Source organism: Spermophilus citellus (genome assembly GCF_964194105.1).
Source record: "Spermophilus citellus genome assembly, chromosome: 5".
Taxonomy (NCBI): domain Eukaryota; kingdom Metazoa; phylum Chordata; class Mammalia; order Rodentia; family Sciuridae; genus Spermophilus; species Spermophilus citellus.
The window spans coordinates 16,321,592-16,393,680 of record NC_138186.1 but is presented as its reverse complement, the minus strand read 5'-3'; the positions used below and the strand labels follow the sequence as shown (position 1 = coordinate 16,393,680).

General features: G+C 35.3%; 1 protein-coding gene across 3 annotated transcripts; it reads right to left on the bottom strand.

Annotated features, from left to right (window-relative positions):
* Positions 1 to 16,182: 16,182 nt before the first annotated feature.
* Positions 16,183 to 42,707, bottom strand: SLC35B3 (solute carrier family 35 member B3). 3 transcript variants are annotated; one of them, XM_081294028.1, is made up of 10 exons: positions 42,512 to 42,707; positions 36,769 to 37,059; positions 34,697 to 34,818; positions 31,351 to 31,505; positions 29,786 to 29,893; positions 27,471 to 27,568; positions 25,223 to 25,315; positions 24,734 to 24,845; positions 22,666 to 22,735; positions 16,183 to 16,777 (listed from the first exon to the last, which is right to left on the bottom strand). In XM_081294028.1, exons 1-10 carry the CDS (start codon positions 42,584 to 42,586, stop codon positions 16,627 to 16,629), a joined length of 1,275 nt encoding a protein of 424 aa, XP_081150154.1. In that variant the 5' UTR covers positions 42,587 to 42,707; the 3' UTR covers positions 16,183 to 16,626. The 3 variants fall into 3 exon arrangements, with proteins under 3 accessions (XP_081150154.1, XP_081150156.1, XP_081150155.1); XM_081294030.1 differs by lacking the exon at positions 42,512 to 42,707 and adding an exon at positions 41,694 to 41,877; XM_081294029.1 differs by having other exon boundaries at positions 16,185 to 16,777; positions 42,439 to 42,576.
* Between the last annotated feature and the right edge of the window lie 29,382 nt (positions 42,708 to 72,089).

Sequence of the window (72,089 nt, the reverse complement as noted above, 5' to 3'; positions counted from 1 at the left end):
TTCGTTTTGTTGGTGACCAGTGACATTGAGAATATTTTAGTATACTGACAACTATTTGGCTATCTTTTGCTGCAAAATGCCTCAAGTCTCTTCTCAACTTTTGCATCACGTTGTCCTTTTCCTTATTGATTTGTAGAGGTTCTTTATATATTCTAGAAATGAGCTTATTTTGATTATATGCATGGGGCATTTCTTCTTTTAATTGTGGCTTGCTTTTTTAAAAAACTGTCTTAGTGATATCTTTTGCTGAATATAGATTTTTTTAATTTTTTAGGATTTTTTGCACTAATTTACAGAAGCATAGAAAAGAGTAGAGTGTTCCCATGTACCCTCCATTCAGCTTCCTCTGATATTAACATATTATATAACCACTTATCAAACATATCTAACATCAGGACCAGAAATTCACACTGATATGAAATTATTAGGTAAACTAGCAGTGTATTCAAATTTTTCACTATTGTCCCTTTTCTACTTCAGCATCCAATCCAGAATACCACAGTACATTTAACTGTCATATTTCAGTATCCCTCAAACTGTGGCAATTTATTGGTCCATGTTTTTCATGACCTTGATACTTAAAAAAAACAGGTATTTCGTAGAAAGAACCTTAATTGAGACTTCTCTGATGTTTTCTCATGATTAAATGAATAAATATTTTTAATCTAGTTTAGTTTGTTGATCCTTTCCTAGTTAATGCTCTTTATGTTCTCTTAAAAAAAAATCTTTTCCTCTAGTTGGGCATGGTGGCACAAGCCTGCAATCCCAGTGGCTCAGGAGGCTGAGGAAGGAGGATCACAGGTTCAAAGCCATCCTATCCTCAGTAACTTAGCAAGACCCTGTCTCAAAGTAAAAATAAATACATAAATAAGTAGGGCTGGAGATGTGGTGCAGTGGTTAAGCACCCCTGGGTTTGATCACCACTACCAAAACCAAAATAAAACAAGAACAAAGCCTCTGTTTTTCCTTTCCTATCTCCGGAAAGCCACTGTTTGACTTCATATTTAAGCTTAGGGTGAGGTCCGTAGTTTCCATCTATAATGATCTAGCATCATTTATTGGGGGAAAATAAGTTTGTCACTGGTTGTAGTTCCTTCTTTGAGGTAAATACAACAATGGTGTTTCTGAGTTTTCTAGGCTATTCCAATCGTCTGTCTCTTCTTGCACAATAGCTACATTAATCACCATGACATTATAACCAGTCTTGGTAGTGCGTGGAGCACATCTACAGGCCCTTTGCTATTTAAATAGATCATTAGCTAGTTTAGCCCTTTTGCATTTCCTTACACATTTTAATCTGCTTGTTGATTCTCTCTTGCTTGCTCTGTCTCTCTCTCATACACATGAACTGAATTGAATCCATAAATCATTTGGAAAATGACAATTTACAATGTTGCACTTGCGGATACCTGAATATTAATCCCTTCATTAATGTAGGTATTCTTTTTCAATAATTTATACTTTTTGGTAGAGATCTTAGATATCTTTTCTCATGTTTATTCCAAATAATTTCATGGTACTTGATGTTGATTCTGGTATATAGAAATACAACTGGTATGTGTGTGTGCCCCTTGTACCCAGAGACTTCACTAAATCCTCTTTTAAAAGTTATGATTTATCTGTAGATTCTCTTGGATTTTGTGTGTACAGAATAGTGTCATTTGTGAATAAAGTTTTTTTTTTTTCCCTTGCTGGGTGTGGTGTTACACACCTGTAATCCCAGTGGCTCAGGAGGCTGAGGCAGGAAGATCACAAGTTCAAAGCTAGCCTTACCAACTCAGCAAGGCCCTAAGCAACTTAGTGAGACCCTGTGTTTAAATAAAATATAAAAAATGGCTGGGGATGTGGCTCAGTGGTTAAGCCTCCCTGAGTTCAATCTCCAGCATCATAAAAAAAAAACTTTTTAGTTTCACTTTCCTTTTTTCGTACTGGTGAGGACCTCCAGGACAATGCTGAATAAATGTGCTAACGATAGGAAGCACATACATTCCTGAAATGAAAGAGAATAAATATTTTCAGCAATTTAACCATTAAGTATCATTCTTGAAATGGACTTTTTATAAGCACTTTACCCATTACTAAATTGCTAAGAATGTTGTATCAAGTCAATCAACAAGCACATGAAAAAATGCTCAGCATCGCTAGCAGTCAGAGAAATGCAAATCAAAACCACCCTAAGATACCATCTCACTCCAGTAAGATTGGCAGCCATTAGGAAGTCAAACAACAAGTGCTGGCGAGGATGTGGGGAAAAGGGTACACTTGCTCATTGTTGGTGGGACTGCAAATTGGTGCAGCCAATTTGGAAAGCAGTATGGAGATTTCTTGGAAAGCTGGGAATGGAACCACCATTTGACCCAGCTATTCCCCTTCTCGGTCTATTCCCTAAAGACCTAAAAAGAGCATGCTACAGGGACACTGTTACATCGATGTTCATAGCAGCACAATTCACAATAGCAAGACTGTGGAACCAACCTAGATGCCCTTCAATAGATGAATGGATAAAAAAATGTGGCATCTATACACAATGGAGTATTACTCTGCATTAAAAAATGACAAAATCATAGAATTTGGAGGGAAATGGATGGCATTAGAGCAGATTATGCTAAGTGAAACCAGCCAATCCTTAAAAAACAAATGCCAAATGTCTTCTTTGATATAAGGAGAGTAACAGAACAGAGTAGGGACAAAGAGCATGAGAAGAAGATTAACATTAAACAGGGATAAGAGGTGGGAGGGAAAGCGAGAGGGAAGGGAAATTGCATGGAAATGGAAGGAGACCCTCATGGTTATACAAAATTACATACAAGAGGAAGTGAGGGGAAAGGGAAAAATAATACAAGGGGGAGAAATGAATTACAGTAGAGGGGGTAGAGAGAGAAGAGGGGAGGGGAGGGGAGGGGAGGGGGGATAGTAGAGGATAGGAAAGGCAGCAGAATACAACAGACACTAGTATGGCAATATATAAATCAATGGAAGTGTAACTGATGTGATTCTACAATCTGTATATGGGATAAAAATGGGAGTTCATAACCCACTTGAATCAAAATGTGAAATATGATATGTCAAGAACTATGTAATGTTTTGAACAAACAACAATTAAAAAAAGAATCAATATTGAATTTTATCAAGTAGTTTTAATGCATCTATTCAGATTTTTTAATCTATTAATGTAATATATCACATTGGTTTAGAATGTTAAGCCACTTTGAATTCTTGAAAGGATCTCAACGTGATGAAGATATATTATATTTTTAATGTATCACTAAACTTGCTTAATATTTTGTCAGGAAGCTCATGTTTATATATGTGAGAGCACTGTCCAGTAACTTTCTTTTCTCATCACGTTCTGGTTAGGGTGTTTTCAAGATCATGCTAGCCACACAGAAGAATTCATAAGGTCTGTCCCTGTTGTATTCTCTGGGGAAAAAAAGTTATAAGATTGGTGCTATTTCTTTACTTAAATAAATGTTTGGCAGAGTTTTCTTTGTTGAAGGTTTTTAATTACAAATAAATTTGTCCTATTTAGACAACAACAACAACAACAAACACAAATGGAACTATGAGGATTTTATATCTTCTATGTCAGTTTTAGTAGACTGCGTTTTTGTAGGAATTTGTTGCTTTTGTCTAAATTTTCAAATTTTTTTGTCATAAAGTATTTCAAAATAATCTTTTAAAATACCCATAGAGCATACAATAGCTTTCCTTTTTATATTAAAGATTTGTATTTTTCATTTTTTGATCAGTTAGAAATTTATTAATTTTAATAGTCTCTTCAGAACCAATTTTTCTGTTATTTTTCTATAATATATTTTCTTTAATACTTAAGTAATTTCTGCTTTTATTATATGATATGCTTATTTTTACTTCCTTTGGGCTTCATTTGAATATTTTCTTAACTTAAAATAGGTGCTTAAGACAATAACCATTTACACAAATGGGCTGTTCTTTTTTTTTGTTTGATCTTCAAAATCACCTATTAAAGAAGGTATGCTAACTCCATTTTTCTTGATAAATAAGAAGGTAAAGAATCTGCTCATGTTTAATTATGATGCTGAAATTCAAATTAGGTCTATTTGTATGGAAATGTATACTCTTAAGTCCCTTGAATTAAAAATGATTAACATAAAGGCAGTTTTTATCTTTTTAAAAAATTATATTTGTAATGGAAAAAATTTAGAATATGGTAAATTTCAATATACAGAATCTGGGATCAATGAAAGAATTTAATTTTTTAAACCCATTTTAATGGTGATCAGCAAATTTTTTAATTGTCTTGAAAACTGTTTTTGGCATTGTTTCTCCTTTTGGCTTCCTTAATCTCCCATTCTCTTCCTGTGATCACCTGTCTCTGTGGGTTCCTCTTGCCTTGTACACCATTAAATTACAGTGTTTACCAGTTCTTTTTTTTTAGAGACATTTATTTATTTATTCATTCTTTTTTTTTTTGGTCTGATTCTGTGGATAAAACCCAAGACATGGTAGGCACGGAGCTTCATCCCCAACCTTCTTTTTATTTTTTATTTTTTTTAATTGGTTGTTCACAACATTACAAAGCTCTTGACATATCATATTTCATACATTAGATTGAAGTGGGTTATGAACTCCCAATTTTACCCCAAATGCAGATTGCAGAATCACGTCGGTTACACATCCACAATTTTACATAATGCCCTATTAGTAACTGTTGTATTCTGCTACCTTTCCTATCCCCCACTATCCCCCCTCCCCTTACCTCCCATCTTCTCTCTCTACCCCATCTACTGTAATTCATTCCTCTCCTTGTTTATTTTCCCATTCCCCTCACAACCTCTTATATGTAATTTTGTATAGCAATGAGGGTCTCCCTTCATTTCCATGCAATTTTCCTTTTCTCTCCCTTTCCCTCCCATCTCCTGTCTCTGTTTAATGTTAATCTTTTCTTCCTGCTCTTCCTCCCTGCTCTGTTCATAGTTGCTCTCATTATATCAAAGAAGACATTTGGTATTTGTTTTTTAGGGATTGGCTAGCTTCACTAAGCATAATCTGCTCTAGTGCCATCCATTTCCCTGCAAATTCCATGATTTTGTCATTTTTCAGTGTTGCGTAATATTCCATGGTGTATAAATGCCACATTTTTTTTATCCATTCATCTATTGAAGGGCATCTGGGTTGGTTCCACAGTCTAGATATTGTGAATTGTGCTGCTATGAACATCGATGTGGCAGTATCCCTGTAGTATGCTCTTTTAAGGTCTTCAGGAAATAGTCCGAGAAGGGCAATAGCTGGGTCAAATGGTGGTTCCATTCCCAGCTTTCCCAGGAATCTCCAAACTGCTTTCCAAATTGGCCGCACCAATTTGCAGTCCCACCAGCAATGTACAAGTGTACCTTTTTCTCCACATCCTCGCCAGCACTTGTTGTTGTTTGACTTCATAGTGGCTGCCAATCTTACTGGAGTGAGATGGTATCTTAGGGTGGTTTTGATTTGCATTTCTCTGACTGCTAGAGATGGTGAGCATTTTTTCATGTACTTGTTGATTGATTGTATATCCTCCTCTGAGAAGTGTCTGTTCAGGTCCTTGGCCCATTTGTTGATTGGGTGATTTGTTATCTTATTGTCTAATTTTTTGAGTTCTTTGTATACTCTGGATATTAGGGCTCTATCTGAAGTGTGAGGGGTAAAAATTTGTTCCCAGGATGTAGGCTCCCTATTTACCTCTCTTGTTGTTTCTTTTGCTGAGAAAAAAACTTTTTAGTTTAAGTAAGTCCCATTTGTTGATTCTTGTTATTAACTCTTGGGCTATGGGTGTCCTATTAAGGAATTTGGAGCCCGACCCCACAATATGTAGATCAGAGCCAACTTTTTCTTCTTTTGAGTTAACTTTTGTGCATGGCGAGAGAAAGGGATTCAGTTTCATTTTGTTGCATCTGGATTTCCAGTTTTCCTAACACCATTTGTTGAAGATGCTATCCTTCCTCCATTGCATGCTTTTAGCCCCTTTATCAAATATAAGATAGTTGTAACTTTGTGGATTAGTCTCTGTGTCCTCTATTCTATACCATTGGTCCACCCGCCTGTTTTGGTACCAGTACCATGCTGTTTTTGTCACTATTGCTCTGTAATGAAAATGCTCTGTAATGTCACTATTGCTCTGTAATATAGTTTGAAATCTGGTATCGCTATACCGCCTGATTCACACTTCCTGCTTAGAATTGCTTTTGCTATTCTGGGTCTTTTATTTTTCCATATGAATTTCATGATTGCTTTATCTATTTCTACAAGAAATGCCATTGGGATTTTGATTGGCATTGCATTAAACCTATAGAGAACTTTGGGTAATATCGCCATTTTGATAATGTTAGTTCTGCCTGTCCATGAACAGGGTATATTTTTCCATCTTCTAAGATCTTCTTCTACTTCTCTCTTTAGGGTTCTGTCGTTTTCATTGTATAAATCTTTCACCTCTTTTGTTAGGTTGATTCCCAAGTATTTTATTTTTTTAGAGGATATTGTGAATGGAGTGTTTTTCCTCATTTCCATTTCAGAAGTTTTGTCGCTGATATACAGAATTGCCTTTGATTTATGCATGCTGATTTTAAATTCTGCCACTTTGCTGAATTCATTTATTAGTTCTAGTAGTTTCTTTGTAGACCCTTTTGGGTCTTTTAGGTATAGAATCATGTCATCTGCAAATAGTGATAATTTAAGTTCTTCTTTTCCTATTTTTATGCCTTTAATTTCTTTTGTCTAATTGCTCTGGCCAGTGTTTCGAGAACTATATTGAATAGAAGTGGTGATAGAGGGCATCCCTGTCTTGTTCTGGATTTTAGAGGGAATGCCTTCAACTTTTGTCCATTCAGAATGATGGTAGCCTGAGGCTTAGCATAGATAGCTTTTACAATGTCAAGGTAAGTTCTTGTTATCCCTATTTTTTCTAATGTTTTGAACATAAAGGGATGCTGTACTTTGTCGAATGCTTTTTCTGCATCTATCGAGATGATCATATGGTTCTTATCTTTAAGTGTATTGATGTGGTGAATAACATTTATTGATTTCCGTGTATTGAACCATCCTTGCATCCCAGGGATGAATCCTACTTGATCATGGTGCACAATTTTTTTGATTTGTTTTTGTATTCGATTCGCCAGAATTTTATTGAGGATTTTTGCATCTAGGTTCATCGGAGATATTGGTCTGTAGTTTTCTTTCTTTGAGGTGTCTTTGTCTGGTTTCGGAATCAGGGTGATGTTGGCCTCATAGAATGTATTTGGAAGAGCTCCCTCTTTTTCTATTTCCTGAAATAACTTGAAAAGTATTGGTATTAATTCTTCTTTAAAGGTTTTGTAAAACTCCGCTGTATACCCATCCAGTCCTGGGCTTTTCTTGGTTGGTAGTCTTTTGATTGCTTCTTCAATTTCATCCATTGATATTGGTGTGTTCAAATTGTGGGTATTCTCCTGACTCAGTCTGGGCAAATCATATGACTTAAGAAATTTATCGATGTCTTCACTATCTTCTATTTTATTGGAATATAGGTTTTCAAAATAATTTCTAATTGTCTTCTGTATTTCTGTAGCATCTGTTGTGATATTGCCTTTTTCATCCCGTATGTTAGTAATTTGAGTTTTCTCTCTTCTTTTCTTCATTAGCATGGCTAAAGGTCTGTGGATCTTATTTATTTTTTCAAAGAACCAACTTTTAGTTTTGTTAATTTTTTCAATAGTTTCTTTTGTTTCAATTTCATTGATTTCTGCTCTGATTTTAATTATTTCTTGCCTTCTGCTACATTTGCTGTTGTTTTGCTCTTCCTTTTCTAGGGCTTTGAGATGAAGTGTGAGCTCATTTATTTGTTGTTTTTTTTCTTTTTTTGAGGAATGACCTCCAGGTGATGAATTTCCCTCTTAAAACTGCTTTCATTGTGTCCCATAGATTCCGATATGTTGTGTGTGTATTTTCATTTATCTCTAAGAATTTTTTGATTTCCTCCTTTATGTCTTCTGTAACCCATTGATCATTAAGTAACATATTGTTCATTTTCCATGTGATGTAGGATTTTTCCTTCCTTCTTTTATCATTGATTTCCAGTTTCATTCCATTATGATCAGATAAAATGCATGGTATTATCTCCACCCCTTTATATTTACTGAGGGTTGCCCTATGGCATAATATATGGTCTATTTTTGAGAAGGATCCATGTGCTGCTGAGAAAAAAGTATATCCACTTGATGATGGTTGATATATTCTATATATGTCAGTTAAGTCTAGGCTATTGATTGTGGTATTGAGTTCTATACTTTCTTTATTCAACTTTTGTTTGGAGGATCTGTCCAATGGTGAGAGGTGTGTTGAAGTCACCCATAATTATTGTGTTGTGGTCTATTTGATTCTTGAACTTGAGGAGAATTTGTTTTATGAATGTCACAGCACCATTATTTGGTGCATAAATATTGATAATTGTTATGTCTTGTTGGTGAATGGTTCCTTTTAACAGTATATAATGTCCTTCCTTATCCCTTTTGATTAACTTAGTATTGAAGTCGATTTTATTCGATATGAGGATGGCCACCCCTGCTTGCTTACGAGGACCGTGTGCGTGGTATATTTTTTCCCATCCTTTCACCTTCAACCTGTGTATGTCTTTTCCAATCAGATGTGTCTCCTGGAGGCAGCATATTGTTGGATTTTTTTTTTAATCCATGATACCAGCCTATGTCGCTTTATTGGAGAGTTTAAGCCATTAACATTTAGAGTTACTATTGATATATGGTTTGTACTTCCAGCCATGTTTGATTATTTATCCTTTTTTTAAATTTAGTTTGTTTCTCCATAATTATCTTTCCCCCCACCCTCTGTCTTTACCGAGGCACTTCCCACTGATGGTTTTGGTTATTGTTTTTCATTTCTTCCTCGTGTAGTGTTTTGCTCAAGATGCTTTGCAATACTGGTTTTCTGGCTGCAAATTATTTTAACTTTTGTTTATCATGAAAGATTTTTATTTCGTTGTCATCCCTGAAGCTTAATTTTGCTGGATACAGAATTCTTGGTTGGCATCCATTGTCTTTCACTGTTTGAAATACATTGTTCCATGACCTTCTTGCTTTCAGCGTCTGTGATGAAAAATCCGTTGTTAACCTTATTGGTTTACCCCTGAATGTAATCTGCCTCCTTTCTCTTGTAGCTTTTAATATTTTCTCTTTGTTCTGTATATTGGATATCTTCATAACAATGTGTCTTGGCGTTGGTCTACTCTGATTTTAGATGCTCAGTGTCCTGTATGCATTTACAATTTATATATCTGTTTCCTTTTTTATTTCTGGAAAGTTTTCTGTAATTATTTCATTCAGCAGGTTACTCATTCCCTTGGTTTGAATCTCTATACCTTCCTCTATCCCGATGACTCGTAAGTTTGGTTTTTTTATGTTATCCCATATCTCTTGGATGTTTTTCTCGTGATTTTTTACCTGCCTTTCTGAGTTGGCTAGACTCTTTTCAAGATGATTTATTTTGTCTTCATTATCTGACATTCTGGCTTCTACTTGCTCCACTCTTTTAGTAATACTTTAATTTGAGTTTTTAATTTGGTTTATAGTTTCCTTCATTTCTAGAATTATTGTTTGATTTTTTTTATAATCTCTATCTCCTGATAAAGATGCTTAACTTCTTCTTTTATCTGTTTATATAATTCGTTTTCGATGTGTTCTTTCACTGTTTGAATTTGCTGTCTCATATCCTCTTTAAGGTTCCATTCCATCTGTCTAAGGTGTTCCTTGAGTTCTTTATATGACCATTTTTCTGATGACTCTAGGTCCTCCTGAATATTTAGGCTGTCCTGCATTGTTTGTACTCCTTTTCTTCCTTGCTTTTTCATGCTGCTCATGTTACTTCTTGTTCTGTTTGACTGCTGAGTTACTCTTTACTCCTATAAATTTATTTGATGCTTGGGAGGAAAGGTATTAGAAGGGAAGGGAAGAAGTCACTAAAGAGAATGAGAGTAAGCAGGTAGAATTCAAGGAAGAGGGAATAAGAAAATTGAAAAGAAATGAAAAGACAAAAGAAGAAAAAAAATAGGAAATAAAAAAAGGAAAAAAAATTAAAAAACATAACAATAAAAATAAAAATTAAAATTAGAAGAAAAAAATTTAAAAAAATTTAAAAAACAACAAGAAAGAAAAATTAAAATGAAAAAAAACCCCAAATTAAAAAAAAAAAACTAATAAATGCAGTCTTAGAGTTTGATTAACTTCTCTTCCAGTAGGTGGAGTTGTGCCCACCAGGCCAAGCTTCTCCTGTCAATACACGGGAACCAATCACTGTGCAGCGGCTCCTCCTCCCAGACTGGGCAAGTCTCCAATCCTGAGTGCCTAGGGCCTCCTCTTGTGTCTAGTCACTTCCCCACTTTTCCTCTAGCCAGGCCCCTCTCACCGGTGATGCTCACCACAATACTGGCTACAGGCCAGATCTGCTGTTCCCAGGAGCCCTGTTTTCATGAACGACTGGGCACACTCTCCCAGTTTGCCATTCCCTCAGACCCTAGGTTTGTAGAGCTTGGCGCTAAGAATCCTCAGCAAATTTTACTTGCCCTCTGGTAGCCACGCCCCCCGGTAGCTGGTGCAAGAGACCTCAGTTATCAGCACTGGTGGGAGCGGTAGCCGGGAGTTCTGCGCCGTGGGTCCTGCGCCATGTCTGATTCCCTCGGTCTGGCTATCGCGCACACGGGAGAGCTGGGAGGGGCCCTTAAGATTTCCCCGATGTGTGGAGAGGGAAGGCTAGGGGATTACACACCTGTAGCCGCAGGTTTCAATGAAGTTATCTCCTCCACCGCAGTCTGGTGACGTCAGTTCTCTGCCATGGTGGTATCTTGCTAATGGTGACAGTTCGTTTCCCTTTGCTGGGTGACCAATGCAACGGGTGGGTGCTTACTGTCTCTCCCAAGCCCCGTTTCAAACCTGTGGCCACTACCTATGAAGGCTCGGTTGGCATTTACCTCCGTAGGATCAGAAGGGCTGACCAGATGTTTCAGCCGGATGGATAAGTGCTGAGTCACAGCTGTTTGTCTGCGGGAAGCAGGCGAACGGGAGCTTGAATTCAGCCGATCCTGTTTTTACCAGTTCTTTACAAGCATTCTCTTCACGTATAAAAGTGCACTGGTCCTTTTACTCAGGCTCATTATTTCAACTGTTACCCTCAAACTCTCAGGTTCTCTTCTGAAATTGTCCATCTAGAGGTTCCAAAGTTAAGACTTTACTCAACTATGTCCAAAGCTATCCTTTTAATATTCCCATAAACTGTTTATTCAGAATTGCTTATGTCAGCAAAAACCATCCATCCAGTGTTCTGAGACAGGACCACAAGTCATCCTATGATTTCCTTCTAGATATTTATATTGGTTCCATCCTCTTCATCCCTAATACCTGAGTCCTTACTTAGGTCCTCATAATTTCTTGTCACAATTTGCTTAAATGCTATGTTCTAGAGAAAGCCTTTTTGAGTAATACTATTATATTTCATACACATTCACAGTATAGAAATTATTATACCATAACTTCCTGCCTGTTTCTTTCCCCTCACTAAACTGAGAGATAACTGAGTATAGGAGCAATGGCACTTGTATGTATCTCTTAAGAGCCCTACAAATCATCTAATACATATTTGGCCAATGGATGTCACTAGGTAAAAGAAAAAAGCTTACTATTTTTCTCAGTGTTGTCACAGTTGCTGATAATCCATACTTCTGTGGTGGGCCATGTGGTTCCATGCTATTATTCACCTCTCTGAAAAGACAGTTGAGATGGCACTATTAATTTGGGTACATTTGTGTCAATGTCTTTTAGAAAATCAGAGATGAACCACTTATGATAATGCTCTGCTGGCCAGGAAAAGTTCCTGTTCATGTGGCTATAGCAAAGCCTGGACATTATAACCACTTCATTTCAATAGTCACAAGCCTGGACATTATAACCACTTCATTTCAATAGTCACGCCTATTTGGAAGACAATAGACAAATCATACCATTGAAGTTGTATGCTTCAGTTCTAAATAGACTAATTTCAAATTACGTACCACTTACAACAGAGCTATCCTAAGTAAGAGAATCCAGTAATGGAGAGGTGGTTTTCATCACCTCTTTTTCAATGTGGTGGAAGAAGTATAGGAAAATTAAGCAATTTATGCCAGCTCTCATTACCAACAATCATTCAGAAGTGCTGATTTGTAATGCTAGATTCTCCCCTTACTTGTTGTGGTAACAATGATTGCAGCTAACAGTAGAGTTGTATAAAATTATTAAGCAAAACTCCTTATCTGGTTCCTATATTCCATCTCTTAAAAATTTCCATTGCTAATGACCTTCAATCCCTGCCCTCTTGTTGTTAGGTTTAGTCCCATCTTGATCTCTTACAGGGAGGACAAGAGGTCATTGGAGTTCAAAGTTCTAGGAGTCAGATTCCCTTTGTTTTCCTCATGACTTTGCATCCCACCTTCTCTGCCTTTTCTCATGACTAAGCTTCTGCCTGATATTTTGTTTCCAGCTTGTCTTGACTACATTTGTCTGGCTTCTTGCTCAGGACCCACTTCAACTGAAACTTGGATTTGGGTTGGTCCTTTCATTCTATCCCCCTCTCCAAGTTGACCCTAAGCACCTCTCTGTGGTTGAGCCCATCCCTTGCAGGTAGGACTACTTGAGGGGTCTACCTCTCACACAGCCACCTCCCTCATGCACAGGTGCATCTGGCTGATCAAGAATAATAGGCAGAGAATACTTTTTCACTACACTACTGTATGTCCATCCTCCCAAAGCCTGGTTGGAGAAGAGTCCCCTTTGTTGGGTTATTAGGTACACCAGCAGGATGGTCTACAAAAGTCCTTGGAAAGTCTTGTCCAGTTTAAGTGTGACAGGGAAGGCAAGTAATCAATATTATGTCCTTTCAGAGGGCAAACAGTTGCAGGATGTCAATTCTAACCTTCTGGTGTGGTGGGCTGGAAAGGGAATGGGTTCTGGAATAGTGGGTCATCAGAGAGGCATTAGGGTCCAGGTTCAAAGACACTGACTCAGGCCCATTCTGCCACTTGCTACATGTCAATCTTAGGTACATCATTGATCTTCCTGAAGCCTATTTTTATGTCTGTGAGACACAAATTATTTCTTTCCTGCCTACCTTGTTTTATTTATTTTTATTAATGACATATACCAGGTGACAGAACTAGGAACTCCTACAAGCCATATGAACTGGTGTCATCTCAAATAATCAAAGTTTTAAAGTAAAGTTTTGTAATCTTATATGATTATACATATGGATTAAAAATGATCTCACCTAATTAGACATAATATGAAACAAGTTTATTGCTAGAACTGAATATTTTATATTTCCATTATTTCATTTTTGTCAGATTTGAAATCCGTATTTAAATTGTAAACCATTACAAATCTTACTGTTTTAAGTTTGAATTCTACCAATTTAAATTGTTAAATGAAAAAAATTCTGAAATAAAATTGAATCAGAATGTTGCAGCCTACAAGCAACATTTATATGTAACTGACTGGTAAATCTGTGAATCAGTAGTATAATCCATTATGACAAAGAGTTGGAAGAAGTTTCCTTTCCAAAACCTACCTTGGTAAAATGGGAGGTGGGGTTGATTGATTTAGATGAACAGACAGACAGGTGGATTCTAGGAAAAAAAACAAAACAATACCAAAAATCGAGGTTTTGGGGAGACTGAGGCTGTCCTAACTTTGGACTGAAAGCAGAGGAGAGCAAAAATGCAGAAGGCAGTTGGAGGGAAACTACCAATAGTTATGCTGGGGTGTCTGATAACTGCAAAACACAACTGAAAAAGTATCTGCCATCAGAAGCAGAATGATTAGGACAGGGGGCCCATGATTTACAAGAACCATAGTAAAGACAAGGAAAAATACTGGCATCCTTAAATAAAACCAAGAAGTCAAAAAGAAAAATTCAAGTGGAAATACTAGGTATAAATATATAATTGAAATATCAAAAATACCACCACAATGAATGGAATGAGGCAGGGTGAGCAGATGCAGAACAGAGCAGTGCAACTAAAGATAGGAATGAGAGACTTCCCAGAAGTAGCAAGACAGCAGAAATGGAAACCATGACAGGGCAGCTCAGAAAAATGGAGATAAAAGTAGAATCAGCAACATGTAGAGGAATGGGGAAAGAAAGGGAATAGTCAATTAAATGTTCTTGAAACTTTGTAAAGCGACAAGTCCTCAGAATTACAAACAGGCACACAAAATACTACCTGTGTTTCACTTCTGTAAGAATTTGCACACTGCTAAGAAATAAGTTAACAAAATAATTTAACGTAAGGAAGAGTAACATGTAGAATTTCAGTGTGTCTGTGACTTAGTATTCTCACTAGTCCCCTGACCACAGACCTAGTTAGACCTTGTGTCAACGATGCCACTGCAAATTTTTGATTCTATTATTTTTCTAAATCCAGCAATAATTCCTTGTAGCTTTTAGACAGTAAAGGTTACTTGCTTTTATAAATATTTTCTGGCTACAGATTCAAAAATATTTTTTATACCTTTATTTTATTTCTTCATTTTTATGTGGTGCTGAGGATCAAACCCAGTACCTTGCATGTGCTAGGCAAGTGCTTTACCACTGAGCCACAACCCCAGCCCCTCAAAAAATATTCTTAGCAATTAAGATATACATTAACAACCTTTTTCAGAACATATGAAAAAAAAATCAGTTCCCAGATGTTCAAATCAATTCCTAAATGCTTACCTCCTTTCCTTAGAGGCTGGGCTGATAGCATGTGGCTCAAAGATCCAATTCTATGGTCTTTCTAGCATGGCCAGCTTCAACCCTGAAACTCCCTAAGGGATGATCATGAATACTAACACCTTCATCACTTGAGGAATTCCAAGGATTTAGAGGTTGTCTCCCAGGAACAAGGGATAATTTGCCCAGTCAAATCCCTCATTGTACAACATGGTCTTAATGAGAATTATGGCTAGGCCAGTTTATTTCTAGGTCAAATCTGAACCCACAGGAGTTGACTGGTTACATTTAAGATATGAAAACTTAAAAATGATTCCCACAATATTTAACAAATGGGACACATAAAAACCAAAGCAGAATTCCTTGTGCTAGATACTTCCATCACCACAGACTATATTGAAAATGAAGGTAAATATAATTTTGGGGGACGAGGGGTACCAGGGATTAAATTCATGGGCACTCAACCACTGGGCCATATCCCCAATCCTATTTTGCATTTTATTTAGAGACAGGGTCTTACTGAGTTGCTTAGCACCTTGCTTTTACTAAGGCTGGCTTTGAACTCATGTTCCTCCTGCCTCAGCCTCCCCAGCTGCGGGGGTTACAGGTGTGCATCACCATGCCTGGCTAGAATTTTTAATTGTGGAAGCAATTCCAAAAATTAATGTATAAAAGGGTCAAAATCTTTAGTTTAAAAACTATGTGAACAACATCACTATCATAAGAAAGTTTATGTCACCCCAAATCACGTGTTAAAATCCTACCTTGTAATGTGATAGGATGAGGAGGTGGACTCTGGGAGGTGATTTAATCATGAGGGCAGAAAGCACTGGTGAAGGGATTAGCACCTACTATATGAGGACACAGCAAGAAGGCACCATTGAAGGATCAGGAAGCAGCCCTCATCATATACCAAATCTGCTAGTATCTTGCTCTTAGGCTGCCCAGAATCTGGAATTGTGAGAAATTCTGGGTGTTTATAAGTTATCTGGTGTATGGTATTTTATGGTATCTTTTTAGTAGCCTGAATGGACTGAGAGAAAATATTGCCCAAGTTTGCTAAATCTACTTGTATTTCTTAAATTTATCCTACTTCATCTTTGAATTTCCAAATTACATCTTACTTTTACAAGATAAACTAGAAAATTTCATTATTTTATAATAACTTGACATTTCTTTCCTTTCAATTAATCATTCATTCTGTACTTCTTTTGTAAAGAGTAGCAAATTATTTGTGTGATGCAAACTTACATGACACAGGATGATGACTGCTTTTACTATCTTGCCTATATCCTACATAAAACTTAAGGCATGTTTTCTCGGAAGAATATTCTCATAAGAGACCGACCAAGGTTTTAAAGCTCATGTTAAATCTTATTAGTTTCACTTCTGTCTTTATAACAAAATTCTATTAACATATTCTTTTAAAAAAATCATAAGATTATTTTATTTATAATGAATGTTATTCTCTCTAAACTTTAAATCATAAGTTACTCTTATAACAGAGAATCAAGTTAAATACCACCAAAATGGAATGAAGACAAAACAATGTGCTATTACATAACAGTGTTTGGTATTCATAATGATATCCAAAAAGTCTTGTGTCATGGTCCATTTCCAGTGAACTTCTCAAGAAACTGCTAGGGAGTAGTCAGTCCTTCATGTAGACATTTTATTGCAAGGTGTGCTAGATGTGGTTCTTGATTGCATCAGAAGTCAGTCAAACAGGTGCTCTGAAGAACAGCTGATACCACAACACTATTCATATGCAATCCATCCAGAAATGCAAAGCATGCCTTCAGATCCTTTGGTTGTTTTTATCACAGTCCTTTTGGAAAGTTGATTGATTGTTCCCTTAAAATTCTAAACAGGACAAATCAGTACCTATACAGTTTGTGCCAACGTCCTTGACTTTCTTACGATCACTGACTTGTTTATCAGATCATACGGTGAGGGTAGTCTTATTTTATCCATATTTTTGCTGTAAACATTGAGAAATATGCCAAGGACAACTAATAAACCAGACCATACATACCTAAATGAAAGAAATAAGGAAAAAAGAATATTAAATTTCACAAGGTAATAATTTTTGCTAACAAAAGAATTTGATAATCAGTTTACAATATTTCTTCAATGAAATAAATTTTTTGGTATTAGAGGCCTGTGATAACAGCATGAAAATACATAGTATTCTTATATCTGATTAGCTTGAATTCCATATCTTTTATGATATAAAAAATACCAAGTATCATATGCAATGAGGTTCATCTGAACTTTGTGGATAATAGCATAGAGTACTACGGTAACCAAAATATTAAGACTATGCTTAAAATATTGAGTATATAAATCTACTAAAGGCCATCTTGGGAATTCAGCTCCACAGTACAACCAGCTATTCCAGTTGTACAGAATACAAAAAGATAAAAAGGGACATGTAAGCATAATTTAATTACTATAATGTACACCTAGCCCATGCAGAAAGGAAAATCAATTTATTATCAATTTAATAATCTGTTAAACACTGATGGAAACTTATTTTAGGGTTACCTTTAAAGTTCTGTATCAAGTATTCATGATGCTATTTTCATACAAATACCACTCAAAAAAGAGAACAGTAAGCAATTTCACAAAAAGCCACAAACTAGACCACCATACAATAATCATGGGAGACTTCAACACACCTCTCTCACCACTGGACAGATCTTCCAAACAAAAGTTAAATAAGGAAACTATAGAACTCAACAACACAATTAACAACCTAGACTTAATTGACATACATAGAATATACCACCCAACATCAAGTAGTTACACATTTTTCTCAGCAGCACATGGATCCTTCACAAAAATAGATCATATATTATGTCACAGGACAACTCTTAGACAATATAAAGGAGTAGAAATAATACCATGCAGCCTATCTGATCATAATGGAATGAAACTGAAAATCAACGATAAAAGAAGGAAGGAAAAATCATGCATCACGTGGAGAATGAACAATAGGTTACTGAATGATCAATGGGTCATAGAAGACATCAAGGAGGAAATTAAAAAATTCTTAGAGATAAATGAAAACACTGACACAACATATCGGAATCTATGGGACACATTGAAAGCAGTTTTAAGAGGAAAATTCATTGCTTGGAGCACATTCCTTAAAAAAAGAAAAAACCAACAAATAAACGATCTCATATATCATCTCAAAATCCTAGAAAAAGAAGAGCAAAATAACAGCAAAAGAAGTAGAAGGCAAGAAATAATTAAAATCAGAGCTGAAATTAATGAAATCGAAACAAAAGAAACAATTGAAAAAATTGACAAAACCAAAAGTTGGTTCTTTGAAAAAATAAATAAAATTGACAGACCCTTAGCCATGCTAACGAAGAGAAAAAGAGAGAGAACCCAAATTACTAGCATACGGGATGAAAAAGGCAATATCACAACAGACACTTCAGAAATACAGAAGATAATCAGAAATTACTTTGAATCCTTATACTCCAATAAAATAGAAGATAGTGAAGGCATCGATAAATTTCTTAAGTCATATGATCTGCCCAGATTGAGTCAGGAAGATATAGACAACCTAAACAGACCAATAACAATAGAGGAAATAGAAGAAACCATCAAAAGACTACCAACTAAGAAAAGCCCAGGACCGGATGGGTATACAGCAGAATTTTACAAAACCTTTAAAGAGGAACTAATACCAATACTTTTCAAGTTATTTCAGGAAATAGAAAAAGAGGGAGAACTTCCAAATACATTCTACGAGGCCAACATCACCCTGATTCCTAAACCAGACAAAGACACTTCAAAGAAAGAAAACTACAGACCAATATCTCTAATGAACCTAGATGCAAAAATCCTCAATAAAATTCTGGCGAATCGGATTCAAAAACATATCAAAAAAATTATATACCATGATCAAGTAGGATTCATCCCTGGGATGCAAGGATGGTTCAATATACGGAAATCAATAAATGTTATTCACCACATCAATAGACTTAAAAATAAGAACCATATGATCATCTCGATAGATGCAGAAAAGGCATTCGACAAAGTACAGCATCCCTTTATGTTCAAAACTCTAGAAAAATTAGGGATAACAGGATCATACCTCAACATTGTTAAAGCAATCTATGATAAGCCACAGGCCAGCATCATTCTGAATGGAGAAAAATTGAAGGCATTCCCTCTAAGATCTGGTACAAGACAGGGATGCCCTCTCTCACCACTTCTGTTCAACATAGTCCTCGAAACACTGGCCAGAGCAATTAGACAGACGAAAGAAATTAAAGGCATAAAATAGGAAAAGAAGAACTTAAATTATCACTATTTGCAGACGATATGATTCTATACCTAACAGACCCAAAAGGGTCTACAAAGAAACTATTAGAGTTAATAAATGAATTCAGCAAAGTGGCGGGATATAAAATCAACACGCATAAATCAAATGCATTCCTGTATATCAGCGACAAATCCTCTGAAACGGAAATGAGGACAACTACTCCATTCACAATATCCCCCCCAAAAATAAAATACCTGGGAATCAACCTAACAAAAGAGGTGAAAGACCTATACAATGAAAACTACAGAACCCTAAAAAGAGACATAGAAGAAGACCTCAGAAGATGGAAAAATATACCCTGTTCATGGATAGGCAGAACTAACATCATCAAAATGGCGATATTACCAAAAGTTCTCTATAAGTTCAATGCTATCCCAATCAAAATCCCAACAGCATTTCTTGTAGAAATAGATAAAACAATCAGGAAATTCATATGGAATAATAAAAGACCCAGAATAGCAAAAACAATGCTAAGCAGGAAGTGTGAATCAGGCGGTATAGCGATATCAGACTTCAAACTATACTACAGAGCAATAGTAACAAAAACAGCATGGTACTGGTACCAAAACAGACAGGTGGACCAATGGTACAGAATAGAGGACACAGTAACCAATCCACAAAACTACAACTATCTTATATTTGATAAAGGGGCTAAAAGCATGCAATGGAGGAAGGATAGCATCTTCAACAAATGGTGCTGGGAAAACTGGAAATCCATTTGCATCAAAATGAAACTGAATCCCTTTCTCTCGCCACACACAAAAGTTAACTCAAAATGGATCAAGGAGCTCGATATTAAATCAGAGACACGGCGTCTGATAGAAGAAAAAGTCGGCTATGATCTACATACTGTGGGGTCAGGCCCCAAATTCCTCAATAGGACACCCATAGCGCAAGAGTTAGCAACCAGAATCAACAAATGGGACTTACTCAAACTAAAAAGTTTTCTCTCAACAAAAGAAACAATAAGAGAGATAAACAGGGAGCCTACATCCTGGGAACAAATCTTTACCCCACACACTTCAGATAGAGCCCTAATATCCAGAGTATACAAAGAACTCAAAAAATTAGATAATAAGATAACAAATAACCCAATCAACAAATGGGCCAAGGACCTGAACAGACACTTCTCAGAGGAGGACATACAATCAATCAACAATTACATGAAAAAATGCTCAACATCGCTAGCAGTCAGAGAAATGCAAATCAAAACCACCCTAAGATACCATCTCACTCCAGTAAGATTGGCAGCCATTAAGAAGTCCAACAACAACAAGTGCTGGCGAGGATGCGGGGAAATGGGTACACTTGTTCATTGTTGGTGGGACTGCAAAATGGTGCAGCCAATTTGGAAAGCAGTATGGAGATTTCTGGGAAAGCTGGGAATGGAACCACCATTTGACCCAGCTATTCCCCTTCTCGGTCTATTCCCTAAAGACCTAACAAGAGCATGCTACAGGGACACTGCTATATCGATGTTCATAGCAGCACAATTCATGTTAGCAAGATTGTGGAACCAACCCAGATGCCCTTCAATAGATGAATGGATTAAAAAATGTGGCATTTATACACAATGGAGTATTACTCTGCAATAAGAAATGACAAAATCATAGAATTTGGAGGGAAATGGATGGCATTAGAGCAGATTATGCTAAGTGAAGCTAGCCAATCCTTAAAAAACAAATGTCAAATGTCTTCTTTGATATAAGGGGAGTAACCAAGGACAGGGTAGAGACGAAGAGCTGGAGAAGAAGAATAACATTAAACAGGGATGATAGGCGGGAGGGAAAGTGAGAGTTAAGGGAAATTGCATGGAATTGGAAGGTGAGCCTCAGGGTTATACACAATTACATATAAGAGGAAAGGAGGAGTAGGAGAAAAATTATATAAGTGGAAGAAAGGATTTATAGTAGAGGGGATGGAGAGAGAGAAGGGGAGGGGAGGGGAGGGGTGAGAGGACAGTGGAGAATGGGATAGACAGCAGAATACATCAGTCAGTAGAAAGGCAATTTGTAAATCAATGGAAATGTAACTGATGTGACACAGCAATCTGTATACGGGGTAAAAATGGGAGTTCATAACCCACTTGAATCAATCTGTGAAATATGGTATATTAAGAACTATGTAATGTTTTGAACAACCAACAATAAAAAAAAAAAAGCCACAAACTAAGTCACTAGGACACAACTTACAGAGTACTTCTCTACTTTAAATCCTTTGTGAAAAAGGCCATAAATAAACAAGTAGTTTTTTAAAACACATACTGTAAATATGCATTTATTAATTTGTGCCAGGGCATTAGGTAATCCCTTAATGTCAACAGTGTACACATTCATATAGGAAATAGGGTTACATTTGCACTGGGCTCTGTTTTGGCAATTTAAATATACGAAATGACAAATTTGAAATAACAAATTATAAACATTTCTAAAACAGAAAAAGACACATCAATAAGAGGTCAAAATGAAAACAATTCCTAATATAGCATAACAGGAAAAAAATCCCACATTAATTTACTGTAAGAACCACCACCAAAAAAAAAAAAAAAAAAAAAATCCAACCCATTCAATAAATGGGCTAAGAAGCTGACCAGACACTTCTTATAAGAAGATATACATTTAATTAACAAATATATGAAAAAAAAATGTTCAACATCTCTAGTAGTTAAAATAATGCAAATCAAAACTACTATAAGATTTCATCTTACACCAGTCAGAATGGCAGTTATCAAGAATACAGACAATAAGTGTTAGAGAGGATGTGGGGGAAAGGGGATACTCATAAATTATTGGTGGGACTGCAAACTGGTGCTACCAACATGGAAAACAGTATGGAGATTCCTTAGAAAACTTGGAATGGAACTACCACTTGACCCAGCTATCTCACTCCTCGGACTATACTCAAAGGACTTAAAATCAGCATATTATAGTAACAGCCATTTCAATGTTTACAGCAGTCTCAATTCACAATAGCTAAACTGTGGAACCAAACTAGATGCCCTTCAATAGATGAATGATAAAGAAACTGTTCTACACAATAGAATATTACTCAATATTAAAAGAGAATAAAATTCTCTTTTAATTTGCAGTTAAATGGATGGAGTTGGAGAATATCATGCTTAGTGAAGTAAGCCAATCCCAAAAAAACAAAGGCCTAATGTTCTTTCTGATAAGTGGATGCCGATCCACAATGGTGAGAGGGGCATGGGAAAAATAGAGGAACTTTGATTGGGCAAAGGGGAGGAAGAAATGGGGAGGGGGTATAGGGGCAGGAAACATGGTGGAATTACCTTAAGTGTATGACTGTACATACATATGGTGTGATGCTACATTGTATACAATCAGAGAAATGAAAAGTTGTGCCACAATTGTGTACAATGAATCAAAACGCATTCTGCTGTCATATATACCTAATTAAAATAAATAAATTAAAAAATAAAATAAAACCTTTGTAGAGCGAAACAAAATCAATACATTTTCTGCAAAAAAGGTAAAAAAGTTGAAAATAAGGATATTTAAGAAGAAATGTGAAATGATATCTAAAAATAGAGAAATTTATTGCAATTAAAAAGTACTTACTGAAATGTGAATGGTTTAGCAAAGAATATAAAGGAAAGTACAATGGTCATTGCTTTTCTTCCTGTTGTCACTGTAGGAGTAAAAAATTGATTAGAAAGTGCCTCTTAGCATGGTAACATTTTGGAAGTCATCTGTATTCAACAAATATTTATAGCCAGCTACATGCCAGGATCTATGTGAGGTGCCAGGAACAATGCAAAGCAAAAACCAAACAACCAGGCCCTATTCCTGCTACTGTGTTTATGGTTTTGTGGGGAAGCATGAATATTTAATACAATGAAATGCTAAAGGACAGCTGTAGGAAGTGTGCAGTGGACGCTATGGTACTGTGGAGCCACATCATCCCTTAAAGACAGTTCAGTAGAATAGAACGGCTTTCTCTCCTAAGGTGGATGTGATTAGGTAGAGTGGGCTTCTTTGTTAAAAATAGAAAAGGACATAAAACTATTTTAAAAATGGTGATCTCTGGATAAGACTGAATAATTTTTACAATCCTCTTTACATGTCTTTATTAACTTTTCCCTGTCCTTCTAGGGGTTACAGCTGGAAGTGTGCCATAAGGCTGAAACCTTTCTCCCTCGTCCCAGGCAGAGGTAGGCACTGCACACATCTGCATTGCAGCCTTTCCTCCATGTTGCAGAGCCAGCTGCTGTCAGCCCATGTGCTGTAGTTTCTCCCCTTCCTCATCCTTGGATCCTCACACTCCACAGTCTGCTGGAACTCAATATTCAAGGCATGACTGAATGAACACCAAATGAAGAAACTTACGGCAACATGTGCCAGGGCTTTATTTCCAGGATCTATTTTTGGTAAAAGAACCTGTTTTTAGCTGGTATAATTCTAGTCTCTCCTTCATGTAAGTATGGTCATGTGATTAGGCTGTGGCTAGTTAAACTTGAACAGAAGTAATGTTTCTAGAAATACAATTTTTAAAAGAAATTTTCATAAAGAGATAGGTGTAGCTTTCATCTTCCCTTACTCCATCCCACTGCCTGGAGGGAGAATGAAGACAGCCCAGCAGATAGATGGAGACTGAATTATGGATAACCATGGAGTTACTACATGTGCTTGGGAGGCAGTGCAGGATATGGTCAAGAGCACTGGCATGGAGCCAGATGGCCTTGGTTGGAACCTTGTCTCTAGATGAGTATCAGACAAGTCAACTTTCCTGTGCCTCAGTTTGCCCATTTTATGTTCCATAAAATGGAACAATAATAGAGCCTACTTTTTTAGGACTGTTGCAAAAATTAAAATAATTAATAGACATAAGATATCTAGAATGGTTTCTCAATATAATAAGGGCTATGGTGTGTAGTAGGTATTATTTATGACCACCTCTGGATTTCACAGAACAGGAAAAAACAAAACAAAACTGCCTACACTGTTAAGATAAGGGCTGCATTTCAGTTCTGGCAAATGACAAGCATATCCAGTTACTGACTCCCCTCACATGACTAGACATTCCTCTAAAACAAGAAATACAAGCTTCCTTCCTCTAGAGTGCCAAGCAAAGTCCTGGCACTGAGCAGGTGCATAAGTATTATCATGAAGAAAGAAAGACCTTGTTGTACTAGAAAAGATACAAGTGAAAGGTTTAAAAGCTTGGTTTAAATTGAACCTATCATATTTGAAAGGCAAGGAAACTGGAATTTCAGGAATAAGTTAAAAGTGTATAAAGGTAATATTTTCTTTGAAGGTATTCATCCCATTATATTTTTACAGCAAATTCTTTTAATGCATTTAAAAGTTACTATTTGGATAAGTGCATACATTTCTCTTTAAACTTAGCCTTTAGGGCCTGGGGTGTAGCTTAATGGTAAGAGTGCTTGCCCAGCAGGTAAGACCATGGGTTTGACCCCCAGCACCACAAAAAAGAAAAAAAAAAGTTTTAAATTTGAAAACAAGAAATTAAATTGAAATATCAATTGCTTTAGAATAATAATTTTAAGAAATTATTAAGTCAAATAATAAACTGGTATAACAGAACAACTTTTTTTGTCTTTTGGAAACAGCATCAGAGAAAACATAAATGCTTACTTCATTATCTAAGCAAATAAATCCCTCCTACCTGTTACAGCAACAAGTGCACCAAAAATTTTAATCAAAGCCAGAACAAAAGAAATTCCAAAATATCCAGTGAGGGAAAAAAGGAATGCATAACCATAGGTCTGAATTGGATTCTGCAACAAATAAAAAAGCCTGTTAAAAAAATACAAAACCTGACATATTACAAATGAACTAAAACCACAGATTTTAATAACTTCTTAAGCAATAATAAGCCACTCACAATGCAGTCAAGCAAACATTATTTAGTTTTCATTTAATGGAAAAATAATAATGAAATTAAAAATTCTCAACTTCTACATTATGAACTGCTTAAAAATTAACTAATAGGGTATAGCAAGGATAAATAAATTCAAATATCTATCATTTCATTTCTTATCTACAATACTATATTAGAGGAGTTATCAAATTATACCAACAATAGCCTTTTTAAATTAGGAGAATTAATATTATAGAAAACATTTTTATTTAAAAAAATGAAATTAGTATTTACCTTTGAACAAAATGTTACTGCAGGGCTTAATCCACTAGTACATGTCAATCCCAATAATATGTACACAAAACCAATTGAATATGAATATAAAACCTAGAATAGATAAAGTGGGAAAGAGCACTATCAAATCAAAATAGAAAATTGAGGGTTTTAAGTAGAGTTCAGTTAATTTATTTAAGTTTGCAAAACAAAACCTTTGTAGCAGTATCATTCCCATTTGTCCCAATTCTCTGGAAATGATGGTTGATCCTAATGGATTATAAGTACACTACAAGTTATCTTATGTACCAAATAACAGCACTACAAATCCTTTCTTACACATGTACATAATTATTTCTTTTTTTTGCCTAGTTTAATTACTGAATACAAACCAGATTTAATGTTAGCATTGTAAAAATATATACAATCAAAATGAAACCCTTAAAGTTACTTATAGAACACGAAAAGAACCCCAAACATTAAGTTTACAAGCGATATTAATATATATTGAAAATAAGCAGTACAAGGCATAATGTATTGCTTAATTTCCCTACTAACCATTTTATCTCTGTTTATTATAGTCTTCATAAATAGTCTCAGGTACTGCTCCAAATGAATTCCTTCACAGATTTCTCACAACCAACATATGTTATAAGTGGGTTGTTTTTTTTTTTTTTTTTTGGTACTGGGGATTGAACCTAGGGATGCTTAACCACTGTACCACATCCTCAGGCCTTTTTTATATTTTATTAAACACATAGTCTTGCTAAGTTGCTGAGGCTGGCTTTGAATTCACAATCCTTCTGTCTCAGCCTCCCAAGCCACTGGGATTACAGGTGTGTCCATAATGCCTGGTTGCAACAGGTGTTCTTAGTCTATTGTTCCTCACTAATTTGCAAATGAAGTTATTAAAACTTAGAGATGTATTTTCCCAAATATGAGGTAGTAAAGTTAGGATATGAACTAAGGCTATCAGAGTTTAACATCTTAACCACTACATTTTATTAACTTTCTAACCACCTACAGTTCCATAATTCCCTCTTAGGACATCTTTTTCTTACTTAGAAAAAGTAGTTATAATGATCAAGAAAATTATTGATCAAGAATAAAGTTACTATATTACTAGGATGTACTTAAAGATGCACCAGTCTGTGCTGAGAAAGTAACAGCAAAGAATACTCCTCTATATCCTCAATGTGATGCATTCTGTCTATGAAGGTTGTTGGTTATAAGATTAATGTGCTCTCGTTCTCACTCTCTCTCTCCCCCTAGATATAAAACCATTTAGAAGATACATTGAAAGAAAAGAAAGTATTTACAATAACAGCAAAAGAAAGACCTAACAATAACTTTAATAAGAACTGTGTTGGATTTATATGATAGAAATGTTAAGTTCTAATAGACATTAAAAAAAAAAACACTTGAATAAAAGAAAGTCATACCTTATTCTTGGACTGAAAGAATCAAGTGTACAGATGCCATTCTCCCTAAATTAATTTATAATTCAATGCCATACCAATCACAATACCAATGGGATTTCTAGTTTTTTTGGGGGGGAGTATGGACACCCAAGAATTACTATTGGTAGTAATGTTCTGAAAAAGAAAAGGAACAATGCTGGCTAGTCCTAACAGATGGCAAATGTATGGTAAAGCTGCTGTTGTTATATGTACTGATGCAAAAATAAATTCAAGTGAAATCTATTGTACATTAGAATATGACACTATAAAGAAGGCATTTGAAATAAGCTGGAAAGTGGCCTTATTTGATAAATGTAACTGGAACAAAAGAGTAGTCATGAAAGAAAAATATTTTTAGAGTCTTGGACTGAATTAGGATTTAACAAAAAAAAAAAGGAAATCATAATACCAGACAACATGGTAAAATATTTAAAATCTTAAAGTTAGGAAAATTCCCAGCCAGAAGTCAAAGATAAATTGGACCATATAAAAATTATAAACTTTTACATGGAAAATAATACTAAATACAAAGCAGGGAATAAAATAAAATATAAAGGGTTCTATAAATGGATAAAAAAACTATAAATCAATGAGAAAAACATGATTAAATATACAGGCAGCTGTTAGTAGTGGTAGTGGTAGTTTTTCTTTTTACCTTCCTATAATGCCTGACTGATTACTTTAGGAAAACAATGATAAATTAGTTTAAAAATGCAAGGCAAGTCCTTGATATTCTATTTCATAAAAATAAGCACATTACCATTTTTTTAATCTGTCTGACATGAAGGAAAAAGCACTTGAGTATTTACCATTTCAGAATTAGAAGCATTGTGCAGTTTCATAGCTTTCTCTTGAACATTTCCAATGACAGCATCTGCACACAGTGCCAGGGAAATAAGCATGACACCTTCAAGAAGGTAAAAGAAACAGTCTCCTTACTTAATCAAGTTCTAGCAGACGTTAAATAGACTAAAAAGCAAAGGCAGGTTTTCAATCACACCTGCTCTGTAAAGCTATATTCTTATCCACAATCAGATGCAATAAGCACACAGGTTGAAAATATTAAAACAAACAAAAGTCACACTAATGCTGTTATTATTGCATTTCAACATTAAATAAGAGTTTCACTCTCACTGTAGATTATATGTTTGAAAAAACTTACTGTATTAAGGAAGAAGTTCTAGCTTTATTATTTACTGCCTAATCATACATTTTTATGTACTAAACTTGATGCTGAATGCTCTTTTACTGGTTTCAAATATTGAAAGACATGGGTTTTTGAGGATCTTCAAAGGAATTTCCTACCTCCTGAAAGGCTATTCAAAGATAATCCCCAAAATATTCCAAATAATGGCAATAACATGAAAACACTTCAATTGTATTCTAAGGGGAATATTTTAAAGAAAATTTTTATTTGAGCAAGTCTGGATGTTTATACTATTCCTTTCAAAGTTTTGTCTTTAATAGCCACTTTATCACATCTTCTTTAGGTAATACACTCTAGAAAGATCAGAGAAGGGATAAACGCTCATCAATTATTCTTCATGAAATATGGCTGGGTTCTAATTCTCTTCAAAAATATGCAGCTGAAACTTAGGAGGGGCTAGCACCAGAGGTACAATGAAAAGTTATGGTGCCACAGGAGCCTCACTTCCCACTCCTTTACTGCATGTGGCTTCACACCCATTACTCCCTCATCTTAATACCCCTTCCCACTAGCTCTGTGTGAGGCAACTTATCATTATCTTGTTCTATGGGTGAAGCTTAAAGAGGTGTGGTAATTTACTCATGGTTGTTTATTTTTAAATAATTCAAAGAGAATTTGAATCTACAACTCTCATTGCAAATTATGTACCTTTTTCAACATTGCCTTTTCCTAAATAATAAAAAAATCAATTCCTGCTGATTTCACAATCTTTAGAGTTTCTGATTTGTGAAAATTAAGCATTCCTTGAAAACATATAGACTATAACAAGAACAGCTGTAATTCACAGCATTCTCTTAAATGAGCAGTGAGTGCTTATAATCAAGTTTAAAGAGCAGACGGAGTAGGTCCTACCAGACTCTTGTGGGTTTGAGAGGCAGAACTGTTTACATTGAAATCCATTCACTCAGCCTGGCCAGCCAGGGTATTGAGGAAAACTTGACAACTGGTAATATGTCTTGATTCTTAGGAAAATACATATTTTTTTCATTATGTGAAAGTTTATTATTTTTTCTCAGAAACAATTACACTTTATACTTGGTGATATTATTACTTTTTTTGCTCTTCTCTGAGCTTCTTTGAAGACCTAGACACTTTAAATAGTCTGTCAAGTTAGGAGATGATACTAAATTAGTATTATTAGTAAAATTATTTCAATAATTTTAGTGCAGCACTGTATATACAATAAACCCCAATAATACCACAAAACAATTTATCTGAAAGGTAAACTAGAATAAGAACAGGATGCCCACACTTATTTTTTGTTCATATTTTTGCACATCCTATAAAAATTTTTCTGCTTTTGACAAATCTAACTTTAATTTGTAAAATTTTACATAGCACACTAAAGAGAAAACTTTTTGGTAGAAAATTTAAGCACTTTCAGGTAATACTCATATATACATTACATAGTTTAATATTAAAGTACAGCATATCTTTCCCCTTTAGCACAAACATTGACAATAAATTCACAAGTTTTAAAGTTTTTGTTTGTTTGTTTGATGGTGCTGAAGACTGAACCCAGGACTTCTTGTATGCTAAGTGCTCCGCAACCTGAGCTACATCTTCAGTCCTCAGTTTTTTGTTTTTGTTTTTAATGAGTAGAAACAATGACTACTGTATTTCCCCTATTACTCATGTGCACAGTTATAATTCAGCAGGTAAAAAATTAATCTTAACCTACATTTGATCATCAAAGATTTTGACTGGGCAGCCTCATTATGTTGAAATAAAAGGTACTACAAAAACTTACATTTCCAGAGCTGTGATATTTTTACTATAGCTTATAAACGTCTAAAGGCCTTATGTTAGATATGTGAATCACAGATGTTATACCATCATTTAAAATCCTTGTGAAATTTTAGAAGTTCTTACTCTAAACCAAAATGCCTATAAAATCTAGAATTATAAATTCCTTACCTGTCAGATTGAAGTTAGGTGCAATTGTGCTGTCAGCAAGGGTAAACCAGATGAGGCCTAGGCTCATGCATAAGGCAGCAGAGACATCTGCAACATTGTAACGCTTTCCTATACAAAACAAAGGTAAGCCCACCTCATTATGAGAATATTAATCAAGCCTAATGTTAGACCTATGTGATTAACCCAATAGAACTGGGATCTGTTTTTTAATATCCAATGCCGAAAATATGAAGAACACTTAGATTCAGGGATGAGACAGTCACAGAAGGGCTTCTGACGATTAAATGATCAATGGGCACAGCATGTCTTTAAGTTAGAAATGAAATCCTACATCATTTGTTATGATAGTGAATAAAATACACATGGTCATATATTGCTTAATGGCGAGGATATGTTCTGAGAAACCCATCTTTAGGTAATTACATTGCTGTGCAAATATCACAGAGTATACTTACACAGACTACGACAGTTATGATTTCCCTGGGCAATATTATCATATGTGACTACCTTCCTATGTGGCACACTGTTGACTGAAACATCTAATGTAGTACATGACTGTATATTGGTGAACACTGACAAGAATAATGTGCATTTGAAAGTATTAAAAAAATTTTTGTAGAAATGAGTGTTTTTAATGGATTTATATTAAAAGGCAAGATTTCCTTGTTTATAAATACCACGAGATATTCACATTTAATAAAATGAAACGTAGTATAATTTTTTAAGGATTATAAGTAATATTATATGTGCCTCATCTGTGATTTGATTTTTTTTAAGCATAGAGTTGAATTTATTCAAATGAGAAAAAAAGAGACAGCTCCAGAAGGGTGGGAGGGGACCCAACAGGGACTGCCAAAGTGTGATTTTTTAATACGGATTGAAGTAAATTTTTCCCACATGAACCACTGCCCTATGATGATATGTCAAGTTGCTATAAAACACACTTTCATTGTATAAGGCTTATTGGGAAGGAATAAAATAAAAATGTTGCTATATACGACATTTAGTATTACAGAAACAATTACTAAAACATGAATATTCCTCATGACAGCTAACAGGTAGAACAACTTGATATACTGCTAGTTGCTGTGGATCCTCTTCTCCTCATATTTTCATGTTTTTTAAACTTAGCTGGAGCTCCAAGACATCAGTAAGTTAGCAGGGTTAGTAACCCATTCAGACTAAGCCTTATTTTAATATGACAATTACCCACTGTACAATGGTTGAGTGTGGGCTCTGAAGAATAGAATAAAAGTATTGAGAAAAGGAACTTTCCAGGTACTTCTGAGCTAAATCTTTAATATGTGAATACAGTATTGCTAGAAATGCCTAAATTTCAAAGTAAAATTCTTTTCTCTCAAGTCCAAATTATTGATTCCAGATGAGGTTTATCAGAGAAGTATCTATGTTTTTTATAATACCTTATGTTTATAAGATACCCTTATAACTGTTAGGATACCTAGATACTCACTAAAATATGATAGATGCTTAGTGTTTTCCTAATGCTAGATGCCATAACATGTCCTACTGGTTTCAAATAGTATGAAAATATATCATTACTATACCTTGAATAAAAACTCCTCCTAGCATAACAGGAATCAATTTGCAGCACTTGAAGATGACTTGGGTGGGATAATTCAGGTAGCCCAAGGAAGTGTTTGATAACCCCATAGTACCCACTGTTAGAAAAGCTATTATCATGTAGGTTTTTCCTGGTATTCTGTAAAAGACAATTTTTAAAACCTTCATTTTGGGGACCCAATTCATACTATTTTGTTTTTCGAATTTCTGGTTAATTTTTCTGTAAATATGAGTAAAAATATCACTACTCTTAAAGTTGAAACACTTATATAAAAGAACACTGATAAAATAACAATTTGCTTTTATTATAACTAATCATAAATGAGGACTCTCAACTATGTAAAAAGTTAGAGATTCTTACTAAAGGTATAAACATTGATCAAAGGGTTTTAAACAGTATTTCTAGCTACAGTTAAAAACAATATTGACTAAATTTAGAAAAAGAAATTGCTTTAAAAAATATTAGCCTCTATAATGTAAAAGGCACCTAAAATAATTTCAGCAAAAATTTAACTTCTAAACTGTTGTTCTGTTGTTTCCTAATGTTTCCATCTAGCATTAGGAAAAAATTATCTATCCATTCTCCTAGCATAAACCTAAGCAGAATTTCTTAGGGAAAAAAGTGCATGAGCTTTAAAATTCTAGACATGATTTTTATTATACTATCTTATAAATCAACTCTCTGTGTTCTATAAAATGTCACAACAATCTGACTCTCTGATCTCAAAATCTTTTAATTTTCGGCTCTATCTAAATTTCCTAAAGAAGATTCCTTATTAGCATCTTTAGAATTTCAAGTCATTATTGTGACCCTATGCTCACACTGACTAGATATTTAATGGTCTAAAATAATAATGTTGTACACTGGTGTTAGAAACACAATGAGTCACTATTCACATACTTAAGTGTAATTTCCCTTTTGAAATTTGTGATTATGTTTAAACAAAGGCAACAACAATCCCTCATATCTTTTATATGGTCAGACATAAGGTAAAATAATTAACTAGGAAAACTTAATTACAATTCATCACGTCTACATTTCAATTTTGAGACCTTTCCCAGTTAAGTATTAATACAGTAATCAATATTTAAATCCACTAGAAATAACGTGATATGCTCATATACAATAGAGTACCCCAAAACATTTTCACACTGTCCGTAAACTTCATTGTCCTAATCAGTGAAGATATATAATGAAAGTTTCCCTGGTAATGATACAAATCAAATTTCCTCAGACACATCACAAAAACAGTGGTGGTGGCCAGAAAATTAAAGTTCAAGTCAAAAAATTTACAAGATTAGAAAAGCAGTATAGCACAGGTAGAAAGAAAAAGAGCCCGAAACCCAGGAGACGTGAAAACCTCAGCAAGTCTGTAGGTCTTTGTTTTCTCATACATAAAATAAGGAAGTTGGCTTTTTGCCTCTAGAATTCTCATTGTATTTTATTTAATACCTCAATTACTTACTTCTTTAGAAGTAGTGTCAAAACTATAACAGAAACCACAACAAAAACCTCTCAAAACTGATTTGACAGATCTCCTTTGTTAAAAAAAAAAAATCAAAGTAATTAAAAATGGAATTAATCTTTGGTGAAAAATAATAAGTAGCATATATAGGGTGCTACAGTTTATGATTTGTGTTAACACACATTATCACATTTGATTCCCAATAAAATTGAGAATTTCAGTGACTTCCCTGAGGTTTTGCCAGAGCTAATAAGCAACAGCACCAAAATGATTCAAACCCATGTTTTCTAACTTCAAATCTTGTTCTCTTTCCTATACACAGCTATTTACATAAATATAGGGGGGGGGGAATACAACCCTAAGCAAACAGTTTAGCTAATTAAAGGTTTAAAAAACAACTACTATAATATTAAGTATATTAAGTAATATATGATTGGGCATATTTTCATTGTATCTTCTTTAATGACAGTTTTTAAAATTTAAAATGCCTCCGAAGGAAAAAGTTTCAATTCAAAATTACATTTAAGTCTGTAAATTCTTCTCCCAGATTCTTTAACTTACGTTTAAATCAAATTATCTTTTAAAAACACATTATGGTCACATGGCTTAAAGGTTGAGATAGACATGGCCCACTCCCATCTCATCTAGGTAGCTAACGGGAGGTGTTTCCTTCTGATATCTTGACAGGAGATACATCATCTTTGTGCAACTTTTCACTTAACAAATATGGCATTATTGTCTTTTTTTTTTTTTTTTTTTTACCTTAGAAGCAACTGGAGAACCAAGAGTTTGCAATAGGTAACAAATCTTCAGGTTTCCTTACATATTAGTCTTGATAGATATATTTCATTGCTTTTTATTCTATCATTTATGGCTATGTTATGATTTCAGAGCATGAAAATAAGGAAGATGATATTCTCAGACTCAAATATTTTTATTTTACTATAACAGTTTATTGGCAGTAAAGAGTTTGGCAGGCAAAAACTGGATATGTGAAGAAACTCGTGTCACAGATTCTTCTAGGAAGAATCTTATGTCACAGAATTATATACTTAAAATTGTACAGTTACCATCACACAAACTTCAAAATCATTTTTTTGTTAAAAAAAAAGCTATGAAAAATTTTTCAATTAAAAAAAATTTTCACTTTACTGAAGGATTAAACATTTACATGAAAGAAGACAGAATGCCCATATTATAGTCTTTATTGTATTTGAACTGCACAACAGATATGTGAAATCAATATTAGGGTGTGATAATAAAGGAATGACCACTCTTCTTACATTTATCAAAATTTCACAAATTCCTAACCACCTTCTATTCATAATCAGAGACTGTTTCCATTCATGTTGTTAAATATGCCATAAATTTTTCATTTCTAGATGTTTGTTAATTTAAAAAATATTATCAAACCAGCCACTTAGATTTTAACAAAAAGTAATGAAGTATGTTTTTCTAATGTTTGAGAGTGAAAATCTTAGCTACTGGATGTTCCATGGCCATTTTAGTTGGATATATCCCACAAAACATTAACTTCACATTTTAAAAATCACTACAAAAACAGATATTTCACTCCATTACTTCCATGTCAGCTGCACCCTAAACCTTCCTGTAATTATACTTATTTTAGTGAACTTTATAAAAATATACATATTTCTGTTCAAAAAGATATATTTTACCATAAGTTGAGCATCAGTGTATAAAGAAAACATTATATTAAGCTGATTATACTGATAACAATTCATGATTAGATAACATTAATAGGAAATATACATTTCATGCATATTTAACAAGCTAAATTTTTTCTAAAAGAAGATTCAACTAATACTAGTGAACTTAACTAACAAAAAACCAAGCTACATACCTTCTCCTTTTATCCTGAATAAGCTGAAGTTCTATTAAGCCAAATATGGAGTAAAATGCAAATTGCACTAAAGTAAGGTACCAGCCATAGGACTTAAAACCCTCCACTGAAAATATTAATTCCTGTCAAAAGACACATGGATACTGTTAAGTTCAAGTGGATATACCAACTTACTCTTGTTAAATTCTCATAAAAACAAAATCAAGCCATAGTCTCCCACCCCATAGTAACTCAGAGAAGTCAGAAATTAGTTTTCCCCAAGAATTGACCCTACATACCCAAGTATGAAAATCATCAGAAAATACAAAGCAACATGATGTGCTGCTTTATTTAAGCAAATACACACCACAATTAAAAGTTGCCCAAAACAATGAAAGAGGTGACTGACTCAAGAACGTATAAAGAACAGATTTCACTAGAAGTCTATCATCTTAGGGCTATTCTACAGAAACATAGTTCAAATCAATAATATAATTTTTCAAAATTTTTGTGCCCCAGATTATGTACAACTTTTCCCTAAACACAGTATTATATCATAAAGTCACATTTACATCATTTATTAGAAAGTTATTTTAACAAGTCATTAAGAGTTATTTTACTGAAATTATCTGGCTTAATTTTAAATGAATAAATCAAACTGCCTACCTTATGTGCAGATGTGCATGTATGTATATGTCACATTAGCAAACCTCAACCATTTTCCTTAAACTATTTCAATGCCTGATTAGACACACGGGCTAAGAACAATGTCAATTTCACAAAGTAAAAGAGGTAAAACTAAAAATGTAATTTGCAGTGGTTTTTCCAATTTAAAACTCTGCACGCACTGGTTATTAATGAAAATATTTAATCATTAATCAAATATGAAAAATGCATCTAATGAAATTGTAAGGTGAATTTTTAATTCATTTTCCTTTGCTATAGGTACCTTTGGTGCCAAGCTATTTGTTAACAGTGGAATACTGAAGGATAAAAAAATTTCAACAAGAAATTCCAATCTCTGTTTTTAACTCTTATTCATAATATCTTAAGTTATATCATCTTCTTATATGAAATCAATTGTAAATATTAATATTTTTAGTTCATGTTTTGGTTTACATTAATATTCTTCATGGCAGTCTCTTAGCTAGCTAAATAAGTCAAAATTCTACCTTCTTTATTTACATTTATCTTTATAATTAATCTATATAAAACAATGAAAAAGTAATATTTTTGAAATCACTCTTTATTTATTAGTATTAATGTATGCCAGAAATACTGTTTTCAGAAAACATCATTCCTTTTCTTGAATTACAAAGCTTCTCTCACTTTATGGAGTTGTATTAAAAATCTAAATCGCTAAAGGATAAAAACATTCATTAATTAAATGGCCATTAATAACACTGATTCCCACTATAACATTTTTACTAGCTAGGATCCTCACTCATTCAGCCCATGTTTTTGAAAGTTAGAGATTTGCTGCTGGCCAAATGTATAGAACTATCCTAAAATACAATGCAAATACAAAACAAACTATTAGTTAGAAGTGTTCTGTATAAACAAAAAATCACAGATAAGATTCTGGCAAAGTGGAATTAGAGAAAATACAAGTTAAAATGAGAAGTATTTGACTATTAAAAGATTAAAAGGACTTGTCTATTATAGAATTAAAATATCATGATCTATTTTTATAAAAAGGACTTTTATCATTGAGCTCAAAGAATTGAGAATTGTGCTACAATTTTATTGGAAAATTATGTTCCCAGGTATCACATATATTTGAAATTTTCTTCTTTTTAAAAACTAACACACGGCTGCAAATATCTACATTTTGTTGAATATTTAAAAATATATTTTCATAATTTAAATTTTTCAAGATTATCATCTTCCCTCCCCACTTAAAATAATTTACTCTGAAACTCTGTTTTCACTAACCCTTTCAAGAAGTCCATTTGTATTTATGAAAAATTCAAATTTATAAATCAACTGGTAAACTCTTAGTAAAAATATCACAGACAACATTTTTAGTAAGTGCTAATACTGAAATTAACTGATATAAATGATTAACATATTACAAACAAATAACTATTTACCTGCAAATATCCATAAATTAGGTAAAATACAAAAACTCCAGCAACACATATGAAAAACTGTGTAAGTTTGTTAAATTTGCTGAGATTTATGCCAAGTACTATAATGTCATCAATTGACTTAATGTGTGGTGACATTGTTTGGGTTTTGGATGGCACAGTGATAGAGATGTATTTTCTGGAGTTGTTAAACTTGAGGTCCATTGTTCTTATTTTGCTGCATTCAGGGCTTCCAGAGTTATCTCTGTGGGTTTGCTGTATTTCGTTTAATTCTTCTGTTTGCTGTGCCAAGTCCTAGAGAAGGAAATATGCAATTAAAGTAAAACATTTATATCATAAAGTATTGCTCCAAATACTAATCTAAACTATAAAACTGTGTAGATGAGGCTAATTCTGTAGATGTACTATCTTAACTTCTCAATTACAGCCTCTTAACAACCAAAAACTCCACACCTAACTGCCAATTTATCAAGTATAAACTTGAGAGAGCAACTGCATCACTAAACTGGATATAGACCACACTCATTCCATAGCAACAAACCAAAAGCTAATCTGTTTTGTTAAAGAATTAAGCAGGAGGTTGGTTACGGTTTCATATCTAGTAAGTAGATAACTTTTAGAATCTACAATAGTGTAAGCATAACATTCTCAACATTAAAGTTAATCTTTACTTGGAGAACAGTAAAGAATAAGTGGTGTTCCTTTAAATACTAGAACAACTGTAAAATCTATTTGCCAGTAACATTTTAAAAGTTGCCCAACTGTAAGTTGCTTAAAAAGCTAATTTACCAGAGACTGTAGAATGAATAATATGTTTTAGTAATAACATTTCTTAGGCTAAAATATGTATTTTTTCTTTTGGAGATCATTTTAATTTTAAAAGTCTCCGGGGTGTAAAAGGCTGGAAAATATGTCATCTTTTGTCAGTCTTTGGGGGAAAAAAGTATGAGGCATCATGGAAGACTGTCAAATTTCTCTTTGGATTTCAATAAACTGAAACTTAAATTCCACGTAAAGGTTGAAGAGACTCAAGATTTAATGACAATTAAAGATTAGAGCACATTTATGGGAAAAACCTTTTTTCTAGAAAAGACTATTATGATTCCAGTGAGAATGAAAATTTATACACCAAGGGCTGAAGAGATAAGTATAATTTTGACAGTGAGCTTCACTTGGAACTCTTTTAATAGAAACTGTTGGTTTAAAATAGTAAGAATTAGTGTTGCCTCTATGATCATTCCCAATTTACTGATTCACAAAGATGAACTAGGCCCTAATTCAAATGAGGGCTGAGGCTCTGAATATAACTTGTAGCTAAGAACACTTCAGTCACCAAAACACTTTATTTTATACCGTCTGTGCTATGTGTTTAAACAGAGAATGTGCAGTTTTACAAAGTTTTGCTTTGTTTCTTTTTCTTTATTTTTTCTTCCTTGTACTTTGTTCTTTTTCTCAGTTATGTTTCAATCATTGCTCTCTCTCAATTAAGACTTTTTACACTGTCTTGTAGGATAACCTTGAAATGTGATTGTCTTTATAAACTGCTTTAAATTATTGTCTCTAATGAATCCTGCTTTTATATGTAATTATAATGCACCAAGTAAAAAAGTAAACAGATAAAAGAAAGACCAGTAGAATAAAGAAAGGGATTGGGGAAGGAAGGGAAATGGGAAGTACTGGGAAATGAAATGCAGCAAGATTTTTTAATGTGCAAATATAAATATATCACAATGAACCCCATTGTTATGTATAATTAAAATGTACTAATAAAAACATAATACAAATAAGTTATCTTCATTAAACATTTCATCAAACCTGTGCTTGAATAAAGAACAAAAAATTTTAACAACTATTTGCTATGCATTAAGCATGGGCAAAGAGCACCAGTTAAAAATATCTGGCAGAAGATAAGCTTCTAAGCTCCCTTTCTCTCACTTCTTTCAATAAAGCCTAAACCAATATTTCATTCTTAAAACATCATGGACTTTCAAATAATCTTGCCCTCTGGTCATGATGTCCTTTTACCTGGTCTCCTTTCTCTGGTCAGGTTTTGAAGTTCAGCTTTAATGTCTCCTTCGTGACACCCTCCCCCTAACTCCCCCAGTTGGGAAGAGACAGATGAAAGAGAAGATTCATATTCTTGTAGTCTCTGCATCCAATAATTGGATAAAGCAAATAAACTGGTCCTTCCTCTCGATACTCTCAAACTTTAGTTTGTAATCGTCACCCTCTGTTTGAAACGGGCTATGGTGTTGGCAAGCTTTATTCTGTAAGCAAAAATCTTACAGAATTTGGAGAAACACATGTATAGAATAAAGCTTATATAAAATCTCATTCCTGCTTTTGTTCATATCAAAATACTTCTCCAGAAGGTAAACTTCTCTCAAAGTCACCTTCTTCTGTGATGTATGTAATTTAGCAAAATGCCAAGCATATGAATACAATTCTAACTAATACTTCAAGAAAATAGTATAGCATTGTGCTTTAATTTAAACAGATCTGAATTCAAGATTGGGTTTTGCTATGTATTAGCTAGGGAGTCTTGGGCAAATTATTTAACCTTTCTGGGCTTTAAGTTCTGTACCTCTAAGAAGGGAATAGGGCAGGAAAAGTGTTAAAAATATGGTTACCATAGGATTTCTGCCGTGACCATATGAAATAAATGTAAAAGTCTTCAGTACATGGTATGACAGTACATGTATGTTAGTGATTGTTGTGGTTTAGATGTGGTATCCCCCAATAGTTCATGAGACAATGTGAAGTTTGGAGAAGAAATGATATAATCATCTTAATCTAATCAGATGATTAATCCATGATGGAATTAACTGAACATTAACTGGAGGCAGGTGGGGTGTGGCTGGACCAAGTGATTTCTTGGGGGCAAAGCTATGAGATATATATTTTGTTCTGGAGAGTGGAATCTCTCTCAGCTTCCTGATGTTAACTGTTTTCCTCTGCCACACACTTCCACCATGATGTTCTCCTCACCTTGAGCCAAGGAATGGAGCCAGCCAGAATACTATGGATGAAGAGCTCTGAAACTAGGATCCCTAAATAAACCTTTTCTCCCCTACAATTGTTCTGGTTGGGTGCTTTTAGTCATAGCAGCAAAAAGGCTGACTAAAACAGTGATAATTACTGAACTACTTAGAAATACCATTGGTGTGGTCTCTTGTGCTGAAGCTGATTCACTCTTTGATGTGCAACTGGAAATATGGATCTGTATTTCTTACCCAGACCTCTCTCCAAATGCCTCTATGATATCTCAGTGAAATTCTACTGTCACCATATATTAAACATGGCCTAATATGAACTTATTTTCCCCTGAAAACAAATCTTTTCTTCTTCCTATATTCCCAATATCATGTAATGTTACTTAGCATGAAACATAAACTCAAAGTCCAGGAGTTACCTTAAGATTCTTTCTTATTCCTCACATTTACACCCTGCAAAGATTCCTATTGACTCTACATCCACAAGTATATCTAAAATATTTGACGTTACCATCAAATAGCCATTTTCTCCAGATTAGATTGTGTATAATCTCCTTATCTTTCACACCGATGAACACAAAATTTGGCCATGCTGCAACTTTGATTAAGACCTTGTACATTAAAAACTAATTGCTGTTCTAGATCTTTACAGCATGGTTTATGTACATGTAATATGTAAACATAATTTACAAATGTCTAAATCATAATGGCATGACTTTTGTGTGTGCTTTTCCTTCAAAAATATGAGTTCCTTAAGAGATGATGTTGCTTTCACAGGCTGTTCAAGCATATAACAAAAATATCAGATATTAAATGAAGGACTCTCTTGCACTTTAGTAACCATCATTGAATCAACAGTATTCTGCTGCATTCCATCATTTTAGCTCTCCCAACATATTTCTTTACAACCTCAGAACTGCAGATCTCGGCCACATATGCAGTTAAATTCCTCCAGCACTATCCTTTCTAAGCATGAACAAAAATACCAACATCTCTCCCGAATTTTCCACAAAGCACCTGAAATGAACATGAAAACAAGTTTCTTTCCCTTTCTTGCTGGATGCATCAGTACCACCAAACCTACCCTTTAAGTGCTTTGCCTTTAGAATGTAGTTTTGTGTTATTAATCTGCACACTGCTGAGCAGGATGCATGACCAATGAAGGCCTCTTTCAGCATGATTTATATACATGTAATGATGCCCAAGGTTTGCCATTTCCCTTCCATTTAAAACATTAAGGACTGATATAAACTAACGTCTAAAGAAATTGAGCCTGTCTTTGTGAAACAGGAATTTAAAATAGTTTTCAAATTAAACAAACAATATTTGGCTTTGCCTTAGAACTTCACAATAACCCATGAAACTAAAATAGAAAACCACAAGTGTGAATCACTGCCTGAGTTCTCTTCCTAAACTCAAAATAGATATCTACCTTTAGTTCCTTGAAGGTACAAATAACAGCTAAAATGGAATTAAAAGGTAGCATCTCTAGTACATATTGGATATTTCAAAATTATAAAGTGATAGTGTTGACTTATAATGACCTAAGGAAATCAAAATCAGTTATTTCTTAATCTCTCTTTTCTAATCTGAAAGACTCCCACTACAAAAAAAAAAAAAAAAAGAAGAAAAAGGGGGTGGGGTAGCACGTAAGGAAAAATCTGTCATTACTGTGCAAGTAACCTGAGAAACATGACTCCGTATTTTGCCACACTTAATGTTAGAAATAAAAGTGTAATTTTCCCTTGATTAACTGCACTGTATATCAACCACGGCCTATGGAGTACCAAAAAACAAAATAAGATTCTGTCTCATTTCTTTTTACACACTTCATTATACAAAGTTCGAGAAACGGTGCCAATCTGTTACTCCCCCCCCCCACCAAGGGAAAATGCTAAAATTAGGATTTTATGTATTAAGTACAAATAATACTACCTAAATTATATTCAAATGGTAATTGCATCCTCTTCCAAGTTTCAAACTGTCACAACCATTGTTTTTCAAAATCCGTTGGATTTTCTAGATACAGGGAAACCTACTACTGCATAAGAAATGCAGATGCCCGATATCTTAAAAAATTCTGTGAGTGCACCAAATGATTCCCCCTTCTGCTTTCAACATTCCTTTGAAAGAAAAACAGACGAGGTAGCAAATCAGCTGCAAAGACTGGAGGAACTTGCAGAACTTCTAGTGACATAAACTCAATAGCAAGGCAAGAACAGTCAGTCACCTTCCAGGGAAAGGGAAATGGGCATCAGAGAACCGTGGAGTCCCCTCAAAACATGGAACCCGGAAGTGATTCTTAAGTGCAAATGGTCCTGGGGAAAAGCAGGAGCCTGACAGTCCTGCAGAGGCCCAAAGGTGCACAGCCTAGAGAGCCCTGGGGCTGGCCTCCTCCCAGGGAGTCCACGGTGGCCTGAAGGCGTTCTCGCCGGCCCCAAGAGGGTAACGGGTGTGGGAGAAACAGGTGCTCCTCCCTGGAAACCGTGCCCGGAGGTGTCGGCTCCTTTTTTAAAGAGGAAGTCACCCGCTCCCGCCATCCCGACCTCATCCGCTCCTAGAAAGCTCCTTCAGCGAGGGGGACACCCGCAATGTCTAAGGTCTTTGAGGGATACAGATTCTGGGTCCCTAACACCAGAAGGGCGCCGGGGGCACGCCCACCCCCAAACCGGCTCGTCACCTGGGTGACCTTAGCCCGGACGGCGCCTCGGCCAGACGAAACGTCGCCCCCTCCCCAAGTCGGTCGCCATCACCTCCTCTTCCTCCGCTTCCTCTCCTACTTCTGGACTTTCCACAGCCGCTGCCGCCTCCCCGGAAGGCGCTCTCATCACCGGCACCCACGCGCCACTTCCGCTTACGTGTCTGCGCGCGTGCGCAGGAGCGCGACCCCGCCCCCTCCAGGCCCGGGGCCGACGTCGACGCGCGCGCCGTCGCCTCCAGCGCTGGCTCTGTGTGTTTCGGAGCGTGGGAGTCGTTCAGCCGTGGAGGGCAGGGCCCGTGAGAGGACGGCGCTGTAGCGGGTCCACTGAGAACACTATCAGTGTCCCGCGTGTTTCTGGCCTCCGGGCCCGGGTATCGCCGCTGTGCTCAGGCCTCTGGGGAGGCGACTTCCGCGTAGGCGGCGGTGGACTGAAATTTGAGAAGGCGGCCACGTGGAGGATGTTGGACCCGGATTTAAAGATCCCTGGGTTCTCCTCCCCGCACCCGGGCTCAGGGAGGTGATGCGGTGGTGCAGCGCCCGCAACGCACCTGCCTTTTCGATGGGGTGGGTGGAGGGAAACTTGGTTTCTGATCTTGTGATTTCAGCTTGTAGCTACAGCCACGGAGTTTCTCGGGACCTGTCAAACTCGCCACTGTTTTGATTGCTTCTTAACCCTGGAAACTTAAGGCCACGTCTATACTCCCCGAGGTGCACTGAAGTAAAAAGATGGGATTGGTGATGAGTGGTTTTTATATTAACAGTGATGTAAAAAGAAAAAAAAAAAATAACCCTAACGAAGAGGGTCCGGGTTTGAGAGCTTGCATCAGGTGCCAAGAAAGGGATGGATTGGATGAATGTAAATGTCATAATCCAATCAGTTGTGTGAACTTTTAAAATTTATCAGGAAGTTTGCAGTAACAGCGGAGTTTGTGTTTTGTGTTGAAAGCGAAGGTTCGTATTACAGCAAAGCAGATAATTGTTACTCTCAGCTATGGTGAGAAAGAAAAGGTCTGATTAGGCATTTTCAGGTTAATACTTACTAATCTTAGTAGGCCAGAGTTATCAGCATTTTACAAATGTTGAAACAAATACTCTAGAAAACTTACATTTTCTAAAGAGATTGTAAAAGACAAAGACTTTCAATGATATACTGTAATCAAATAATGTAGATTTAATATTACTGTCAGTTACTTATTCGATAATTATTTCTCGATGGACATTCATCTAGGTTATATACATAAACTGTAAATTGTAACTATGAGCTCTCTGCCCCAAAGGAGTTATGAGATACATGTGAGAACATAAATGGTACTCTAAAACTTACAGTATAAGAGGTAACATCACAGTAGCCATCAAACAGAGTCTCTGTGTCCCCTTTATTTCTTTACAGCTTAGTTCCACTCAACAGCTGGAGTGATCTTTTTAGAATCTGATATAGGATATACTACTCTACTCAGAACCCTTTGATGACTTAACAATTTTACTCCAAGTTCACAGCCCCTTGGCTTATCACTTGTTTTTGGTGGGTCATGTCCAAGCTATTCATCCATCTAACCCTCTCCAAGCACACCAAGCATCAGTGCTTTGTTATCTGCTGTTCCTTCTGCACAGAACATGGCCCTCTCAGGTACAACCTCAGGGCTTGTTTCCTCCTTTTCTTCCTTTAGTGCCCCAATTCACATATTTTCACCATCACCTCTGATTTCTGCCTTATTTGGGTTTGGGGAGACAGCATCCTGCTATCTTCCATGCATTTCTCCCAATAATTTCTCTCAAGTTTACCAGACCAAGGTTTCTGTCCCAAGGTTCTTCTGACTTTGTAGATACCATCAGTAGCTCTCTCAGTGTGTGCTATGGACAGCTTTGAAGTGTTGGTAACTTAACACATCTGGGTAATTTTTTATATCCTTCAGCAAAACAATTTGGTAGGCTATTCTGTGAATATCTCAGGTAGTTGTAATGAAACTAAGTTCTGGTTGCCCATAACAGCAACTTCAAGAACACAGTCTTTTATCACAGTCTGTACCCTTCTCCCTATTTCATTGTTTCTTACTAGGAATATCTGCAAAATAACCTGTTTTCATTCAAGTAGGTTTTCTTAGGTTAAGCTTCTGGGGAATACTTAGCTAAAAAGTTTATGTAAGATGATACTGATAATACAGACCCTCAGAACTCTGGAACTAGGTTACTTGAACTCTGTTGGTGGCAAATAAGGTGGTGATACCCCCTGGTGTGCTGTGACATCACTGTTACTAAGGCTCTAACCTGTGGTGGATTGAGGATGAAGATGAAACATAAGGAAATGCTTCTGTGGGCTACCTAATTTTAGGAGGGGCATTACAGGTGATAGGATTACAGAATGGCAGGAACCCAGTAGAAGATTTTAGCCAACAGAAGCAGGAGGATATAATTACTATGGAAAGCAGCAAAGGCAGAGTGGCAACCAGGTTACTTAAAGGGGAAATAGATGGATAGCCTAAGCATGTCACTTACCTTGCCTAATCAGGAAAACAAACAGAACTGGTGAGCAAAAGGCTAATATGAGCTGCTTCAGTAAAAAATAGTCTTACACCCAGGCTCATCAATTGATGGAGAAACAGATCCTTTGAAGGAAGAACCCTGAATGCCACCACAGGTATCTTAAGTAGGGGTTCCCCAATACATCTCCCAATCTGGACTATTGTAACTTAGCCACGTGACAGCCCAGTAGCAGTTACTGTGCAAGCTGTGGGATTTTTACTAGAATAAAAGCAAGGTCTTTGTTATCTAGATAATGTTCTTGTCAGTGAAGTGTAAAAACACTGTTGGCTTCTTTATAAAATAGCAGCAGTACTCATTCACTGGCTTTTTCTAGGGTTGGGATAACTCCTATTCTCTATTATGATTTAGTTTTGCAAGAACCTTGATTGTCATGAAATGTTGCAGATTACCTTATTGGTCCTCTATGGTCTTGACATATATGTTGGATCTAGAGAACAAGAGGTAAGTACTACACCATAGGAAGATACATGTGTGATAGAGTGGGAGATAAAACCTGCAATGAATCAGAGTCTGCCAAATTTGAGGGCATCTAATTTTCAGAGAGTCTACAATATTCCTTAGTTTATTTTCATCTAACAAGAATTTGAGGCAAGAACCTGTGTGCAGATGGTGTTTGGAAAATCATCTCAGAAAACATGGTAGATAAAAAGGAGAGGGAGACAAAGAAGAAAGGCAATACTAGAGTTTATTATGGAGATTGTTGTTTTGGTCAGGGGCCACAATTTCATCAGGATTAAAGGCGGAAAAGTAGTATATCATTATGGAGTTGACATCTCTTGTGAAAAGAGTTTTCCTTGATCACAGTGCCTTTGTCAGCACTATTCTCTCATGGACACGGGATTTTCTGACATTGACGCTGACGAAAGAAGGCACTGATGGTAAGGCAGTTGGAACGCTGGGCACGTTGGGTCATCTATAGGTAGATGCCTAATGGAACATTGGCATGGTCTAGTGAACATCAGCAAGACTCCTTGCTTAGATCAAATACCCTAAAAAGGTTGTGGTACCATTTTCCAATATACTTATATTCATATAACCAACTTCTGATAGATATGGTCTTATCCCTCCCCCCTCCCTTCAATAGTTGGAATACATGAGCCTGGAAGCCAAGAAGTAGAAATAATATTGGCCTTTCTCACAATGGTTCCCAGTAACTCAGAGGCAGAATTTGTGCTTCCCATTTCTCTACTAGGTTAGAGGTTCTGGTCTCCATGGAATAATTCTTCTACCAGGAAGTAGGAACCATCAAAACAGACTATCATCTGTGGCTTCTGGATGAATGTGGCAGCAGGATCTCTAGCTGATCCTACCAATCTTTGTGTCTTAACTCCTCTGTGGAGGTTGTGTCCTTTCAATCTCATTGCTTACAGTGTCTCTCCTGAAGCCTGCATTCTGATTTTTTTTTCTGTTTTTCTGATTCTACAGAGACCTAAAGGGTCTCATTGACCCTACTTCCCAATGCACACATACACATACAACCTGCCCTTTAAAAGATTTAGGGGAATTAATGCCTTCAGGCATTGATCTTTTGGTGAGGTGGATGTCTATGGACAACGGCTCCTGCCCTGTATCCCCTGGATGAGGATGTTGGGAAGTATTTACACTTTCTAGAATGTTTGGGGCAATCATGTGCTATGAACCAGTCTGATGTCAAAGCCACCTTAGTTTGGCTTTTTGTTTTCCTTTTCCTCATTCTCCTGTGGACATGTAGATGAAGCAGACAGACATAGATCTGTGCCCTCACAAACCTCATAGTTGTATGGTGGAGATAATTATGCAAGTTACTACAATGTGGTTAATTTTAGTGATAAGGGAATTAACTAAAGGCTGCCTTCAGTGCTACTGGCTATGCTGAGGAGGCCACAATATAGGTTCAAGTTCCATGTAGGATAGTTAACTTCCAGGGCTACAATTTTTTTTTCAACTTCTCCCAAGGGGGAAATTGCCCCAAACAAACCAGGATACTTTGTTCCTGGGCCACTGGAACAAAGCCCCAGCTGGCCTTCTGCCATAGTCTGGCTGCAGCAAAATAGCCAGGGGTGACGAGGAACTTGTGTAGGTTGATACAGCAGGAGTGGGAGCCGTTTATTGTAGGACAGGAGGGGTATATATACATTCCACACAGCTTATCTTAATTAACATAAACTAGATACAGCAGTCAACCAATAAGGAATCTCCACACTTAATGGCTCGCTGGCATTACTTCACAAACCACTCCCTCTGGCAAAATGCCAGGCGCCATCTTGACTTGTTTACAGACCCTAACATTTCCCTCTTTTGTTTAATTTAAATAACGACCATAGTGGTTTTTACACAAACATCATAAATAATCTGCTACAAGCAGAAGGGGAGGATACAAAATGCCACAATACCAAGCCATTTGATGGCTCCATGCAAGAAGCCCTTGGAAAAATTATACCAGCAATGACACCATTAGCAAAGATACCGAGTTACAATTTGTTGTAGATTACAGTTTGTTGTCTCAGTCCAGGTAAAGCAGTGTCTCAATAGATTAACTCAACAGTCCAGGTAAATCACAGTCCAGGTAAGTTCTGCGGGCAGCTAGCCTAAGCTGTAGCAGCAGAAACAGCAACAGCTCCGAAGTCTTGTCCGTTTCATCTCCGGTTCTCAGCAACACTGGAAATTCTTCCACCCTGGTTCTCACTGACACTGGGACGAAGGCAGGAACTCCGGTAATGCTGGCTAAAGAAAATCCTGTAGCATTCCACTAAGAAAACAACCTTCTGAACAATTTAGTACATTATCTCAAGTTTTTTTACATTTGAAATAAGCCTTAATAGTGTTCATTACTCATTAGCTTCCAGGTGTGGGAAAACCATTGTAGTTACTGGCCTTGGAAATGATCAAACTTCAGGGACCCTGGCCGTCTTCCGCCTGCAGTGTCCCGGGCAGCTCCAGATGGCCCCGGGGAGAGTCCGGAGAGTGTTCCAGACTCACACTGCCACTGGGCACAGGGAGCAAGAGCCTGCGAGACTGTGCCTCTGGGTCAGGTTTGGATTTGGGCTCTTGAAGTGGCGTCCCGCTCCCGGGCAGGGGCAGGGGCCGGGGAAGAGCCGGCTGCCACGGCGTGGAAAGTCCTTGCTGTGCCATGACCGGCTGGCGCATGTGGCAGCCACCGCGCTGATTCGCGCACCCTCCGGTAACGGGAGGTATTACACTGAAGGAAAATCTAATCAGTTGAGAAACCAAGTCACATTAAATACCAAAAATAAACTAAAATGGCTGGGAATACAAATCATGTCTCAATAATAACCCTGAATGATAATGGCCTAAACTCACCAATCAAAAGACAGATTAGCAGATTGGATTAAAAAAAGAACCCAACAATATGCTATTTCCAAGAGACTCATAGGAAAAGACACCCACAGACTAAAGGTGAAGGGTTGGGAAAAATCATACCTCTCACATGGACTGCATAAGCAAACGGGGTTCCATCTTCATATCAAATACAGTAGACTTCAAGCTAAAGTTAATCAAAAGGAATAAAAAAGGACACTACATACTGTTTAAGGGAAACATATACCAACAAGACTTAACAATTATAAATATATGAGCCCCAAACAATGGAGCATCTATGTTCATCAAACAAACTCTTCTCAAGTTCAAGAGTCAAATAGACCACAACACAGTAATTTTGGGTGACTTTAACACACCTCTTTTACCACTGGATAGATTTTCCAAACAAAAGCTAAACAAAGAAACCGTAGAATAACACAATCAATAATTTAGACTTAACTGACATATATAGAATATTTCATCCTTCAACTAGTGAATATACTCTCTTCTTAGCAGCACGTGGATCTGGATCTTTCTCTAAACTAGACTGTATATTATGCCACAAAGCAACTGTTAGCGAAAATATCAGATCATAATGGAATTAAATTAGAAATGAATGATAAAATAAGAAATAAAAGCTACTCCAACACCTTGAGAGTAAATAATATGCTACTGAATGAACAAGTGGTTACAGAAGGCCTCAAGGAGGAGATTTAAAAGTTTTTAGAGGTGAGTGAGAACACAGAACTTATCAGAATCTCTGGGACACTATGAAGGCAGTTCTAAGAGGAAAGTTCATTGCATGGATTTCATTCCTTAAAAGAAGAAAATGTCAACAAATAAATGACTTAACATTACATCTCAAAGCCCTAGAAAAAGAAGAACAAATCTATACCCCAAAAAAGTAGAAGACAGGAAATAGTTAAAACCAGAGTTGAAATCAATGAAATTGAAACAAAATAAACAATTGAAAAATTGACAGAACAAAAAGTTGGTTCTTTGAAAAAATAAATAAAATTGGCAAACTCTTATCCATGATAATGAAGAGAAGAAGAGAGAAAACTCAAATTACTAACATATTAAATGAAAAAGGAAATATCACAAAAGACACTACAGAAATACAGAAGATAATTAGAAATTGTTTTTGAAAACTTGTACTCCAATAAAATAGAAAATATCGAAGGCATCAACAAGTTTCTAGAGTCATGATTTGCCCAAATTGAATCAAGATGATATACACAATTTAAACAGATCAATTTCAAGCAAGAAAATACAAGATGCCATCAGAAGTCTACCAACCAAGAAAAGACCGGGACCAGATGAATACATAGCCAAGTTCTACAAGACTTTTAAAGAAAAACTAATACCAATACTCTTCAATTTATTTCAGGAAAAAGGCAGCATTTCCAAACTCATTCTATGAGGTCAATATCCCCCTGATTCCAAAATCAGGCAAAGACACATCAAAGAAAGAAAACTTTAGACCAATAGCTCTAATGAACATAGATGCAAAAATTCTCAATAAAATTCTGGCAAATTGAATACAAAAACATATCAGAAAGATCATGCACCATAATCAAGTGGGATTCATCCCAGTTATGCAAGGTTTGTTCAACATAAAGAAATCAATAAATGTAATTCATCATATCAATAGACTCAAAGATAAGAACCATATGATCATCTCAGTAGACACAGAAAAAGCATCTGACAAAGCACAGCACCCCTTCATGTTAAAAAAACTAGAAAAATTAGGGATAACAGGAACATATCTCAACATCATAAAGACTATCTAAGCTAAGGCTAACATCATTTAAATGGAGAAAAATTGAAGGTATTCCCTCTAAAAACTGGAACAAGACAGGAATGCCCTCTTTCACAACTTCTATCTAAAATAGTTTTTGAGACACTGGTCAGAATAATTAGATTAAAGAAATTAAAGGGATACACATAGGAAAAGAAAAACTCAAATTAGCACTATTTGCTGATGATCTGATTCTATGCCTAGAAGACCCAAAAAGTTCCACCAGAAAACTTCTAGAATTAGTTAATGAATTCAGCGATGTAGCAGGATATAAAATCAACACCCATAAGTCAAATGCATTTCTGTATATTAGTGACAAATCCTCAAGAAGGGAAACAAGGCAAACTACCCCATTTACAATAGCCTCAAAAAATAAAATAAAATAGCCTAGTATATTGGAGAAAATATAGCCTCTTCAACAAATGGTGCTGGGATAACTGGAAATCCATATGCAACAAAATGAAATTAACCCCTATCTCTCTATATGCACAAAACTCAACTCAAAGTAAATCAAGGACCTAGAAATTAAACCAGAGACACTGTACCTATTAGAAGAAAAAGTAGGCCTGAATCGCCATCATGTCAGATTAGGCCCTGACTTCCTTAGTAAGACTCCTATAGCACAAGGATTAAAATTAAGAGTCAATAAATGGGATGTATTAAAACTAAAAAGCTTCTCAGCAAAATAAACAATCTTTGAGGTGAATAGAGAGCCTACATCTTGGGAGCAAATTTTTACCCCTCACACATCAGATAGAGCGCTAATCTCTAAGGTATATAAAGAACTCAAAAAGTTAAACACCAAAAAAATAAATAACCCAATTAGTAAATGGGCCAAGGATGTGAACAGACACTTCTCAGAAGATGATATAAAATCAATCTCCAAATATATGAAAAAATGTCCATCATCGATAACAATTAGAGAAATGCACATCAAGAGATTTCATCTCACTCCAGTCAAAATGGCAGCTATTATGAATACAAACAACAATAAATGTTGGCAAGGATGTGGGGGGAAATGCACACTCATACTTTGCTGGTCAGACTGCAAATTGGTGTAGCCAATATGGAAAGCAGTATGGAGATTCCTTGGAAAATTGGGAATGGAACCACCATTTGACCCAGCTATCCCTCTCCTCGGACTATACCCAAAGGACTTAAAAACAGTATACTACAGGGACACAGCCACATGAATATTTGTAGCAGCACAATCCACAATAGCTACATTGTGGAACCAAATTAGATGCCCTTCAGTAGATGAATGAATTAAAAAAATGTGGCATATATATACAATGGAATATTACTAAGCACTAAAAGAGAATAAAATCATAGTATTTACAGGTAAATGGATGGAGCTAGAGAAGATAATGCTAAGTGAAGTTAGCCAATCTCCAAAAAACATATGCTAAATGTTTTCTCTAATATAAAAAGGATGATTCATAGTGGGGTAGGGAGGGGGAGCATGGGAAGAATAGATGAACTCTAGATAGGGCAGAGGGGTCGGAGGGAAAGGGAGGGAGCAGGGGATTAGAAATGATGGTGGAATGTGATGGACATCATTATGCAAAGTACATGTATGCAGACACAAATTGGTGTGAATACACTGTGTATACAACCAGAGATATGAAAATGTGTCTCTATATATGTAATATGAACTGTAGTGCATTCCCCTGTCATATATAAATGAAAGAAATTAATAAAAGAGAATGTTAGAACAAAGAAAAAAAGCAGTAGCATGTGTAATGAGGTAAAGAAATATTTTACTCATTTAACAACTGATTTAGGTGTTACCCTTTGGGACAATTTTTTTAAAGAAGTAATTTGATTAACATCTTAGGAGAGTTTTTTGAGCTGCCTTCCATGGAGGGTTTCTCTTGTTTACATGAAGTTCTCTTCATTTCTTAGTACTATCCAATAGAAACATAATGCATGTCACATGGCCTATTTTAAAATTCTGATAGCTGTATTAAAAAGGTAGAACAAAACAATTTTAATAGTATATTTTTGTGAACTCAGTACAGGAGAAATATTATTTCAACATGTAATCAATATAAAAATTATTAATATCTTACTTTTTTATACAAAGTCTTAGAAATTCAAGTGCATTTCAGAATGTGGGCATCTTTGAGGAGCTAGTCTTCTGCCTACAACAGTAACTTCACAGTTGCCCCCAATGATATCTGGATACCAACCTCAACCACTGTATTAGGTTATATTTCCCCAAAAGCTTATTGTTGTGAAGGATGGTTGTTTGGGAAGTGATTCCTGGAAACACTAGTAAAGAGGTAGGGAAGTGAGTCAGTAAAAGGAAGGAAATTTAATAAAGGGTGTGCTGTTGAGGAGGGTACCATTGTGGGCAACTGGGACTCCATCCTGCTGGAACCTCTGAGAGAAAGTATAGAATATGAGTTACTTCCCTTGAAAGAAAGGAAGCTTGGATATTTATCCTTTAACTCCCTTCCCAGGGATAAGGGCATTTCCTATTGTTGTTAACTTCCCCAGAGGTTCACTTCCAGCCTTCCTCATGCCAGCAAGCAAAGCCTGAGGAAGTGTTTTTAATTTTTTTATTTACATATGATGGTGGAATGTATTACAATTCTTATTACACATATAGAGCACAATTTTTCACATCTCTGGTTGTATACATAGTATATTCACACCAATTCGTGTCTTCATACATGTACTTCGGATAATGATGATCATCACATTCCACCATCACTAATAACCCCATGCCCCCTCCCTTTCCCTCCAAACCTTCTGCCCTATCTAGAGTTCATCATGAATGGATTAGAAAAATGTGGCATATATACACAATGGAATATTACTCATCAATAAAAGAGAATAAAATCATGGCCTTTGCAGGTAAATGGATGGAGTTAAAGAAGATAATGCTAAGTGAAGTTAGCCAATTTCAAAAAACTAAATGCCTAATGTTTTCTTTGATGTAAGGAGGCTGATTCATAGTAGGATAGGGAGCAGGAGCATGGGAGGAATAGAACTGGGGACACTGCCTGTGCTTGAGGAATGAATGCTCTTTAATTAACTCATTGCAGTGAGAGAGAGAAAGCGCCCTGTGGGGGAATTGTGATGCACGTTATTAAGAGAATTAAGAAGGACAAGATTAGGGCTCTTGTTTAGTGACTTGGAGGAAAGTTTTGGAAGTGGGGTTTACTCTGGGATTGTATTGTCAGGAATACAGATAATCCTAAATTTGGGTCTCTTCAGAATTCTTAACCTCTAAGGACAGAAGAACAAAGGAAAGTTAGTTACAAGTAGTCAAGAAGTAGCTGTCACATGTATTAGCCCAGATAGGGAGATGTTTGTGGACAGTGGAGTTTTGTGGTTTAGACAATGTTTTTATTTGTGTCTGCATTCAGACATAATTAGTGGATAGTCTTGTGTTTTTGTCCTGGTCCACTGTGGTCACAGAGTGGGCTTGCCTGACACTGGAGTACAACATAAGAGAGACCAGAAAGAGCTGCTACTCCTGACTTTCCCCAATCCTGCAAATTATTTCCTGGTAAATATTGATATTTCTATAATACTTCCCTCCTCACAGATTTGACATGTATATTAGTTTTCTATTGCTACTAAACGTATTCTTGAAAACCATAAGTTGATCACCTTTTAATTTTGAGGTCAGAAACCTAGTTATGCACTGAATGGGTTCTCTGCTGAGGGTGTCACCAAGCTGAAATCAAGGTTTGGCAAGGATTGTCATTTTATCTAGAGCTCAGTGTCTGTCTTCAACTTCATACAGGTTGTTAGCAGAATCCAGTTCCTTGCAGTTATTGGACTGAGGCCCCTGCTTCTTTGCTGACTGCCAGCTGGTGGGCTGCTATCTGCTTCTGGAGAAGACAGAGCCCTGACTTGCTTTATCTCTGACCTTCAGACTCATATCAAGGGTCATGTGATTAACTCAGACCTATAAGTATAATTTTAATTCACTTATTATCAACTGATTAGTAACCTTAATGATAGGAAAATTCTTTTGCCATGTAACATTTTTTTATTCATATTATTTTGAAAGTCATCCATGTTGTTGTGTTTATCAAAATGAATTCATTTTTATTGTTGAATAATATTCCTTTGCATTTGTTACACACTTTGTTTATCCATTCCACTTGCTAATGTACATTTGGGTTGTTTCAAGGTTTTAGCTGTTCTGCCCTAAGCCACTATTGAGCATTCATTCATATATCTTTGGGAGGACTTGGGTTCTTTTTCTCTTAGGTAAATACCTGGAAGTGGAATTATTTCATCATACATTTTACTTTTTAAAGATAAAGCTGAAATATTTTGCAAAGTAGTTGTATTATTGCACAGCAGCATTGTATTTTTTCCACCAGCAGTGGATGAGAATTCTACTTACTCCCAAAGTACATCCTTACTAAGAAGACAGTAATGGTCATTCATTGTTATTTTAGCCATTTTAATAGTAATAGAATCCCACTAGGGTTTCATTTTGTAATCCTGTAATGATTAATCATATTAATCATTTCTTTCTTATGGTTATTAAGTTAATGAGTATCTTTAACCTGCTTTATTGACCTGTGTTGATTTTCTATCATGACTTATTTGTTCAAATCTTTTTGATAATTTTTTTTGAGAGAGAGAGAGAGAATTTTTAATATTAATTGTTTAGTTTTCGGCAGACACAACATCTTTATTTTATTTGTATGTGGTGCTGAGGATGGATGCCAGGGGAGCGCGCTACTGCTTGAGCCACATCCCCAGCCCCTTTTGACAATTTTTCTAATTGGATTTTTTGTTTTCTTTAAGTTATTTTCTTATTTTCAAATATTTTTTTCTTTTTTATTGTCTGTGTTTAAGGTGTAAAACATACATGGAGTATGCATATACATAGTTGAAATGATTACTACAGTCAAACAAATGAGCATCTCCATTACTTCACATGGAGAGAGAATTTTTTTGTTTTCTTATATTTTGAGAGTAAAGATAATGCTGAAATTATATATTCTAGATGCCAGTCTTTTTATCAGAAATGCATCTTGCAAATGTTTTCTTCGATGATGAAACTCATTTTATCATTCTTATAGTATTTTGTAGAGAAGTTCTTAATTTTGGTGTGTCTTAATTATTAATTAATAAATTTATAAAATTAATAAATTCATTTTTGATGGATTGTAGTTTTTGTGTCATACCTAATTTTGCTTAATTCTGTGTCACAATGATTTTTTTCATTTTCCTTTAGAAATTTTTTAATTTTAGGTTCAACATTTAGGTCTATGATCCATTTTTAGTTAACTTTTGCATATGTTGTGAGATCTTTAGTTTGCCTTCCCACTGAAAGTTATTTTCAGTGGATTTTTAATTGCTGGATGACAGATGTTTCTTTCAGTACTTTATAAAGATACACCGTCCTGGAGATTGTATTACGCATCTTTGGACACATGAACGATGAAAATTGTTCCTGTAGAGAGTTGTTTTTGATCGTACATTTCCTGAACACAAATTTTGACTGTTCACCAAACAAAAGGACATATATTTTTGTAAAGTAAAATTTACATTCCTTAAAGTGATTTTAAAAATATTTTCAAATGAATTAATATAAATGATCCTCCCATGGCAGGAAAGACTTTTGATCTTTAATATAGTAGCTCAGCCAGGACAATAATTGTACACTTCTAATGGCTCCATGTTGGTAAATTCAGAGACTACTGCAGCAGAGATTAAATGGCCATTCTGCATCTTTGAAATAAGAACAGTTGCATCTTACCAAACCCAGAGTTCAACAAATCACTCTTGTACTTGTTTTAAGAGAAGTATTAAAGTGTCCGTCAACAAATTTTACCTAAGATACTTTTATGGAAATGATAAGTTTCAATTCATTTACATATTTGAATAAATATTTAGAGTTAGTATCAAAGCTTTCATTTGGCTATAAAATGTATTATGGTTTCCAATTTTAGATCTTTTTAAACTGACTTGTGTAATTAACAAAATGAAAGTTTTTATTATAATTTTAGTCTGTGGAAGTCATACTAATTTTTGTTTAATTATAATTATAGTTAAAGGTAATTTTTCTATATTTAACACTAGAAAGTATGTAAAAATCTCAAATCAATGTGTGGAATATATTCTGAAGCTCTGCAAAGAAATTAGGGTTGGGAGGCTGAGTCAGGAGAATCACAAGTTCAAAGCCAGCCTCAGCAATTTAGTGAGGGCCTGTCTCTATATAAAATATGAAGAGCTGGGGATGTGGTTCAGTGGGTAGGTGCCTCAGGGTTTAATCCCTTGTACCAATTAAAAATATTAATGACATAATATATAGATTCATTAGACATGCAAAATATAAGATATAGATAAATACAATATATATATATATAATGTACTACACATTATATATATAGTTAACATAAAAACAACTTTCAGAATACATTATGCTTTTGAATTTCAAAGAAAAAGAAACAATGAAGAAAGGAAAAACTTAGTTCTATTTGATTTGTTTTTAACTAATATTGGACTGACTTGTGATAGAAAGATAGGGATCCTATTTCTATTGTGTCTATACCCTAGAGGAAATATTTCTACGCTTGAATAAATACAATTAAATAAATTCTGAAGAAGTATATGGTATGACTGTTTTCTTTAATCTTTTCAGATATTTGGATATAAGGCTTAGGGAAATAACTACTTCTTAAAAGCTAAAGTCAAACTGAAATATTATAAGCAAAGCCTGAAAAGCAATGCAAAACTACAATGATAAATTTTAACTATAAAAACTTTAGCTCACATTTTCATATGAGTCATTTGTGTTACTAGTGATTGAGTACCCTAGTTTCCTTTATTTTATTAAAAGTCTTACAATGCATTTCTACATATATACCTGCCTAAAATATTTATGCACAACCTTTTTATTCTTATAGAATGGACGAAAAAATTGCAAGAATGAAGTTAAATGTGATAAAGTTTTCTCAGCTTTTTGAAATTATTAATAAAACCAAATTTTTTCTTTTTCTTTTTCATAAAAAATGGGCTTAGTGGTTTACTGTGAATTGTTTCTTCTTTGAATCATGTCTATATTATATGTCTGGTTGCCAATCTGATTATCCATATCATAAAAATTTAGTGTCTTTCTACTGGAGTTCTTACTGGGTGATGGCTCATTTTGAAGAGCATAATCAGGCCCATAAATTGCTAATATGACAGAATTTTAGGCAAATAGCTTAAGTCTCTTTTCCAATAACCTTTAACAGATCTCTTCTCCACCTCTGAAGTTCTTTAAATTGGTTTTAATCATAAGTAAGTACTGTGTAACCATGGTTCAGCTGCCTTTAGTCTGATGGTCTTTCACAAAATAAGCTTGTGTATGTTTTGTGTGTGTGTGTGCATGCACACAACACACACACACATTCTGTTTTACTGTTTATAGTATATAGTTATTTTGATGTGATTTAGCAATAATGTAAAACATTTTTTCTTTTAGAAATAAAATGACTAGCTTTCACACATTAGGCACTTAGAATCTGTGATAGGACTAATATAGAAAGGGAAATATTACTTCAAGTGTCTTCTTGCACTAACAGTCTATTGGATTCATCATCTATAAAAGAAAGCTCTCAGGACCAGCATGGCTTAGAGAAAAGTAGTAGCATTTTGGTTAATTTCATTTTTGCATTCCATGATGTAGAAAATGGTGTTCTTCTTTATTCACCCTAGTTTTTTTTTTTAGACTATCAGGAGTTGTGCACAAGCTGCATTTTCTCATTGTTTAGAGGTCACTATCCACTGAACATTATTTTGCATTATTGCCATTGGCTCTGAGACATGAGTACAGTGTTTTTCTTTCTTCAGAGCCAGTGGACTACCACAGTATGTTCAGTCATCTGAAAGAGTAAGAGTTATCTGTACAGTACCAAACATTTGGTGTGCTCTTGTACTTCTTACCTATCAAACATAGCATCAAAGGTTTTAATTGCTTTGTATACATTTGAGGAAGATAGTATATTTTGACAGCCTAAGTAGCCAACCTGGTCTTGTATTAAATCACCTGCATTAAGCAAGGTAAGTGCTCTGAAACATATTCTTTTATTTTTAAGATTTGTTCTTTTTAGTTAAACATGACAGTAGAATGTATTCTGATATGTCATATATACATGGAGTATAAATTCCCATTTTTGTGATTGTACATGATATGAAATACATTTTTTAAATGAGAAAGACAACTATAATGACAAGATTTATCCTTGGTTTCATTTTACATCATTCAGGGATAATAGTTTTACAGCAGCACAGTCTAATTGCTTGGTTAATAAACTTTTGGCATCAGTGTTTGAAAATAAGCTGAAATGGACTTTTGTTTTTGAAATAATACTTTTTACTAGATACAGATATCTAATAACTTTGTGTGAAACTATGTGCAAATATATACACGTATGTATATCATACTATGCATGTGTAGAAGTGTTAAGTGCTTTGGGTACAACGTTACAGGTTAACAGTTCTTTCTTTATTCTGTAGAGTAGGTAATTGTTAGATGCTCCTTAAATATACTACTAAATCTCGCAAGCATGAGTAGTTTAGTTATAGTATAAATGATCTTTGATTAAGTTATTATGGAACAGTATAACAAAATGAATACTACATTGAAATCAAGAGATTTGAATTCAAAAGAAAAGTCTTACACTTCCAAACTATTAGCTGAAAAGTTGGCATTCTCTAAAGATTATCCTCCTTATTCCCCACTTTGCCAAGTAGATTAACTTTTCCCTTCCTAGGACCCTGATGATTCTTATGTCCAGGTTCTTCTTTTTAAATTTCTCCTTTCCTAGCAGCAATCATGGCATTTTTGCAGTGTTTATGTAGTTCTATCTTCTTCAGGAGGCTAAGAGCTCCTTGAGGCAGCAACCATGTTTTGTTTTTCCTCATGGTCTGTTATGGTTCAGATCATAACAATTTCTCAGAGACCCATATGCTAAGGGTTTGGTCCCCAGCCTGTGGTGTGATGGAGGTGGTGAAACCTTTAAGAGGTGAGGCCTACTTGCCAGGAATTAGGTCCCTGGGGGATATGCCCTTGAAGGGAATATTAGGATGCAGGTCTTCCTCTCTCTATTTGCTTCCTGGCCATCCTGAGGTGAGCATTCTAGTCCAGCACATGCTCCTGCCACGATGTGCTGCCTTCCCACAGGCCCAAAGCATCAGAGCCCAGTGACCATGGACTGAAACCTATGAAACTGTGAGCCAAATAAATGTTTCCTTCTTATAAATTAACTATAAGGAGGTAATTATAAGAGGTAATTTCTCAGGTAATTTGTCATGGGTGATGGAAAGCTGAGTAACATAATGTCTATTGTAGTATTTGCCATATAGGGGCATGCTCTGCCTATATGCTAAATGATTTATATGTGAAGACTCTGGAATAGAGTATCTTTAACAACTCTTGATGGTTTCTGCTTATAACTTGATATTTAGTAGGTATTAGATATAATTGGCGTGTAATATATTTAGTTGAAAGACTGATTTCTAAATGTATCATTGGATTTTACCAGAAAACAAATTCTTGGCATAATTGGCTTCTCATGGACACCTGGGCTATGTTATTTCATTGGTTTGTGACTTACTGGATCATTTTGTAGTTATTTAGTCACATTCTGAACCTTAACAATGGAATAAAATGACTTTTTAAAATAATTATTCATGAAGCAAACTCTATAATCTGAAGGTTAACTTGCCATACCTTTAAAAAAGTATTTCTGATTATTAGTCTCAGCATAACATTGAACATCTTAGTTAATGGCATTGCTCAAATGAGCAATGATATCATAGTTTAAGATTATTTTGAAACCCCCAACTACAACGTACATATATATAATTTAATTATGGATGAAATGTGTATAGGCTTGAAAAATTCAAGATAATAATATTTAATATAGAAAAGTGACTTCCACATTTGAACTTCCTCCATTATTATGCTGTCTCCATGAGTCTGCATATATAAAGATTAATCTTTGTCTGGATCTGAACCTTGGAAGACAGTCAGCAATTTGAGAACTGAATCCAACTTTTGGATTATCTCATTTTCCCTTGTGCTTAATTAACAATCTTAATTACTTTTAAAATATAAAAGTAATTAAAGAATTCTAAAAATTCTTTAGACATGTTTTCTGGCATTTTTAGACATGTTTTCTGGCATTTTTAGAATTCTTTAATTACTTTTATATTTTTATTTATTATCTCCTTATATTTTAATGTTATTTATAACTATAAAATGTATTCACACAGTTAAAAATACAAAAGTTGTAAAGCACATCTGGTAAAAGGTTGATTACAGGGCTGGGGTTGTGGCTCAGTGGTGGCACAGTCATCTGACATGTGTGAGGCACTGGGTTTGGTCTTCATCACCACATAAAAAATAAATAAATAAATAAAGGTATTGTGTCCATCTACAATTAAAAAATATTTTTTTAAAAAAGGTTGATTACGTACTTCTGGCTTTATTCACCTTGTTTCCCTCCTAAGGCAACCAGTATCACTGGAAGCTTAATATATTTTCAGCAATATTACTTCTTTCAGCATAAGAAATATACATGTGTATCAATTTTTCCTTTTTCAAAACTTAAAATGGTAGCATAATGCATATGTTGTTTCTACCTTTTACAGCTCATGTTGTATCTGCGGAGATTTTCTAGGTTTTATAGTTGGGGGAAAAAAACTACATTCAGCTGAAATGGACTCAGGCTGTATAAAATGTACAGCTTCTTTTTAGTTTATCTCTGTATGTATATATTTTACTTAAAAGCTGTTATTCTTACATTTTTATTTTATTCACATGTATTTATATTATGTATAGTTTTTGGTCTATTTGATCATCATACATGTAATCATGGCATGTTCAGCCTGATCAAATGTTCCTTTGAAATTGATTATTTTAAATGAAAAGGGCTTTTTAGCCACTGTACAAGTATAAATGTAGGCTTCCAAACAAGTTTTATGCTGAACAGAATTATGCTATTCTAAGATTTGGAAACCTAATGAAGAATCATTTTTTAAAATGTATGCAATTATTGTCTTCAAATAATTAAATGTCCATTATTTAAATAAGAATTAGACTTATGTGGATCTCGAGGGTGGAACTAGACTAACCTGAGATTAAGAAAAAATTATTCCCCTGACTCCAAAATGAAATGCATTATTCCATGAGCTGAAGGATGAGATTGATGGTTTTGTTAAGATGTGATGGGCCCCTGCACTGTAGATATGAACCAGATACTCCCTTATAATTCCCAGCCCCCAGAAGCTCTCTTGCATACAAGTGCCCTTTACAGGGCCTTGCCACTCCTTACCGCTGTTGCATGTCTACAACTGCTCCTTCTTGGTCATCCAGTTCCCCATGAAAGGAACATTGCCATGCCAACAACAGGTCGTGCTGGTAGGCCAAGGAGATGATTAAGGATCTCTCATGTACCAGTGGATAATGAGAACAAAAATAAAAATGTATGAAGCACTTCAGATATAAATAGCACTATTTCAGTGCCAAAGAAAACAGACCCAGGGCAAAATGTATTCACCATTAAGAGCACCACCTTGGGCCTGGGGCTGTGGATCAACAGTAGAACACTTGCCTAGGACGTGCAAGGCTCTGGGTTTGATCCTCAGCACCACACAGAAATAACTAAATAAAATAAAGTTATTGTGTCCAACTACAACTAAAATATATGTATATATAAAGTGCACCATCTTGGCGTATACATATCGAGTAGTTGCACAAGCAAGTCTTTCTGAGGCATGACTAGTTTTTGATCCCATATTTATTTTATAAAATCATGTAATTCCCAGTTTTATGGTTGCAAGGGGGTAATGAAACATACCACTTAGCAAGTTTCCTGAGAGCAGGACTGATGTCTGGAAGCATCTTGAAGTGCCTTCACCCTATCATAGTGTCTTCCTCATGTATTTGTTGAATGCTTCAAAAAATCTTAAGCTTAGTCCAGGCCAATAGCTTCACTATCTGCTATGGTTTGGGTAAGAGTCCCCTCAAAGCCCATGTATTAAAGACTCGGTCCCTAGACAGTGGGTGCTACCTGGAGGAGGTACAACCTTGAGAGGAGGGGCCTCGCTGGAAATCTCATCAATGTGGTAATGTGCTCTTGAATCAGATATTGGGATCTGGGCCTCTTCTGTCTCTTTTTTGCTTCCTTGCCACCATGAGGTGGGAAGCTCTTACCACAATGTGCCTTACTTTAGGCCCAAAAGCAGCAGTATCAACTAAACATGGATCAAAATCCCCTAATGTATGAGCTAGAATAGACCATAACTCTTTTTAAGTTGATTACCTCAGGAATTTTGCTACAGTAACAGAAAGCTGACTAACATACTGTCCTATGTGAATATTATAATGCTTATTATTAGTATGCAGGAGTACACTCAAAATGAGTTTTCATTTGATTTGCCTCTCTAACCTTATGTCATTTTCTCCACTTTTTTTTTCTACAAATTCTACAGTCCTTCAAATTTGGAACCTATTTTTTAATTTCCTTATTGCCTCTTTCTTTTCAATTTAAATAACTTAATATTTATTTTAAATAATTTATACAATTTATACATAAGTATCACGTTCTTATTTCATACATTGCATATGGAGTTTGTGTGGTTTTCACAAAAAAATGAATGGACAGTACAAAGAGTTCCCATACACCATCTGATAAGAGCAATAAGTTACTCTTATCATTAACATTTTGTTTTACCATGATACATTTGTTATAATTAATGATCCAGTATTGATACATTATTATTATCATTCATGGCATTTGCACATTATGGGTTTGGACAAATGATAATGATATGTATCCAAAAGTGCAGCATCGTACAGAATAATTTCACTGCTTTAAAAATCCTCAGTGCTCCTCTTAGTCATCCTTCCTTTCCCTTAAACACTGGGAAACCACCAATCTTTTTACTGCCTTTATAATTTATGTTTTCTAAAAGGTTACATAGTTGGAATTGTACAGTATATAGTCTTCCCAGACTGGCATATTTTACTTAGCAGTATGCAAGTAAGTTTCTTCTATTTCTTTTTGTGACTTGATGGTACATTTCTTTTTATTCTTATATAATATTCCAGAGTATAGACATACCACACTTTGTTTCTTCTCCTATTGAAGGACATTTATGTTACTGTTTAAAGAATAATTTTTTTCTTTATGCAGTTTCAAAAGACCAATTTAATGCACAGGTAGAAACTAAAGCTTATATACTTTATTATTTCCAGAAACCAAAGAAATTAACAAATATATTTCATAGTGAACCATTCAATTAAATTTTCTTTAGTGCCAAGATCAGTGCCTATATTATATCAATATATACTTAAAATATTTAAAATAAGTATGTAACATTTACATGTTAAAACATATACACTACTTTTATAATCAGAAGAACAAACGTTTTCTAAAATCATGATAGTATAGAAAGAAGTAATTTATTATGGCATTTAAGGTATATATTTAGTCCCATAAATATACTAAATCTACATTTTGTTAAGGCTTATATAATCTTAGAATGTAAAATGGGAACCTAGGGTCATGTAGTTTAATTGGTTTCCAATTATCTGAATTTCTACAATATTGCAGATAGGTTGTCTTAAAGCATGTTCGAACATTTCAAATGAAAAGTTTTCTCTTATAAGTTGTCTGGTTTGACTTTTCTAGATAACTCTAATCATTAGGAAGGTCTTTCTTTTATTCAGCTAAACTCTGTTTTCCCATGATTTTTATCCATTCATTGTAATTCAACTCCATGAATTATAAAGAATAAACTTAATCTTTTCCCCAACAATAGTCCTTTAAATATTTAAAAGGTAGCTATAATGTCACTTTCCATATTAAACTTCTTAAGCACCTTATCATCTTAGACATTTTTCTCTGATTGGTTTTACTGAATGGTTTTGCAGCTCTTTGAAAACATTTTGTGGATGAATATGTGTATACTTTTATTCATTTATTTATACATTCATCCAGTAACTATTTTTGAGTGCCTGTTGTCTATAAGACACTGTGTTAAGAATTTTGGATGTAATGGAAAACCCAGCCACAGCTAGTACTTCCCTCATGAAACATACAAGGGATAATGATGAAGATTAATGGGTCAGAGAAAGCCACTTTAAAAAGGTGTTCAGGAAAGTCAGGGGAAGAATCTTCTAGACAGGCATATTCACATGTGAAGGAACTTGAAGGTAGATAGGAGGTTAGCAAATTCTGGGAACTGAAAGGAAATCATTGAGACTGGGATGCAAAAAGAAAAGGTGCATGTTGTAGTTATTTAGTGTCTTCAACTTTTTCCCTTGAGTTGGAGCCTAATTCCTTCCTTCAAAATCTGGATTTGAATTAGTGAGTCACTTTTAATCAATAGAAGGTGGCAGAAGCAATTCTTTGTGATTTCTGAGGTTGAGTCATAACAAAGAAGAGCTTACCCTTGGCTTACTCAGTCTCAGATGACTTACTCTGGGAGAAGTTAGCTGCCATCTTGTTTTTTGGGACTATTAGAAGCCTGGGGAGAATCTTATGGAAAGGAACTGAGGCCTTCACCAAAGCAAATACCAAGTTCTAAATGCAAATGAACAATGTAAGTGAATTATTTGGGGAGGAAAACCACCTGTCCAATTAAGCCTTCAACTCTGGTTGACATTATATTCATAACCTCATGAAAGACCCCAAACAAGGCTATACAGATAAGCCACTCCTAAATTCTTGATCCTCAGGAACAGTGAAAGATACCAAGTTTATTGTTGTTGGAAGCCACTAAGTTTTGAGGTGACTTGTTATACAGAGAGCTGATGAAAACGAAATATGTCATTTAAATGGCTTTTGGTCTCCCAAACACAAGACCCAACTAAAAGTATTTCGAAACAGTGAGGTGTTACCACCTCACATCATAAATGCAGAGGCAGTGCAAATTCAGTGCAGGTCAAGACTGTGCCCCAAACACCATCTTTCTGCTTGGCCATTCTTATCATGATGGTGATGTCTTACAGAACCACATAATTCTCAGCAATTTCTCTCATCTCCTGAACAAAAGAGGCTTCTTGTGTGCCTTTTTACATATAAATAAAATCTCTCCCTCATTTTTTTGAGACAGTGTCTTGCCAAGTTACTGAGGTTGACCTCCAATCTGCAATTTCCTGCTTCAGTCTCCCAAGTCACTAGGATTATGGGTGTGTGCTACTGAGCTTGGCTTCCCCTCATTCTTTGTGACCAGAACTGGTAAAATATCTGTCTTTCAAGCAACATTTGGCAAGTGAGATGGAGTCAGCAGGGACTTGAAGACATGCTGATGGACTAGATGCAGAGCATGAGAAGAAATGGAGAATCAAGGATAACCTAGATTTCTGACTTCAGCAACTGGAGGGCAGGTAGCTGGACAGAAGTGTTTTTCCCCCTCCCTAAATTGTGCACATATATGGGTGTATGTACAGAGAAAGACTAGGATTTTGGGGTGAAATCAAGAGTTCTGTTTTGTATCTAAGAAATCCATAAGACATCTAGGTAGAATGTCAGACAGCAGTTGGATATTTATATGGGGAATGAAAAGATGAGGTCAAACTGTACACATAATCAGCAAAAAGATGGTATGTGAATCCATGTAGTAGATGACTTGGTCATGGGGGAGTGGATGATAAATGGCAGAGAGAGGACCACAGACAGGCTCTGCGGAGCTTCAACACCTAAACTCTGGGTTAGGAGGAGGAGCTGTCAAAGGGAAACTCAGTAAGGTTAGAGGCAGGGGAAAGGCAGAAAGTCTCATAGGCAGGGAAGACATTGGGGGAGTGATTTCCAAGAGGGAGGGAGTGGCTGTGTTCTGTTTGCCAAAGGTTGAACAAAATGAGGACATAGAAGTGACCTTTGGATTTAGCGTAGCATTTTTCTGTGGGGTGGTGTGTAAAAGGCTGATGACCAGGTAGGAAGTGGGATGAATGAGGAGCTGGGCAGCCCTTGAGTACAACTCCTCAGGGAAGCTTTCCAAGGACAGGGGAGAGAGCAGCTGTAAGAGGACATAGGATCAAAGGAATGGAGGTTAAGGGAGAAAACTCTGAGCACAACAGTGAGCTGATGGCAACGTTGTCAGAAGGAAGAAGACAGTGATTGATAATGCAGGAGGCAGGAGGGAAATCCCTGGGAGCAACCCATATACATTTATGCCTATTTGTGCCTAATTTTAAGATCAATTAATTTTTAGAGTATAAATATAATCCTTATCGTGTGGGAATGATGATTAAGGTTTTATGTTGGATGCATTAATAACCTTTTGGTAAGGTGATTTTGCAAAGTAGGTAAGCACCCAGGTTCCTAGAGATAAATTACTGGGATTTGAAAATAGCTCTGTGGCCTTGGGTAATTTACTTACTGTATCAGTGCCCCAGCTCCCAATCAATAATAGCATCTGCATCCTGGGGTTGTCATCCAAGTGACTTAAGTTAATCTATGTGAAGCATTCAGAGCAGTGTCTGGTTTATGGTGGATGTTGTGTGTGCCAAGCACCTCCTTGCTAGTAATTGTGGGGTTTGATTCTCTTGAATAACTTAAGAATGCTGTCTTTAGAAAAATTATTAATTTAAATCTTATTGTTATTTCTACATTTTTTTGGATTGTTATGTGTAAAACTTTATAAAAAGGTATCATATATTGATGTATAACTTTGATAGAAAATGAAATTTACATTTCAATTTATAGTTATTCAAGTATTAAAAATAAAGGTAAGCTCCTAGTAATTGATATTTGTTATTTTCTGCTTGTTGGAACACTTTTTTTTGAAAATAATAAAAACAAAAAAATGTGATAGCTAGACATTCATCAGAAAGCATCTGGAGAATATTTGGGTGGAGCCACTAAGGTACTGAATTAAACAACATAGTATGAAATGGAAAATCGATAGCAATCTTGTACTATTCATGCAGCACTTTCTTTCCCTCTCAGTGAATGTTAATTCCCGCCCAAGACTGACTAGCAGTTTTCAGGTGTCTGCAAAGGTAGAGCATTTATAGGAATTAATACTCTGTGGGTATACAATGTGGAGACCCTGAAGAACTAAAAAAGCATGAATAAATGTATTCCAATTATAGGCTAATGCAGGTAATGGGTTTATGGTACTTAGAGGTCCGGATCTGTTCTCTGACAGCCTGCAGACATTAGGGGCCCCTCATGGCTTGCCTGCAATGTAGGCATTATGGAGTGATTTTTACTTTACTGCCTTTTCCATCAGATCATCCCCTTTCTTTCACACACAAGGTTAATTCACTTCTTGATCACATTATTTCCTCGCTGCTCTTTGACAATATAAAAATTCTGAGTGGACAGCTCAATCCCTCTTCCATCTCAGATTTGATTGTTATGGTATTGCCTGGCGTCCCTCAGAGGCCTCCAGCAGCCTTTTCTGCACTTTATGACACTTAAATGGCTCGGCTACAATTTCTCCATCTATTCACGAAATGTTGTTAATAACTCATTTCCAAAGAGGCCCTTCTTTATGTCTTGGCATTAAAGGAATTTTTATTAGGTGCCAGGATAGGTGACACACAGCCCCAGTAACCAAAGAGTTAATTAATCTGTTGAAATTTATTGCCTTTTATACTGCACTCAGTGTGACAGTCCCTAAGAGAAACAGATACTATATTTACAGCCTGGGTTGAAATATTCAGTAATATAGTCTGCATACTGACCTCCTCCATCAGTGTATGCCTTCTGCTGGAACATCCATTAATCACAGAAGATGAATTTGTGTAATCTATCTTCTTTCTTATTCTGAGATTCCAATAAATATTGAAATAATAATTTATTGATTACCTTGCAATATAAATGTATAGTAAAGGCACCCAAGACATTTGCATGGTAATGCATTTTGGATGTTCTTGGCATTCTCTGGGAATTCAGGGGAAAACATAGGGAGGGATACTGACATGGGATACTCAGTGAATGCAACACCAAACAATTTTTTTTATGTGTAGAAAGAAAGGAGAAGGTTGTTTTAAACCACCAGAAAAAAATATAACCTTATTACATTCTCTAATAAATGTGAATATTTATTGATTAGCATATTAGCACTTTCTTTGTTCATTATCTCCAGAATATTTTCAATCACAAATAATTTTCTTGTGTCATGATTTCATTTGTAAAGCCACCTGCTGCCTGGACTTAATTCAGACACAGATGACAAGGATATAGCATGTTGCATGCCATCTTCAAGTAATACCAATGAAATCTTCTGTGGTTATTTTATAAATTCTTCAGGATAAAGTGTGGGTATCCTAGGACTATACTTTGGGGAGTGCTTTGTACTCTTGACCTAACTCTAAATTCAGTTGCATAATTGTCATGAGTTTTTATTTTTACCTGTAGAGGTGTTAGTTTTGTAACAATTCTAGTGTCATAATAAGTTTGGTATCATTTCTGATTTGCTACAGAAGCACCGGAGAAAAATATAAAAAGCTTATATGATATTTGAGATGCATGCTTAATTTTAAAATCTCTTAAAGTCTAAATGTATTTCTACCTTGATGTATTTTCAACATGCTTATGTGTGTTGGGTAATGGCGAGCTGAGGGACCAGCATTTTCTAGTCTGTGCTTGTACCACTGTCCCCAGTGTTACACATTAGAGCTTGCTATGGTCTTTCAGTTGAATCTAATCACGCACAGTTAATGTAGCCCATTTCTGGTCTCCATAATAATTTATCTCAGTTTTAGGCAACTCTATGGTCAGAATAACTGTGTGGAATGGATGAAATTCTAATGTGTGGTACTTATTTTCTTGTGCTTTACTGATAAGGTTAACCAGATGGTGAAATGTAATAGCTTGGAAGATCTGGTTTTGATATACTACAGTAGATCATTTACAGAATGATAATGAAAAAGTAAAGTGAACAGAGCTTTTTAGATTCTCTTCTTGGTCGTGGAATTGAAAATATTCTTTTATATGGGATAGAGAAATATCCATCACAATTCTCCAGACATTTAAATCACTTGGCTGTATAGTTTTTTAAAAAGACAAACTGTTTTTGAAAAATTGCCATAAAATTTACATAGATTTATATCACATTCCTGAAAAATGACAAATTAGGGAAATTTTAATGTCACCTGAACCAGTGTTTAGTATGTGGATTTCAAGGTTAGTGAATATTCTTCAGCAATATAGCAGTGATGACACTAGTTAACTCATATATTCCTCCATGACATTTCATTTTGATGAACCTTGAAATCAAATGCCTATCAAACAATAGTATAGAACTAAGCAATCCTGAACTTTATTCTGCTTTTAACACTTGCTATTTTGATATAGATCTTATTCTTTGAAGATGGACAATAGTTTTTTAAATTTCTTTTTTTGTTGTTTTTTACTGATTTGGATTATTTAAATTATGGATATAGATATTTAAGTGTCTGACAAAGGAATTATGTGGATGCATTAGACTATAGCTATTTCTTTGGTGATTAGGATTGAATGAGATCATGTAGTACCTCATAATTGCAGTACTTTTTTTTTTTTGGTTGCTTTTGCTTCTAAGTATTAATGGTTGCTCCTTGTTCTGCTCATATAAAGTTACATTCTGATTTAAGTTCTCCCTGGTGTTTGGCTAATTGGACTATTCACTTAATGTATACTATGTTTTATGACTTTATCTTCCATAGTATTTTACATTTTGAAATGGCTGCTTCTAATTCCTGTTTCACAGTAGCATAATTTCCCAGTAACATAACCTTGGGAATCCATTAAATTTGGCCTTTAAAACACTGCTTTGTTTTTTCCCACACAGTGAGAAGGTCTGTGGCATTTTCTAACACCTATGTGGACTCTTTCCCTTCGTATAGTAATATTGCTGTCTCTTCCCTTCTTAATTGAAATCAGTGCAACACACTATTCATTAAGCATTCATTACTAGCAAGTTTTGTAGTAGGTACTGAATTTATGAAGTTGAATAAGCATAATTGCTACTCTCAAGCTATTCAAAGTCAAAATTCTGTCACTTGAGGGAAAAGTAGCAAATGATGATTAAAAAAAAAAAAACTTTCCCCCCTGTATCATATTAAGTCCTTAACTTGGGAACCGTGTGGGTAAATAAGTTTAGAAACTAGCCATATAATGAGAATTCACTCAAGGGTGAGCACTTGGTTAAACATTTGAAATGGATTATGGTCGTCCCTCAGTATCCCCAGTGTATAGGTTCTAAGACCCTCCCCAACTCTGCCATTGGAGATAAGAAAATCCACTGATGTTCATCTCATGTTCCTTATCTAGAATGATGTAGCATTTGCATGTAACCTCTGCACATCTCAAAGTGTTCTTTAAATCCTCTCTAGATTACTTATAATGCCTCATACAATGTAAGTGCTATGTGAATAGTTGTTACACTGTATTGTTTAGGTAATAATGACAAGAAAAATCTGTACATGTTTAGTGCAGATGAAATTTTTTTCCATCCACAGTTGGTTGAATATGCATATGCGGAAACTTAGATACGGAGGGTTGACTGTAATTTACTAAATCTTACCAAGCCTGCAAGCAAGTACTGTCATTGTATCATCTCCATTTTAGTAATGAATGAAGTGAGTTACAGAAAAGCTAGGTGACCTGCCCAGGAGGCACTGAAAGGCAGCCACCTGAATGCAAGGATGGGGTTCTCCCTGTTCTGTGGAAAGACGCATAGCTTATTCAGAGTAAAATTATCCATTCTTATTATGTGTTGGTCAGGCATTATTTAGTGAATATTTTTTAAAGAGCTTTGCAGTGTGCCTCTATCGTATAACAAGTCCCCGCATGTAAGCAGAACTGTTTCTAGGTTCTGTTTGATCCTCAGTAAACTGTATTATCCCTTTAGTTTTCTCTTCCTTCCCTCTTCCCCAAATTTTCAGTGGTACAATTTTATACAAGTTTTAATGCCTGATTAGATAAAGTAATTCAGAACTTTTAATGGATGAATAATAAACAGGTATTGTGTTATATGTGTTTGAATTAAGAAGGGAAGGGACAGTAGCATTACTATAAACAGGAAAAGGATCAATGTAGGTATTAGAAAATGCCAGAGTTTTCATATACGTATCTATACCCTGTCACTTCCTTATTCAAAATGTGTTTTCTGTTTGGGACTCCTTTTTGCTTAATTTTTATTGTGAATATTATTATGCATACAAAAGAATACATAAAAATTCATATCCCATGTAAAGAATAATAATAAAAAAGCCATCACAAATTCATGACCCAAGTCAAGAATTAAAATATTGCCTTATATTTTTCCTGTTGTGTCCCTCCTTGAATAGATTTCATTCTATTCCCAACTATGTACTTGTATGTAGTAGGTAATAGGATTATGGTAATAGGATTATAGTTTTGTGTTCACAGTTCCCTTGCTTTTCTTTATAATTTTCCTACATGCACAAATAATATATGATTTAGGTTTACCTATTTATGGTTACTTGCATCATGCCAACAAATAATATAAATTTTCTCTATGTTTTTCAGATTTGTCTGTGTTGATGTAAATAGATGCAATTTATTTTCACTGCATAATAGTCCATCATATGAATTATAACAAATTATTTTTCCTTTGTACTGTTAATATGATTGATAGCGGCACTCATTCAAGGTTTTGCAGGGCTGAGCAATGCTGTCACCATCATGTATATACATCTTCTGGTATGTAAACCTAGGAGTTTCCCCAGGTATAAACTTCATGTGGAATTGCTGAATCACAGGGTAGGCTCATAGTCAGATTTGTATGGTAATGTTAAACTGTTTTCCAAAGTGGTTGGATCAAATTATATAATCATCTGTGGTATCTGGGAGTTCTGGTTACCATCCATCTTTCTAACAGGGTGTTATATGAATCTTAATGTTTTCTCCTAATACTTTTGCATAAAACAATATTGTATCATGGACAATTTTTATTTCTCTCATTAATAATAAGGGGAACCAATATACATACTGTTTGTTTCTCTTCTATGAAGAAGCACTGTTGAGGGCCACAGCAAAGTACCTATCCAAGTTAT

Excerpts from the sequence above, each read along its gene's own strand:
- SLC35B3 (XM_081294028.1), bottom strand. The coding sequence starts at position 42,586 with ATGAGAGCGCCTTCCGGGGAGGCGGCAGCGGCTGTGGAAAGTCCAGAA. Across the intron at positions 31,506-34,696 it reads ATTCAGGATAAAAGGAGAAG|AATACCAGGAAAAACCTACA; the intron begins GTATGTAGCTTG and ends TGTCTTTTACAG. Across the intron at positions 24,846-25,222 it reads CAGTAACATTTTGTTCAAAG|AATCCAATTCAGACCTATGG; the intron begins GTAAATACTAAT and ends TATTTGTTGCAG.